Below are 72,089 nucleotides of genomic sequence, written 5' to 3'. Positions count from 1 at the left end.
ATTGGGATAGTTAAGGCATACGGCACAGGCACTCCAGATATTAGACAACACAGGTACGCAACGCCCATATGTCGACATAGGTTCACAAGCGAGGCTGATTGTGCAAACTTCGGCAGATGAGGCAGGTGAGATAAAAAAAACGTAAATAATATAATAATAACAGAACACATGACGCAGGTCGTCCTGGTAAAGTAGCTGGTTTCACCAAATGTCAGCGGTAACACCATGTGGGACATAGAGAGGACCATGCAGGGTACAGCTAGGTCTTTATGGAGGAGCTGAAATTTCATTCCAGAGCACAACTACTGTAGTTGAAGACACATATTTGAACAACGACCATGGCAACGCTAAAATTAAAGCAAAGTTATCGGGGAAAACAAACTTCGCCTATTTATACCTTGCTAGGCAAGGCTATAGCAGGCTTAACGCACACTAGAAATCTATATAAGACCAGCCAAGCAGTACTTTCTTGATCAGTGGAAGGAAATGCATATCGAGGTCAAAGGGTCCCACTGTGTGAGCATTGGCCAAGTACGTTGCACACAATTGAAGTATGGCACCTGGCTACGCTCCCACATGAGGTGCACATTCCGAGCAAGTCCAGAAGTTCTTTATCACTCATCCGCAGAACCAGTAACAATGAGAGAGCAAGGACTTCCTTAGGCATGTGTAGATATCGGATTTAATGAAAGACATCAGAGTACTGCTGCAATAAGAACACTAACAGTTCGGGCATGCAGTTCTGGGGCAGGTCTGTTTCGAAGCGCGCTCAAATTAGGAGAGGTCATGGAAGTCTCAGATCACAGACAGCGTCAGCTCTGGGAGTTCGCAATTATTGCGTTGACGCTCAGCTGCTCTCAGGTCCTTTTCTCCACCAAGATCCGTACACCTTCCAAAACGTTAGGCTAAGGGCAAAAACGAGAATCTTGATAGCTCATAAAAAGAGGACGACGTTCATCCACGCACAGTATTCTCCACTGACATGTCCGTAGCTCTGCAGCCATACGAAGTGGTTAATTTAGCATTGCTGATATAAATTGGAGAAGCATGCACCACGCCTCGCAGGGCTCAGCGGCTTTATTGAATTCAATGTTAAATTTCAACCTCCATATTGTTGTCTCATGCCCAACGTGTGTTCAAGGAACAGCAACAGGTATAATAGATCTAATTCTCATGAGTAGTCACCTTATCCTTAAGACTGCTCAAGTTGACGTTGCTGAGGGTATTTCGCACCACAAGTGCCCATCTGCAGGTTAACACTGGACCACCGCCTACATTTTCAATCATTAGTAACTCATGCTCCGAACTTCAGTAAAGCAGATGACGCCAGCGTACTAACTTGTTTAGCTATTGAATTTGACGAGTTCATAGAACTGAACTGTGATCCTGCCACAAGTGGAAATGACCTTTGGCTACGATTCAAGCACATTATTACTGCATGAATAACTTTATTCCACTACGGCTAACACGGCCCCAAAGAAATCACTCCCGGATAACAAGAGAAATTTTCCACGCAAAGCGGGAAGTTAAACGACTGCGGAAAGCGGTAAAGAAGCAGTGCTGCAGTGCGAATGTATGAAAACTAAAAACAGTCATTTCAAACTTGAATACTAAAACAAAGCAAGCAAAAGAACATCATTTGAAAGTAACGCGACCGTCATTTATTTCTGGTACCCCGCAGGTGTTCTGGAAACATTTCCACCCTGCAAAAGAGGCAAACCTGGACTAACATAAGAACGAAAAATGGCAATGTCTAATACATACAACAAGTTCTTCCACTCTGTCATCATAAAAGATAATGGAAACGGCCCGTAGTTTACACCCCCGACATTACGGGAATCAACGCATTAGATTTACGTGGCGAATGAAGGTTTGGTCTATTGCTGGAATTAAACCTCCCCCCCACAAAAAAAAAGAAATATTCGGCACCAGACAGCATCCCCAAACCTTTTCTTAATCAAATATGTAGAATGATGTAGCAAATACTTTGGAGCGGTTTTCCACAAATCTCCCGCCGTATCAACGATTTCAGACGATTGGAAAAAACCTAAGATAACACCAATCACCGAAGCAGGAAATAGCGATGGCCCTTCAAATATCGTTAACGAGCACGTCGTACAATATATTGGAACATATAATCTTAAAGCACTTAATCGTTTTCTTGGAGACGAACGGCATTTTGTCATCTAGCCAGCACGGGTTCCGTAGTGGATTATCGAGTATAACGCAACTAACAGAAGTTTTTCATGATTTAGCCATGTCTTTTAATAACTCCGCGCAAACAGATATTTTACTATTATATTTTTCTTAGGACTTCGATACTGTATGTCACAACAAATAATTGTAAACCTCCGAAATAATATTGGAGAAGAATTATTAGCAAGTTGGATTGAATACTTGTTAACTGACCGTTCCCCAAAAGCCCTATTTGAGCAAGTACCATAAGAAACCCTGCCTGTCACGCCCGCAATACCACGAAGCTCCGCTTTGGGGCCTTCGTTATTGCTTGTTTTCAGTTGCAGTTGTTATTCGTTATTTTCAGTTGAGTCATTTGTTTTGCGCAAGCTGTTTTATCTTCGGAGATGCCTCCGGCTGACCCCCAATCTACGAAGTTTCTAGCCCGTACTACCTATGTTAGACCGGGTTTAGATAGGCTAACACAGTATGGTTTCGTTATACAGTCAACAACAATAAATACTAAAGAAATGTTCAGAGGAAGGTTACAAGATTCATCTGCTACAAATAGAAGTGCACCTATTCTCCCACAATTATGTTGACCAGCTCTGGCCTCCAAGCACTCGCGATTAAAGCAAAATAAGAGTGCCTGAAATTTTCTTTTCAGCTGCTCCATAGCTATTATAAAATTGACACATTACTAAGCATGCGACAATCACACATCACAAACCGGCCCAATCATTCACACACACTGAAAGAGTACTCTTACCACAATGACACTTTCAAGTACTTTTTTTTCACTTCCTGCCGGGCAATCGAATTGCATAAATCCCTCGGTACTAATGCCTCGGACTTTGCCCAAAAAATAGAGGATATGATTTGTTAATGCAATGATGCTCTCAGTCCCAGAGGTATTTCGCCATCATTGGAAGCATCTTGGTGGCTCAGTGTTCACAACTGACTGCTTCCAGGTTTGCTGTTATCTGCCTGTGTACCACTACATCTTATGTATACTTTCTGTGAACTGTTGCTGTGGTTTTCTGTTGCTGTGGCCCAGAAGGGCATTAGAAAGGGCGTGGGTACAATGCAAAAATAGAAACAGATACAGAAGTAAAAATTTCATATTTCTATACAAACGTATTGGTGATATTACAAAAATAAAACAAAATAAGAAAGTACAGAGTTCAAGTGTTTTTTCAAATAGTGGTGCTTTTACATCAGGTAGTCCATAACTGCTGATTTCAAAGATGGCAGGTAAACAGCTAAGGAAATGGAAGGGGGAAGACCGTTCCACTCAAAGCAAGTTTTTGGCTGAAATGAGTCGAAGATAACATTAGTGCGACAATAGGCGGTGGCGACCTTACACTGGTAGTCAGTGCAACATACTTAGGAAGGCTGAAAAGAAGTTCGCTCTTTAGTAATGGTCAAAAAGTAAGATTTTATGAAACAAAGCCAGGCGGGAAACCTTTCGCCGGTGAAGTAGATCTGACAGTCTAAGATTCGATTTCTTTAAGGAAACGCTAGCTGTGCGATGATAGTTGGATGTAATGATACGAGCGGAACAGGTTTTATACTGATTTGATGAGGTCGGTCAAGGTGTGTTGAGCTAGATCCCATATTGCCGGCGCGTATTCAAATTATGCCTGACTAGAGTTTGTTAAAATAACAGTTTTAGATGTTGTGGCACTTCAGCGAAATTCCGACGCAAGTATTCCAGAGTACAATCTGTGTTGGCGGTGATGAAGTCAACGTGCAAGCTCCGTGAGAAGTTACTGGTTATGTGAACAACAAGATATTTGTGTGAGTAAACTTGATCAAGCTGATCTTGTTTATTAACGTAACCAGAATCAGCAGAAGTGTTAGAATGGCACGAGATTCTCATGCTTTTAGATTTGTTAGTATTTAAAATCATTAGCGATTTACCACACCAATTCGAGATAGCGTTAAGGTCAGATTGAAGAACACAAGAATCGTCTGAACTCGTTATTACCCCTTAGGAAATACAATCGTCAGCAAATAATTTGATAGGAGAGCTAATGTTATCAGGAAGGTCGTTGATGTATATAAGAAACAATATTGGACCTAAAACAGAGCCCTATGCAACGCCGGCTGTTAACCTACAAGGAGGTGGGTGCAGTCATTGGCATGCACAAACTGAAAACCATTTGCAACAAAGCATTAGATCCACCAAAGGATGTTAGGATCTACATTTATTTTGCTAATTTTAATGAGAAGCAGTTGATGGGGAAATAAGAAATGCAGTAAATAACAGATGCGCTGTCTAAGGCAGAAGCAATGCTGTCGGTGAAAAACAATAGTTGCGCTTCGCAAGAGAAGAATTTGTGGAACCGATGCTGGGTAGGGAATAAGTAAAAAACTGGTTTCGAGAAAAGATACAGGACATTAATATATGACGTGGTCTAGTAGATTGTAAGAAGTGGACGTTAAGGATATCGGTCTGTGCTTAAGACAAGATTGGGGGTTAGCTGATCGAAAGATCGGGATCGCCTTCCCCACATTACAAGCTAACGGCAGTACAGAAGACTGAATAGACTGGTTGAATATGTATGACAGAAAAATATATCAGTACGCTTCTTTGTTTTAGAAAGTTAGAGGTAATTTCATCCACACCGCAGGTTTAGGACAATTTTACCTTCCAAATTAGGCCTAATATTCCTACGGAATCAATCGCAATCAAATTCATAGGAAAAAAGTTGCGGTTACATGCATACGGCATCCGACCTGAAGGTGGATGCGAAAAAGATTAAACGAATGCATCATTTAACAAAGTACAACAGTGTTCAGGACTCATGACGTCATCGTTTGGACCTTTAATCACATGACGTCTCTCTTAATCGAACTATCTTCCAAAACATTGTCGGCTTACTGCAGAGAAGTGATGGCAGCGTATTATTTAGGAATGCATGCATGCTGAAATAAATGAAAAAGAAATAAACTGCTATATACTCGACTATATACTAAACATAAAAATTTGAAAGCTCTGATGTGTCAAGGTGAATTGAAGTATCAGTGAGTAAAAGTAGTCGCAACGTAAATTGCGGTTGAATCAGAGTCTACACCAAAGTGATCACAACACCTCAATTCCAGCTTTGCTCCGCCATATTTGTAGAGTAAATGCCACCCTATACAGGCTCACGCCCCCAGTACTCTCCTTCGCAGAAGTTCTTAATTGTTAGGTGCGTTCACGGCTCGCGTGAATGAACGCAAGCTGTGTTCCTGCCATTTTCTATCGCTTGCAATGAGCAATGTCCAGCTCTCTTCGAGATTTTCGGTGCAAACAATGCCACCGGCATTAGTCTTCGAGGTGTCCGAGACTTTTCCAATCATGTTTTAGTTTCACGTGGATCTCTAAATTTACTGCGCATATATATATATATATATATATATATATATATATATATATATATATATATATGTGTATATATTCGCGCATTTCCGCAATCTATACACAATTATTAGTTTGCTGATACGATGGATTCCTTAAATTATACAGCAACTACTGGAAGTCTACAAATTGGCGTACATTTTGTTGAACAAGCATTCTTTTCCCTTATTGTGAGTCCTCTCGACCGCGAGGTGGCCACGGAAAAAACAAAATTTTACTAGGTATCAAATTGTCAGCCTTCACGATATTTTCGGCTCTATACTTACGTTTTATAGTCTTGATGCGTAATATTTGTTTTCGTTACTTCCAAACGTAGTAGGACCACAGATAGGAGGGTAGCCGCCGTGGTTGCTCAGTGGCTATGGTGTTGGGCTGCTGAGCACGAGGTCGCGGGATCGAATCCCGGCCACGGTGGCCGCATTTCGATGGGAGCGAAATGCGAAAACACCCGTGTACTTAGATTTAGGTTCACGTTAAAGAACCCCAGGCGGTCGAAATTTCCGGAGTCCTCCACTACGGCGTGCCTCATAATCAGAAAGTGGTTTTGGCACGTAAAACCCCATAAAGTAAGATAGGAGGGAAAGATTTCTTTCCGCGCGAATGTGACCTATGCAGGGAATTAATGTGTTGGGACAACAGAAAGCTTATAGCCTGCGGGTCGACCTCATGTATTCCTTCGCTTAAATGCTTTTAAATGCTTTGCTTTGCGTAAACCAAGCGTTGTCGGTAACCTCGATGTATTTTAGGATCATTATGTTTTATTTTTAAAGGAACAGTAAAATATTTTGGCAACTTTGACAATACCCAAGCCAATTATGCGACCATTATTTGTTTACACATTAAGAACTGACCCATACGATGACTATTCGTGCGCTAACTCGATCTAATAACTCATTCAAACGAATAACAAATACGGGTTTGATATTTTTAAGTTTTACAGAACTTTAAAACGATTGACATGTGGCAGAAAGCATAATTTTTCTCGATTAACAATGTACTAATGGTTCGACACATAAGTAAGCAGACGGAGTTGTGATGACATGGTGGCCGTTCAACCAGCGGCCTTCGAGATTTGTCATCCAGCTGTACTCATACTGCTATCGGTTCGTCATCGTCATCTCCTTTTCGTAATGGCAGTCTCCTTACGCTGTCGTCGTAATAAGGACATCATTCCAGAAACGTCGTCGCATTGTTTTAACGCGTTCATCGTCAGACCAACTAATTCTTACAACGACGTGATTCCATCTCAATGGTATCATCTTAAGAAAGCTGCCGTCATTTATTCTTCGTCATGCCAACGTTTCTGTGTCGTCGTCGTGCATTCGTTGTCATCCCGTCGTGGTGATGCCGTCGTGCTGAAGCAAGGATGTAAACTGAACGTCGCAGCAAGTTGGGGCAGATACTGATCTAGCACGTTTAGCCCTCCTAGTATCTGCTGCGACGAGTCGCACCCCTATTGTCCGCGAAATGCCTGGAAATTTACTTGCGCCGTTCGTCAAGAATCGTTTCTGAGTGTCATGCGAGCTTGGCTGCGACGTGACCTTTGCAAGGATGCATGCACTGGCCACACCTGCAGGCAGTCGAAACCGCGAAACCTATGCGGCGTCGGGGAAGCGTATTCGCGCCGCACCTAAGAGGCCTAAGTTCCATTCCTACTCAGACCGAAATCTACCGCAATTTTCTTTTCAAACCACTTTTACTTAATTTACAGGATCCTCCATAAGGATACGTGAAGTAAATTCGAGAATTTTCACATATCTTTACTCTTTGGGCGGTCAGTATTTTTTTGTACCATCGCTCGTTCACATTACCGACAATGATGGCGGTTTTTCGCGTAATTGGGTATACAATGATTTCGAATACAAAATGGAGCCGGGCAGGAGAGGTAAGGCGAAGTGCTGCTAAGCAGCAGACCATTAGAATTACTGAATCTGTACAAAGGAAAGGGAAGAGCATTGGAGGACGCCAGAGATATAAGGATGTTGACCAAGTTAGAAAATTTGCAGGCGCAACACGAAATCAGGTAGCTGAATATTTTCTTAAGTTTTACAGAACATTTAAAAAGTTCCGTGTAGCAGATAGCTCAATTCTTGTCCATTAACAGTGTATTAATTAATTCGACAAATAAATATGCACACGGACAGTTAATGCCATTGTGGCAGTTCAATTACCCACCCTCGAGATTTGTCATACAGCTGTCCTCATACCGCTATCAGCTCGTCATCGTCATGTCATTGTCGTAATGACGGCCTCCTTACGGTGTCGTCATCATTCCAGAAAAATCATTGCATTGTCTTCACGCCTTCATCGTCTTACCAATTCATTGTTCCAACGATATGATTCCATCGTAAAGGTTTCATCTTTATCAAACAGGTAGATAGCCTAATTCTTGTCCATTAGCGGGATAATTGGAACAGGTCTACATTACTAGCACGACAAATTGAAGCATACATTGAACTAATCACAAAAAAGTACACCAAATAATTTCTGAACTAATTACATCATGGCATAGGTATTATAATTTGCGAATTGTAGCCAGTGAGGTAGCAGGAATTATTTGCCTAAAATGAATTTCGAAGACGACACCAGTTTCGAGATATGATTTCCTAAATTCTGAAATGAAATCCATGGGTTTCCGAGTTACTTTTGTGCTTCTGTGAGTAAAAGATCGTTCTGTTAAAAAATACGCGTGACAAAAGCACTGTTTTAAGGAGAGTTTGATGGCGCATATCTGTAAACTAATGTAATTCTGAAAATTCATTCCAAACGAATACGCCTTGCAAACACAAGCTACAATTCGTAAATTTCAATATGTGCTGTAACGTAAATATTTAGTAGTTAATTAGCTTTTTTTCATGTGATGGAATATATGTTTCGATTCATTGCGCAAGTAAGTTGCTGTAATATTACTAAATATTGCAACACACTTAGGAGAAATCACCGTATATCGCCCTCATATTTTATTCTTGTATCATCAAAGCATAAAAAGCATTAAAATGTAATGTTGAGCATAGTTTATAAAATATAGGACACTGCAAATTCGTATTTTATTCACTGTGGGACTAACGAGAAGTCAGATCGAGCGATATATGTTCTGATTTTCGGCTTGTGCAGAATATTTACGAATAATAATTTTTAGCATTCCCTGTATAGGCATTCTCAAGTACCAGATTGCTGCTTGAAAAGAATACCGTTTATCCTTTGCCATTCTGTTGTTGAGTATGGGCGCTATAACGTAATACTATTCTAAACTTTTCTATTCCAATTCTGCAATTGGCCTTCCGCGATTGGTCAAAAACATTTTGGGCCACCCCCACTTCGCCTGTCTGCCACGCGACGTAACGAAAACCGCGATAGCTCCACGCGTACCACGCGTACACACTGATTATGCATGATTTGACTGAACTAAACAAATAATTGTTATTTCTGATTCGACGCCTTTTCGCCATTAGCCCTCGACTATTGGCCAGGAGTTTTTCGGCTGCACCCACTTCAGCTGCCTGTCCCGCGACTCAACAAAACCGCAAGAACTCACCGCGTCAAAGTGACATGAACGCGTTAAAGATGTATGAATATGCTGAAGAAAACTGAATTTTCTTCTGAATAGCCGCAGGCTGCCCGGTTCCGTAAGGAATAAAAATGGCTGCCGCCGATCGCTCGGGCGCTGGCTACTCGGACGTGCCGATGAGCATATGTTTATTTGCGTGTAATACAACTTTTTTTGCGTGGCCGTGTATCGTTTTCGAGTACATTGCGCACGTTTAGGATCTCGTTCTGCCAACTGTTCTTTGCAGAGGATCCATTTTAGCGTCATTCTTAAGCTTCGGTTGCATGTCGCCGCGATTTACGACCAGCCACCGCAAGCTAATTAAGGCAAAGTGCAGCCATCGCAGACGCCGGCACCACCCTCTTCATCCGGTTATCCATTTTCAGTGCAGTGGCTCGGCCCCATCGAATCCCTCTCCGCTTGAGCGTGATCCTCACCTCTTGTCAGCCAATTAGATAAGACAAGCCGCTGAGTGTAGGCAATGCTATCCGTTTTTCAAGCAAACAAAAGTGACCTCTTATAAACGAGGAGATTGTTTGATTGGTCTATTCAGACAACTTTGCGGGTGACTGCCCGATTCTTGCGTTGGCGGTTACGCAAATCTGACGTCTGGAAATTGGAATAAAAACATATTCGAATACTTCTACTTTATGGGGCCCATTTTACTCACACGGAAGACTGAAGTCCGTCAGAATTACAGAATTCTGTAAGAGATATTTGGGTACAGATAGATTACAGCAAATAAGTACGCTACTCTGCAAATCTTGAGAAATTTGTTTAATTTCTGTTTACACATGTGCATTATTATTATCAAATGAAACTGAATAGCGCGCGGAACGTTATCGAACTGGTTGTTTCACAGTGATTTTTCAGCAAATAGATTTTGCGGAATGCGTGTAAGCCCACGTACTAAATTTATGTAGTGTGCCGCTGAATCATTCTAAATATGAAAGGCAATATTGTGAAGATAATTCGAGGATTCCTTATGCCGTAATCAGCACTCTCTAGCTCCGAATACGTAAGATAACACACGGTACACTTCGAAATCATTCAAAGTTGCACGAATATGAAAAGAACTAAGTGGAGCCAGATTTCTGGACGCTGGCTGCGCATGATTTTATTGGAACGGTAGAAAGTATGGTGCACTTATTTGTTTTGCTGGAAGCTGTAATAGCAATTACATAGCATGCTTTTTTGTCGCTTACGATAACAAAATATTCAAGTATTACAGGAATATTGCACAATGAGAAACTGTCTATCGTTTCTACGAACAGCCTTTGTAATTGTGTATTAGCAAATTTTCCATTTCAAACGGAAGAACTTGTGAACGCTTCAGGAAAGTTACGCTCTCTCGGAAAGGAAGGTCCACTGAAACGGAAGGATCAGCCCGCAGAATATGAGTTTTATTAGCCACTGAAAGAACACAAGCAACTATCAGTTGTCGTGAGCCCTTTCAGAGCGCAGCTGTTATGCGCCCATTCTTCCATCGAGTGCCGCTGTCCGTCGTCCCAGTAGGAGTGCTGGGAGAAGGGGACGATACCGCAAGAGTGGAAACTCGCCAACCTCATTTTCATTCCCAAGCCCGGTAAAAAACTGGGCTTCGAGAACCTCAGGCCGATACCGCTCACCTCCTGCGTGCGTAAGCGTATGGAGCACGTCGTTTAGACGCGGCTCAATAGGTACATGGAGGAAGATGGACTGTATCCTGACACCATGATCGGTTTTCGACCAAAGCTCTTGGCATGCGACGTGATGCTGCAGCTCTAAGACCAAATTATACACCAGCAAACGCGAGACACGAAAGTCATCGGGGGGTTAGATGTGGCAAGTCATTTGAAAGCATGCGGCCTATGTCTATCTTGGAGAATTTGAAGTCACTAAGAGAGTGTACGATTACATCAAACACTTTCTTGCCAACAGAAAAGCCACTCTCAAGGTAGGCGAAGAATCTATAAAGAACATCGAACTGGGTAAAGTGGGGACGGCGCAGGGCTCGGTTTTATCACCTGCCCTCTTCAACATTGCAATATTGAGATTCCCCGAACGGTTTGAGGAAATTGAGAATCTAAACAACACCATATACGCGGATGACTTAACACTATGAATAAACAAGGGCAGTGATGGGCAAATTCAAAGCTCCCTGCAAATTGTAATTGACGTCATCGAGGAGTACCTGAAACCCAAAGGAATTAAAGTTGCGGCCGAAAAGTCGGAAGTACTGTTCCTGATGCCCCCAGAAAACGGCGGCTTCACCAAAGGCGCCAGGTGGACATGCACCTGTACATCAAAAGCCCAACATCAATTTATCCGCGTCGTCGGGCTGAAGATTCAGGCAAAGCGGAAAAATTATGAAGCGCTCGCTAGGTTAGAAGCCAGTTCAAACCAAACGTGTCGTCTTATCAGATGAATAGAGGAGAGGCCCGCAGGGATAAAGGAGGCGAATCTCCTGAGGCCAGCACAAGCCTTCGTAATCAGTAGGACAGTGTACGTGGCACCCTACCTCAAGCTCAGTTCTGTAGAACGGAACAAGCTGAAAATTATTGTTAGGAAAAGTGTCAAGGTCACTCTAGGACTCCCCCCGAACACGCCCACCGATAAGCTTATGAAGCTAGGTGTGTCGATCACTCTCAAAGAACTGATTGAGGCTACCGTTACCACGTAGCATGAAATGCTACTTGGATCTAAAACAGGGAGGAAAATTTTAGACAAGTTAATCTACGAGCCCAAACATGAGCAAGTGCGCTCAAGACACATACCCAGATAGATCAGGGACAAGATAAAATACCTCCGCTATCCAGAAACATGAACCCTGCCTTTCGGTGGACGTAAAGGCAGGGCAGAGGCATTACAACCTAGATATACTGGTCGACAGGACGTTCTATATACGGACGCTGCAGAATATGACAGCACAGCGGCACACTCGGCCGTGGCGTTTACAGAAGATGGAACACCAGTGGCGTGCTGCACAACCAGTGGCGTCGAGATGGTTGAAGCTGAGGAATTAGCCCTAGCCTTGACTGTCAGCCAAAAGGGGCTAAATGGGGTCATCAGCGACTCCAAAATCGCTGTGAGATCTTACGAGTCGGGGAAGGTTACGGAGACTGCCATCCGCATATTAAACAGGGAAGGAGGACCGATGCAGCTTGATCTGCTCGTTTGGGCACCAGCTCGCCAGCGACTTAGAACGAGGAGGCTCACTCGGTCACCCGAGGTCTCACTTACCGGTCAACCGCGGAAGCTCCCAAATCACCGAAACTATAAACAGACGAGAGGATATGCGCGCATACCATGAAATGACAGTACACTACAAACTAAATCGAGAAATTTATCGTGGAGCGGACAGTACGCTCAGTAAGAAAAATGAGCATATGTGGAGGAAAGAACAGCCGGGGGTTTTTCCAAACCACGTTCTCTACAGCAAGTGGCATCTAGGAGCATTCAGGTCAATGAGCAAATTCTGTGATGAGGCAGCAAATCTGGTTCACATGGTGTGGACATGTCCGTCTAAGCATGATAGCCCGCCCACTCTAGAATCCTGGCAGGCTTTGCTCCGCAGCCCATACTTCAACGTCCAACAGGACATCATCGGTCAAGCCCTTCCTGCTGCTGTGTCTCAAGTTATTCTGGCCGACGGTTACTGGTGAAGGGGGAGAAACATTTCTGTCCTGACGTTCATTGATTGATGTTTTTTTGATAAAGTTGTTCCTCCTCCTCGTGGTAGTACTTATTTAGAGCGATTGCTCTATTACCTCAGGTACAAACCAACAAAACCCGAGGTTGTGTAAATCAGATCTTCAAGAGGAGCCAAGGAGAAACTGGGACTTGGCCCGCCACTATCGGCTGCTGCTGCGTACACTGCCTGGGCGCCCACACCTTGAAAGCGATCTGCTATTTGGAAAAGGGGTGCCGAGGGCTGGTATATTCGTGTAAGCTGTGCTTTCGATGCTTCGTTCGCAGTGAAGGGAGGCGCAGCATAAAGGTTAATTCATTCGCTGCTGCTACCTCGCCAAGCAGTAGCTAGGTGCTGTCTTAAGGTGCAATTGTAGCTGCGGTAGTTGCTGACAGCACCGAGCAGCGTCTGTGTCCTTTCAAAAAGCAAGCAAAACTTTGCTACCACTCAACAAACTTGGGTTACCCGCGTTCAACCGCGGCAATTTTTTACCGGCTCAAAAGCCCCCGAACAACCGTTTCTAAATTTCACAAAATATATTTGTTTTGCAGATCAACTGATAGAAAAATAACGGCGGTAAATCTTTCTGTGGCGTGATGAGAAAGGACTGGAATGCGAAAAAGGACGTATTTGCAAGTTTGACTCCCGGCTGTGACGACTGCGTTCTGGTTAGGACCAAATGGCTAAATGACATTGGCTGTTGGGGGGGGAGATAAAGGGGAATGAGGAACTCGGTTCATCGGAATATAATTACAAGCCTCCCGTTCACTTCTTTGCGAGGTTTGTGAAAACTTTTAATTTCGTACAAGCAAAGGACATAATAAAGTTCAAATTTCCCGCTAGTTAACCACAGTTAATGTTCAGAAGAAAATGTCCGTGCACGTTCTAAAGAGTAGTTTGCATAGGGCAGGGGTTGAACTACAAAAAGCTGCGTTATAAAAATGATTAAACTCAGTATTTCTTCAACAAGATGATTAGCCAATGGTAATTTTGTTTTGGCAGACATAACAAGTATTTTATCATTATTGTCATGAAATGTTCAGAACATGTATATTTGTTTGTGTGTGTGCGAAACTTTTCTCCTGCATCTATCTTTCTTTGCTTCTAATTGTTACATTTGAGATTAGTAAACACACCTCCACGTGATTTCCTCGTTGTCGTTTGTCGCGTTATCGCTTCATGATTGTAAGTGTGACTTAAGGAAACGGGGCGCAGCAGCTATATATATATATATATATATATATATATATATATATATATATATATATATATATATATATATATATATATATATATATATCTATGTATATATATATGTCTGCCAAAACAAAATTACCATTGGCTAATCATCTTGTTGAAGAAATACTGAGTTTAATCATTTTTATAACGCAGCTTTTTGTAGTTCAACCCCTGCCCTATGCAAACTACTCTTTAGAACGTGCACGGACATTTTATATATATATATATATATATATATATATATATATATATATATATATATATATATATATATATATATATATATATATATATATATATATATATATATATATATGTGTGTGTGTGTGTGTGTGTGTATGTGTGTGTGTGTGTGTGTGTGTGTGTGTGTGTGTTTGTGTGTCTGTTCCCTATATTCCCCATTCATGTGCCATACATAGCTTTACTACAAATGGGAGGGATGGTCTTTCGTTTTCGAAATACGAAAAATAAGGTACACTAATATGCAATAAGGGAAATGAACATAATTTCCTGTGCTGCGTCAATGTAGTGTTATGCATTTGGCGAACGACACCCTCGGAATATTGGGGATGCAGTTTGCGACTGAATGCAGAAGAAAACGCGAACGTGTGTGAAAGTATTACATAAAATTTAGCTATCTTCACAAAATATCCTGTATCACACCCAGGATCGAGCCCCCTAATTATGGATTGACAATCAACGCCACAAAAGGAAACATGTGAAAACCCTCTGATTTCCCCAAGTAAGCGCAACTATTCGCTCTACAGTGTTTACAGCGACGTACACTAGTAATAAATGAAAGTTACGATAGATTGGACAACCTCATTTTAGAAGAAGAGTGGAGCACACCATAACATTCTAAGACTTATGAATAGAATGTGAAAGAAGAGCAACCAAAGAATACATAAAGCGGCCGTTCGAAAATTGTTCTCACAACGAAGCTAAAGAGAGCACGTTAACTTGAGCGCGTTAACTTTAAAAAAAGGCTTGTTTACGATTTTTAAAGCAATGTGACCAGTGGTAAAGAAACGAAGGAAAACCCTAATTCAATATGGTTGCGTATTATTTTATCTTTTCAGGCATCGTATCTACCTCGGAAACATGGTCTACAATTGGAGAGAATTGTGTAAATGCGAAATACAAATAAAATTTCTGGAGACTGCGTCAACCTGGGAGCATGATTATTTGAGCACAGGAAGAGGAAGCACGAAGAAATTTATCTCCATGGCAGAATAATTTATGGGATTCTGAGAATGGATACTAATTCATATTTCACACGCATTCCTTAACAGTGCTGCACGTTTGTGAATTCAATAGCGACACCTAATTTCAAGGTGCAAGTGTTCGCTTTTTTTCGGTTGTCTTTGTTGACGTTAAAAGTGCCATTAAAACAAGGTGTAGCTGAAACAAGCGAATCTAGCAGAAATTATATAAAACTTGGCTCTATCTCCAGTACACAGTCTTTTGTCACGACGTTCAGAACACCTCGTGGCACAAAGGTGACATATTGATAGAATGTGGAAGAAGTTTCAACGCTGGGGAAGTGGGGAAACGTGAAGTTGTTTGAGTGCAAGTTTTAGTCCCAGTTAAGCAGTCTAGAAGTGGAACCTTTAATCTTCTAGAGAAGCAGTGAAGGGGCTTGTGCCGTCCAATATCGCCTGGACCGCCTCGCCACGTCTGATTTCCGAGTCACCAGTTGACATAAAAGAAGACGTAGCCTCGTCTACAACGAAGCTCACGGTAGTTCCCCTCAAGTAATCTTAACTTCTCGAAAGCAGTCGTCAGACCTAGACTCCTGCGAAAGAGCCAGCATAATAATCGGATCTACTGCAACAGCATGGGCTCAAAAGCGTTTTTCGCGAAAGCTCTGCCGTCCGCTCCACGGTTCATGCACTTGCTGCTGCTGCCCCGCCATGCGTGTTTCATCATTTGTTTTCTTTTGAACTTTTTTGTGGACCACTGTTAAGTGCATTCTTCTCTATTGTTAGTTCTATTTCCACGGTTAATTGCTCGTTGTCTTCTTTGGTCGTCATCTTTGATCAATATTAGGTGCATGTGTGTTAGTATTTTCCTGTTTTCTTTTTAATATGCGTATCATTGTCAGCCGATAAACATCTTTCTTTTGTTTCTCCAGACTTTGACTCCGTTGTGCGTTGTTTTGGCTTCAGCATGGAACGACCAGCCGGTCTGTATACCCCATCGATGACTTCTCAACGTCTGCGCGCAGACGGCGAATGGATAACATGCCGTGACAGTAACCTGTGTGTGAACTTCAAGTTGGTGTCACCACCTGTTGTTCCTTTTTGCGCCTTTTCTGGCGTACTAAGCATTGTCACGCGTTAAGAGCGGCATCTATTCCATCTCACGAGAGTATGTTAGCAATAAAAGGGAAAGAAGTTTTCTTTGTAGTGTTCACTTCAAGAAGAAGACGGCTGCTTTGAATCGTGTGCGTGTTGCTGCCGTGAATGATCCACTTTAATCCATCAATGCCTTGTCTAAGCTTGCTACAAGTACAGGCTGCTTCTCTACTGTTCATTATTCAGTGGCTACAGACAAACGTGCTCAGCACTTTACCTGGTGTTGTGCTGTAGTTTAATCTCCATTGTGCAACCGATTTTGCAATGGTCTTTGAAGTTGGAACCAAGAGAATTAGTGTGCACCAAGAATTTTTTCAGACTTGAGACTCAACATCACTGTGATATGGCCTCTATCATGTGTTAAATGGGTTCTGGCTGCATTGGCTCTACTAAAGTATCTGTAATATAGTCAGTCATTATTTTCTGCATTTACACTGCAGCATAAGAAAATTGTCCCACGACTAAAAATATGCATATCGAAATTGTGTGCAACTGAAAAGCATAAAAAAATAATATCACATTATCCAGATGCCCGTTCGTGTACCTTTGCATAAAAACAAAGGCCCATGAGAATCAGCGCTTTTTGGTATATGTAATAAAGGACTTCACAAGATTTAGTAGGTTCACGCACTATTTTTTACTTGAAGCTGCTGGGTCACTTGACTGGACGAGCATATGGCCACAAAGGCAACAGTAGAACCTGGTACATTGGAGAGGTTGAAAATTGGAAGAGGAATTTCGGAATTGACGACACCACGTGATTATATCGATCTAGCTCAACGTAGAAAAGTCAAAACACTCACAAGACGCATTTCATTCAAGGTCCAACTGTCAGAGCACCATGCGCAGCTGTAAAAGCTGGTTTGTGGTTGTTGTCCAGTAAAGGTACAAACTGAGAATGCTGGTACACCAATATGCAGACTTAGATGTGAACGCGAACATGCTCCCTGGAGAGCCAGCGCTGCCGCGAATAAAAGAAAGTGAATTATGCGCGTGCAGCAATACCGGAAGGCGTTGCTTCGTATTATCTGCTTGATCATAGGGGCGTGCAAAGGCTGCGCGCAGTGAAATAACTAGTGAAAGACCATGACCCTGGATGACCCACGCGGACAGCGCCTCGACGAGCTTCGACTACGATACGGCCCTCAGCAACTGCGCCTTGGCAAGATCCGCTCAGTGAACCTCGCCATTGGTCCCGGAACAGGCCTACGTATGCGGCCCGGGAAGGCACTACCTGGTCAAACGACTACAGCCGGAGCAATGACACGAGCGTTTCTATTCGGGCCCCACGCTCGTCCAGCGGTCAGGGTGGCTTTGCTTCTCGAGCTCCTCCGCACATTCTCCAGGCAACATTTTTTTTTTGCTCGACCACCTGTGCCACCTGACTTCATGGCTTTTACGTGACAAAACTACTATTTGATCATGTGGCACGCTCTAGTGGGGGGCTCCGAAATAATTTCGACCCCCCAGGAGATCTTTACGTGCCCTAGATGCACTAAGGCGTTTTTTTCTTAATTTTGCCTTCATTGAAAGGCGGACGACGCGGCCCAGATTTGATTACGCGACCTGGTTGGCGACACCACCGCCGATAAGCCGCCCCGGAAGGTTCTCCCGCCACCTGTTCTCCGCTGGTCTTCTTCGCTTCGGTTTCCGTTTTTTTAACCTCTGAAATGTACTCTGTACAGAACACGTGGCGTGCAAGCAAAAAAAATATTAACAGCGCCATTAGTTGTTTTCCCGACTGCAGTACACAAACACAAGTCTCGCTTCCTCGTGACGTCGACCTCGCTTAGATATTTTGCAACATTTTGCGCAACATACAAAGTGCTCCACTGTTAAAGGGAACACCGGAGCGCGTGGCATCTGCTCGAGGCCACCGCCGGGCGATGGCTGCAACGTGTTTCGCGCAGGCGCAGTGAGCGCTTTAGGCGTTGCTCTTTCATCGTCTGCCACCATCTGCTGCCGTGCTCGAGAATGTCGCGTGCGAGCACCTCGCGTAGTTTATATTTCAAAACAATCATTTCCCTTTCAGATGGAGAGAAATCGACTCGATTGATCTATAATCACATAAATGTCGCCCTACACATCAGCAGGAATGTCACTGCTACCGTGTTTTGTTGGCCATTTGGTTTATAGAGAATTGTGCGCTTAAGAAGAAGGTTTACTGTACACGTTGATTACTATAATTCCGCGATTTCTCGAGTGATAGCTTATTAAAAATGAAAATGCTCTATAACTGCGGTCGTGGGTTCTTTGTTCAGCCTACCCACTGCATCGACTCGAATGTGCATAATTGTGCATGAGATGGGCACTACACGGGGAAGCATTCTCTACTATACCTGTGCCACAAGGAGACGCTGCTACAGAAATTATCATGTTTGTCTATAAATTGAAACGGCAAAAATGTACGCGATGTAGTAAATTGCTTCATCTAATCTTCATTGAGTTTTGCAGCAATGGCCTGTCAGAGTGTGACCATGCACTGTGCGGCCGACTTTAGAAACGCGGGAACGGCTTGCTTCGTGACGATTTGAAGTCCGGCAGTAGACAATAGCAGATGAGAAAACAGCCACACCCACAATGCTTATTGAGCCTGCAGGGTACTCGTATGAGCCATGCGCCGCCAGTGGCACCAAGCGGGCGCCACACGCTCAGATGTTCCCTCTAACATTGTACCGTTCTGTGCATGCTGCAGATCTTTCATGGCGACGCATTCCCATGTTCATTGACTTAGCACAACCTATCTAGTTCCGCACTGGTTTCTACATTGCACATATGTCAGATACTCAGACTTTGTACGTCAGACCTAGTATGTTCACACTGTCTTTATGCAGACTGGCATGTATACCAAGTGCAAGCCAGGCATTAGCTCTCGAGTGTAAAGTGTCAATCTTAAAAAAGACAACAAGAAAACAAGCGTGATAGAATATGGCTTAGCAAAATTGGTCGGAAGTGCCTTTCCGAGTTTTTATTAAATAATAATGAAACGTTACCAGAAAAATTGGTAAGCCATACCTACTCGCGCGGCCTCTCTGTTTCGGACCCTTGAATTCCGGGGCACGAGTACTAACAATGCTATCACCAGGCACGCACCTGTGTTTGAGCTAATTCACACGGCGAGCCACGAGAGAGACTCGAAGAGCAGCTCCACGCCGAGGCCGATATTAGTAACCAATACTAATGATGATGATAATTTAGTGGCATCCCTTCGGAAACATGGCGGTGACAAATGGTCACGTAGCCGCTCACGCTCATGAGGCGGCCACCACAGGACAATGGGAGGCAGCGCTGTCTAGCTCCGACTCCGTGTAGGGCCACTAACGCAGCTCGACTTCTGGACTGAAGTTGCCTCCCACTGCAGAGTGGAGATCCCGCCTGTGTGTGCTTGGCCACATGCTACTCTGTATAAAGTTCGTTCTCTTTCTCACATCTTTAAATATCATGAAGCTCGGATGGTGACAGGTACTTGTCCTCTGTGAGATTATTGTTCCAGTAAGACGATTCGGCAAGTTGATTTTACATTGCGAACATTGCGCTCACTGGAAAGCTCAACACAATTATTAAGATAGGTAAGACAGACTGGACATGCACTGCAGGTATTAGAGAACACAGGTTCGTAACGCGCATATGTCGACACAGATTTATAGCCTAGGCCGTAGCCTATCGGGTCAGGATCAGGTAAAAAAAACGTTAATAATATAGCAGTAACAGAACAATGGACGCAGGTCGTCTACTTATAAGGGCGTGAGCTCCAATTCAATCGTGGTAAATCTGCTGGCTTCGAAAAATAGCAGCGGTAACACCATTTCGGAGATAGAGATCACCACGGAATGTGCAGCTATGTCTTTATGGAGGAGCTGAAATTTGATTGCAGAGCATAAATTACTGGAGTTGAAGACACATATGTGAACCGCGACCATGACAACGCTGAAATTAAAGTTATTGGGGAAAAAAACTTCGCCAATTCACACCTTACTCGGGAAGTCTATAGCAGGCTTAACGGCCACTGGAAATCTACGAGACCTGCCGAGTAGTTCTTTCTTTGTCAGTGGAAGGAAAGACATTACGAGGTCAAGGAGTCCCATTACGTGAGCATTGGCCAAGTACATTTCACAGAACTGAAGTATGGCTCCTGGTGACGCTCCCACAAGCGGCGCCCATTGCCAGCAAGGCCGTAGGTTCTTTGTCACTGACCCACAGAAGCAGTGACAAAGACAGAGCAAGGACCTTCTGAGACATGTGTAGATATTGGATTTATTTGCAGACATCAGTGTACTACGAAAAGAACAGTAACGCGTCGGGCATGCACTTTAGTGGCAGATCGGTTTTGATGCGCGCGCAAGTTGGGAGAGGTCATGGAAGTTTAAGATCGCAGACAGCCTCAACTCCTGGAGCTCGCAATTCTTTTTCGTGTAGGGTCATTCGGTTACAAGGCCTTTTATGCACCAAGATCCGCACTCCTTCCAGAAGGCTAGGCTAAGGTAAAAAACGAGAATCTTGATAGGGTTTGGTAGATGGCTAATAACAAGAAGACGACGTTCATTCACCCACAGTTTTCTTCAGCAATATGTCCGTAGCTCTACAGCCATACCAGTGGATTATGTTAACCTTGTTGATATAATTTGGAGAAGCATGCACCACTCCTCGCAGAATTCAGATGCTTTATTTGAAATAATTGAAAATTTGTATTTTCGTGACGTTGTTTCATGCCCAACGCGCGTTCAAGGAACAGCAACATGTATTTTAGATCTAATACTCATAAGTAGTAACGTTAGCCTTATGAGCGCTAAAGTTGATGTTGTTGAGATTATTTAGGACCATGGAGGGCTCATCTGCCGGCTAACACTCGATCATTGCGTGGGCTTTCAATCCGTAGTAACTCATGTTTCGAACTTCAGTAAAGCAGATGACACCAGCATATTAACCTACTTAGCTCATGAATTTAACGAGTTCATGGAACTAAACTGTAATCATGCTACAACTGCAAATAACTTTGGCTAGGATTCAAGCATATTGTTTATTACGGCTTGAATAACTTTATTCCACTACGGCTTACACGGCCCCCAAAGAAATCACCCTTGGGTAACAGCAGAAGTTGTACACGCAAACTGGAAAGTTAAAATACTGCGGAAAGCAGAAAAGAAAAAGCGTGGCAGTGCGAATGTATCAAAACCAAAAACAGCCATTTCAAGCTTAAACAACATTACTCCAAAGAACAGTACTTCAAAGTTCTTCAAACACAACATGGTCTCGTAATACAGTTATTAACATTAAAAACTAAAGGAATGCACAGAAGAAGATAACAAGGTTCATCTGCAACAAGAAAAAGCGCCCTGATTCTCCCACAAATATCTTAACCAGCTCCGGACTCCAAACAACGGCGGTTAAACCAGAGCAAGTGCGCCTGAAATTTCTTTTTCAGCTACTTTACCAGTATATTATGTTGAGACATTATTGTACATGAGCCCATCAGAATTCCGCGTAACCCGGCCCAAAGATTCACATACATTGATCGAGTACTCCTACCACAATGAAACGTTCAAGCACTTTTTTCCACTTGCTGTCAGAGAAGGAAATTGTTTGAATCTCAGGGTAATAATGGGAATTTATTATCGCACTTTTGCTTAAAATAGAAAATACCATCTGTTAATGCAGTAATACTCTCTGCCCCATAGACATTTTGCCATCATTGTAAGCATATTAGTGGCCTACTGCTTACAACAGAGTGCTTTTTGGTTTCCTATTATCTACCTGTGTGCCCCTCAAATTCATGTAGAATAGCTGTTGCCTTTTTCTGTTTACTTTGTGTTATCTCAGGTTAAAAGTATGCGCTTTGTATATTATTTTTATAATAAGTGTGCAAACGGTATTGGCGTTACAAGTGTGTTGTTTATAGAATGTGAGCTCTGCATTCATTCCTGATTGTCATTAAGGAATATTGTGCATACATTTAACTCTTGTATTCTTGTGTCGGCTGTTACTGCACTGGATTGCTGTTTCTGTTTTGCCGTGTGATGTATACCTGCAGGTACAATCTCTACGCCCACCCGCTGTCTCGGAAAGGAACTGGCAGTATTGAAATAAATGAAAAGGAAATACACTGCTATTTATTCCACATTAGGGCCCCCAGTAATTGTCTTTCCTCTCACTTTCATCTCACCGTAAAAATATATTTGAAAACAATCAAAAGCAAGATCTCAGTTTGCTCAAGTGGGTGACTGCGGTGATGATAGAAGATATGTTACCCAGAAAGTGAATAAATGTTTAAGTAATGCAGCCGTAATCAGCTCAACTGGAAGGGATTGTACAAGAAAAAGACAGCAAGGGCCAGTATTCGTTTTAAAGAATTTGTCTCTGGCCATCTGCATTTTTATAAAAAAAAGCTTTATAGCTAGAACGTATTGTATAAGGCTTCTTCCTTCTCTGGAAACTCGAAACTCATAAAATTGTTCTCGTCCCAATTTGGGAAGGAAAATGCGCATTGAATAATACTTCGCAGGAGAAACCAAATTGGGTTTCATTGGCAAACTGACGCAATAATAATAATAATTGAAACATTTTATTTAATTTTACTTCAAGAAACGAGGTTTTTGTGGTAGTATGCTATAAAATACAGAAGGTACTTGGGTAAAATATTTTGCTATATCAGTAAGGAAGCTCGAATTCGGGTATTGGCCTTCGGGGCTCCAAGTTACCAAATGGCAGCATTCGTTTAGGATATAGAGGTTGAGGACATACGAGAATTCTTCTTGTTTAAATTCGACCAAAGTCTTGGCGCGGGCGAGGCTATTCTGAACATAAAAGTTAACCGGAGCCCCCTTATTGTCGTGCACATAGTCTTGCTAATGTCATTTCAGAGAATAACTGCTGACTTTGGTTTAGTTCTTCAGAAGTTGATAACCTTCCCTTTTCGACGAAGAAGTTCACGTCAATTAAATCCCAATGCTCTCTTCAGTTTGTAAAACAGGTACAAAAGAGCTGCTCTTTGGTTTAGTTGGCACTTCTTGAAGGGCAGACACGTGGGCGTAGAGACAAAAAAGAGACATAGAGGTCCCCACGTGTGCATGTCGTCAAAGTTTCATCAACCACACATTTGTGTGAGTCATTTGTAGTGAAAGATATGTCTTTGAGTAGGCTAGAAAATTGGTATTTATCACAATGAACTTGACCTTATTCAGAGAATCCCATTCGAATTATCATTAACGTTGAGGCAGTGGTGAAAGCCTCAAAAGCAGATGTGCGCCAGGTAATCTTCGTATTTTCCAAGACGTGCGTGGTGCGAAACGTAGGCATTTCTTTGCACCAGATATGAATTCTATTCCAAAATAATGGTCAATATTTTTACGACGCTCTGGTATCAATCATTATGATAGAATAAAAAAGAAAAAGGAATAGGATGCGTCTCACAATTATAATTGTACATAACAATAACGGCGTTATTGCGTGCAGTGCCTTGCTGTATTTGTTCGAGCGACACTTTTATGTCCCCAGTTGGCGATCTCCTGAATGACCGGGACAGACGTATTTTTTAGTAATTAGTTACACAGCTATTGATTGATTCCCGGGGACGCTAGCTGTCGCATACCAGTGCGCTGAGTTCGTGCACCAATAATGCGGTCGAACCTGTGATCAAACTTTTTAACTATTGTGGTGGTTCGTGGGCCCAGGAACTCAGATACAGGAAGCGAAGTCATAGACAGGACAAAAGTTTATCCACGACAGATGGCAACAATTACACTTACGATAAGTTAGCAAGATAGTAAACTCTTTTATACGGCCCACGCAGTTCACGACTCCTGCGAGTTGTCACAGCGCGCGTCGACCTGACGATACGATGAGTATGAGTATCTTCGTAGGGTCACTCGCAGTAATTCACGATGTCGAAGGCGTCGGCACTTAGACTCGAAGCACAGTTTGTGCGATTTCGTCGTACATAGGGCCTGAAAACGGGTAGATGCTCAGCTCCTCCTGCGACAGCACGGTAGGCTCACGCGGTCAGCAACACTACACCGTGGCCACGACCTCAGCAGGCGGTTGTGCCGGACCCTTTTGACGTGGCTCACCCGAACTTGTCGCTCTCGAGCAAGGCTGTCTGGTACCGCTGGGCTCGAACGCTCGTTCACCCCAGGAGCAGCCCCGACCCGTTCAGCCTGGTCTGCATCACAGCTCTGGCCGGAACACTGGTTCAATGTAGGACACGCCAGTGTCGTCCCGGCTGGTCTAGTAGCACCGGCTCGGTTTGTGTAGTTTCTCACGTTGAACCCATACACGCCGGGGCTTGCCTGGCAGGGCGAACTCAGCTGTTTTTGTTCCGGAAACCTCGAGCTCTCCAGAACATTCGTCTCGAGCTCGCCCTTCACTTCTTCGTCCTGGCTTCCGCTAGCTATTTCCAGGTTTTCATACTAGTTTCTTACTACACTATGCTACCTGTGGTGGAACATATGTGAAAAAAAACGTAACAAAATGTGTCTAAGAGGCGTTACTATGTTCACCTATTTTTAATGCTGTATAATTCAACCGACTGAAGGAGAAAAAAAATATGGACTAGTAACATATCTACGTGAAGAGAAGTTTAGTGAAGCGGGTGAATAAATACCTTACAACTAATGGTGATGCCTACACTTGTGTTTAACTTCACCCTATACAGCGTGCAACGTATGAAGCGTGCAATTTACCCAAGGTCATATTTATCTACTATAAAAGTAATGATAATAAATTAGGAAAATTCATGGTAATGCAGACAACCGCTCACACACTATGCCATAATGAAAACACGAAATCATGCTTTCGCGCTGTAGGAAGGACTGCGCATATATGTCACGAAGACGATGACGATGTATAACGGATTTTGAGCGACTACGGTCAGCATTGTTGCCTGCACAGAGAAATACGGCGCACATGTTGTTATATTTAGGAACTCTGTAGTTTCTTTTGTCACGTTAACACGTACCCATTCTGAAGGATTGGTCAATAATACGCAATCATACACTGTCACATACATATATGATAAAAGAAATAAAAGAAGTAAATAAAATATTTCATAAAATAATACAACACCTTATAAGAATAGATTGGTGTGCTCTTGAAGTACTTCTGAGGCGACATTCTTGGTTCTGGTGCAAATGCGGATTTGTTCAAGGCATGCTTTCTTGTAAAAGTTCTCGGTGAGCGTACGCGATTTCATAGGCTCGTTTGCTTGAACTGCTGTTCGGCACGCCAATAATCTAACGTTCGTATATAATCATCCCGAATATTCACCGAGATGCTCACCGACCCAGCAGCACAGAGCCTTAGAAAGTAGACGATAGAAACTTTGCTTTAAAACACGCTTGTGATGACGACGACGGCAAAAGCCTGGCAGGACAACGGCAGGTTGACAGGCCAACGTTGAAATTAAAGTTATTGGGGAATAAAACTTTTCACAAAACAATTCACCCTTAAAAAACAATTCACACCTTACTCGGGAAGTCTATAGCAGGCTTAACGGGCACTGGAAATCTATATGAGACCTGACGAGTAGTTCTTTCTTTGTCAGTGGAAGGAAAGACATTACGAGGTCAAGGAGTCCCATTACGTGAGCATTGGCCAAGTACATTGCACAGAACTGAAGTATGGCTCCTGGTGACGCTCCCACATGCGGCGCGTATAGCCAGCAAGTCCGTAGGTTCTTTGTCACTGACCCGCAGAAGCAGCGACAAATACAGAGCAAGGAGCTTCTGAGACATGTGTAGATATTGGATTTATTTGCAGACATCAATTTACTGCGATAAGAACAGTAACGCGTCGGGCATGCACTTTTGTGGCAGGTCGGTTTTGATGCGCGCAAAAATTGGGAGAGGTCATGGAAGTTTAAGATCGCAGACAGCATCAGCTTCAGGAACTCGCAATTTTTTTTGTGTAGGGTCATCTGGTTTTCAAGGTCTTTTCTGCACCAAGATCCGCAATCCTTCCAGAAGGTTAGGCTAAGGTTAAAAACGAGAATCTTGATAGGGTTTGGTAGATGGATAATAACAAGAAGACGACGTTCATTCACCCACAGTTTTCTTCAGCAATATGTCCGTAGCTCTACAGCCATACCAGTCGGTTATGTTAACCTTCTTGAAATAATTTGGAGCAGCATGCACCACTCCTCGCAAGATTCAGAGGCTTTATTTGATATCGTAGAAAGTTTCTATTTTCCTGAAGTTGTTTCATGCCCAACGCGCCTTCAAGGAACAGCAACACGTATATTAGATCTAATACTCATAAGTAGTCACGTTACCCTTATGAGAGCTAAAGTTGACGTTGTTGAGATTATTTCGGACCATGGAGGGCTCATCTGCCGGCTAGCACTCGATCATTGCGTATGCTTTCAATCCGTAGTAACTCATGTCTCCAACTTCAGTAAAGTAGATGACACCAGCGTATTAAGCTATTTAGCTCATGAATTTAACGAGTTCATGGAACTAAACTGTGATCATGCCACAACTGCAAATAACCTTTGGCTAGGATTCAAGCATATTGTTTATTACGGCTTGAATAACTTTATTCCACTACGGCTTACACGGCCCCCAAAGAAATCACCCCTGGATAACAGGAGAAGTTCTACATGCAAACTGGAAAGTTAAACTACTGCGGAAAGCAGTAAAGAAAAAGTGTTGCAGTGCGAATGTATCAAAACCAAAAACAGCCATTTCAAGCTTAAAGAACATTACTCCAAAGAACAGTCCTTCAAAGTTACGCTACCTTAATTCATTACCGCTAACGCACACAGGCTGTGCAAGCATTTCCACTCTAGCAAAAGAGGCAGTCCTGGACTAACATTGGAACAGAAAAAGGCATCTAATATATAAAACAACTTCTTCCACTCTGTCTTCACAAAAGATAACGGAAATACCCCGCAGCTTACACTGAAGGTATTACGGAAATCAACCACTTAGATGTAAGTGACGAAGGAATATTTAGTCTTTTGGTTTTTGGCTTTTGGAGTATTTAGTTTTCCGCAAATCTCTCACCGTACCAACACTTCCTGACAATTGGAACGAAGCTGAAATAACACTGATCGCAGCGATGGCGCTTCAGACCAATGTCGTTAACGTGCAATTTATAGGAACATATAACCTTAAACTCTTTATGGTTTTCATTGAGACGAACGGCATTTTGTCATCTAGCCAGCATGATTTCCGTAGGAGATTATCGACTTTAACACAGCTAACAGCGGTTGTTCATGATTTAGTGCTGTATATTATTAACTCCGGGCAAACATATTTTACTACTACACTTTCCTAAAGCATTTGATTCAGTATGTTACAAGAAATAATTACAAAGCCCCCAAATAATATTGGAGATGAATTCTTAACACGTTGTATTGAAGACTTGTTAACTGTCCGTTCTGAATATGTCCTGTTCGAGCAAGTACCATGAGAAACCCTGCCTGTCACATTCGGAGTACCACAAGGCTCCATTCTAGGGCCTATGACAATATTTATTTTTATTAATTTTATCAGCTACAATATCTCTTCCAACATTAGGCTGAGTGCATTATTTACAAAGAAATTAACAGTCGTTCAGATCACGTTGCTCTTACTGATTCCTTAAACCATCTCTCGAACTAATGCGACACGTGGCAAATGTGGATTAACCCCCCAAAACAGTATACGAGGTTTGTTAGAAAAGTGTCCGACCCGATTTTTAGCGAACACATGATTAATATCAAACAAACGCGCTTACAGCAGCCGAGCTTGAATGTTCATGCACATGCGCTATTTTGTCCCCGCCTGCCCATAGCGACAGTCGCTGGGACGCAGCGTTTGAAGGAGGTAGTGCGCAGTGTTCGGTTTTTATTGCAAGGAAAATGGCGGAGCGATTGGGGCAGTGCTACGGCACCAAATTTTGCCAGAAACTGGGCGACAGCCAAGCACAAAGCATTCAGAAGATTCAGACGGCTTTCGGTGACGATGCTATGAGCACGACAGAGATTAGGGAGTGGTACAACCGGTTTAAAGACGGCCGCACATCCGTGGAGGGCGAGCCATGCTTCGGACGGCCATCAACATGCCGAAATGACCAGGTCATTGCCGAAGTGAACGCTGTGGTGATGTGGGACTGTCGTGTGGCTATCCAATGTGGGCATCAACACTTTTCTGCATATTCTATTATGACTGAAGATTTGGTTATGGAGAGGGTTGCAACAAAATTCGTGCCGAAGCGTCTCATGGTGTAGCAAAAGCAACTTCGTATTGAAGTCTCACAAGGCATGCTGGAATCCACAAACAGGTACCCGGACTTCATTAACACCATAATCGTTGGTGATGAGTCTTGGGTGTACGGGTACGACCCGGAAACCAAATCACCGTCGCCACAGTGGAAGCGTTCCACGTCATCAAGAGAAAAAAAGACCCGCCAAGTCCGCAGCAACGTCAAAGTCGTGCTGACTGCTTTCTTTGACTCCCGTGGTGTGCTACAGCCCGAGTGCGCATTAGAGTGAAACAATCACCAGATCACCTCGTAGCCTACAGGGATGTCCTCCGTCGCCTACGTCATGCTGTGCGGCACAAGAGACCGCACTTGTGGTCAACAGGAAATTGACTCATCCATCGCGACAATACTCCCGCACATTCCTCAACCTGATTCAGACTTTTTTGCCGAAAAAGCAGACTCCTACAGTTCAACAGGCTCCTCACTCTCGTGATATGGCCCTCTGCGACTTCTGGGTGTCTGCTAAAATCCACAGGCGATTCAAAGGAGCGCCATTTCACACAAAAGAGGACATTATGGCTGCAACGACAGCTGCGCTAGATTCCATTCCGAATGACGCCTTCTAGGAATGCTTACAACAATGGCAGCACTTTCGGGAGAAATGTATGGAGTCCGATGGAGAGTACGTTGGGGGTAATTAGGCTTGCAACGCTCCAGCTATGCCAGTTCTTCTTTTCTTTGGCCAAAGGTCGGATACTTTTCTAACAGACTTCGTATGTGACCATAACGCGAAAGGAAGAAGCTATCAAATGTGATTACAGCATGAAAGGCAATAGGCTTCAAAAAGTGAATAAACATAATTATTTAGGTGCCACGATTGCTCCAAACCTTAGATGGCATGTGCACGTTTCTAATATTGCTTCAGTTGCTCTGCGCAAGCTGTTTTATCATCGCAGATGCCACCGGCTGACCCCGCAATTTACAATGCTTTTAGCCGGTACTACCTATGTTAGACCGGCATTAAAATTGGGTAACACAACATGGTCTCGTAATACAGTTATTAACATTTAAAACTAAAGATATGCACAGAAGAAGATAACAAGGTTCATCTGCAACAAGTAGAAGCGCCCTGATTCTCCCAGAAATATGTTGACCAGCACCGGACTCCAAACAACGGCGGTTAAAGCAGAGCAAGTGCGCCTGAAATTTCTTTTTCAGCTACTTCACCAGTATTATAATGTTGACACATTATTGTACATGAGCCCATCAGAATCCCGTGTAACCCGGCCCAAAGATTCACACACATTGGTAGAGTACTCCTGCCACAATGACACTTTCAAGCACTTTTTTCGACTTGCTGTCAAAGAATGAAATTTTTTGAATCTCAGGGTAATAATGCGAATTTATTATCGCACTTTGGCTTAAAATAGAAAATACCATCTGTTAATGCAGTTATACTCTCAGCCCCATAGACATTTTGACATCATCGTAAGCATATTAGTGGCCTAGTGCTCACAACAGAGTGCTTTTTGGTTTACTATTATCTACCTGTGTGCCCCTCAATTTCATGTAGAATTGCTGTTATCTTTTGCTGTTTACTTTGCGTTATCTCAGGTTAAAAGTATGCTCTTTGTATATTATTTTTATAGTAAGTGTGCATAAGTTATTGGCGTTACAAGTGTGTTGTTTATAGAATGTGAGCTCTGCATTCATTCCTGGTTGTCATTAAGGAATATTGTGTATACATTTAACACTGGTATTCTTGTGGCGGCTGTTACTGCACTGGATTCCTGTTTCTGTTTTGCCGTATGGTGTATATGCGCATTGAATAATACTTGGCAGGAGAAACCAAATTGAGTTTCATTGGCAAACTGACACGATAATAATATTCATTAAAACATTTTATTTATTTTTACTTCCAGAAACGAGGTTTTTGTGGTAGTATGCTATAAAATACAGGAGGTAATTGGGTAAAATCTTTTGCTATATCAGTAATGAAGCTCGGATTCGGGTATTGGCCTTCGGGGCTCCTAGTTACCAAATGGCAGCATTCGTTTAGGATATACAGGTTGAGGACATACGAGAATTCGTCTTGTTTAAATTCGACCAATGTCTTGGCGCGGACGAGGCTATTCTGATCATAAAAGTTAACCGGAGCCCCCTTATCGTCGTGCACATAGTCTTGCTAATGTCATTTCGGAGAATAACTGCTGACTTTGGTTTAGTTCTTCAGAAGTTGATAACCGTCCCATTTCGACAAAGAATATCGCGTCAATTAAATCCCAATGCTCTCTTCAGTGTGTAAAACAGATACAAAAGAGTTGGCACTTCTTTAAGGGCAGACACGAGGGCGCAGACACAAAAAAGAGACATAGAGGTGCCCACATGTGCATGTCGTCAAAGTTTCAACAACCACACATTTGTGTGAGTCATTTGTAGTGAAAGATATATCTTTGAGTAGGCTAGAAAATTCGTATTTAGCACAATGAACTTGACCTTATTCAAAGAATTCCATTCGAACTATCATTAACGTTGAGGTAGTGGTGAAAGCCTCAAAAGCAGATGTGCGCCAGGTAATCTTCGTATATTCTAAGCCGTGTGTGGTGCGAAACGTAGGCATTTCTTTGCACCAGATATGAATTCTATTCCAAAATAATGGTCAATATTTTTACGACACTCTGGTATCAATCATTAGGACAGAATAAAATAGAACAAGGAATAGGATGCGCCTCACAATTATAATTGTACAAAACAATAACGGCGTTATTACGTGCAGTGCCTTGCTCTATTAATTCGAGCGACACTTTTATGTCCCCAGTTGGCGATCTTCTGAATGACCGTGACAGACGTATTTTTTAGTAGTTAGTTGCACAGCTATTGATTGATTCCCGGGGACGCTAGCTGTCGCCTACCAGTGCGCTGAGTTCGTGCACCAATAATGCGGTCGAACCTGTGATTGAACTTTTTAACTATTGTGGTGGTTCGTGGGCCCAGAAACTCAGATACAGGAAGCGAAGTCATAGACAGGACAAACGTTTATCCACGACAGACGGCTACAATTACACTTACGATAGGTTAACAAGATAGTAAACTCTTTTATACGGCCACGCAGTTCAGGATTCCTGCGAGTTGTCACAGCGCGCGTCGGCCTGACGATACGATGAGTCTGAGTATCTTCATAGGGTCACTCACAGTAATTCACGATGTCGGAGGCGTCGGCGCTTAGACTCGAAGCACAGTTTGTGCGATTTCGTCGTGCATACTGCCAGAAAACGGGTAGATGCTCAGCTCCTCCTGCGACAGGACGGTAGGCTCACCCGTTCAGCAACACTGCACCGTGGCCACGACCGCAGAGGTAGGTTGTGCCGAACCCTTTTGACGTGGCTCACCCGAACTTGTCGCTCTCGACCAAGGCTGTCTGGCACCGCTGGGCTCGAACGCTCGTTCACCACAGGAGCAGCACAGACCCGTTGAGCCTGGTCTGCATCAAAGCTCTGGCCGGAACACTGGTTCACTGTAGGACACGCCAGTGTCGTCCCGGCTGGACTAGTAGCACCGGCTCGGTGCGTGTAGTGTCTCACGTTGAACCCATACACGCCGGGGCTTGCCTGGCAGGGTGAGCTCAGCTGTTTTTGTTCTGGAAACCTCGAGCTCACCAGAACATTCGTCTCGAGCTCGCCCTTCACTTCTTCGTCCTGGCTTCTGCTAGCTATTTCCAGGTTTTCATACGAGTTTCTTACTACACTATGCTACCTGTGGTGGAACATATGTGAAAAAAAAACGTAACAAAATGTGTCTAAGAGGCGTTACTATGTTCACCTATTTTTAATGCTGTATAATTCAACCGACTGAAGGAGAAAAAAAATATGGACTAGTAACATATCTACGTGAAGAGAAGTTTAGTGAAGCGGGTGAATAAATACTTTACAACTAATGGCGATGCCCACACTTGTGTTTAACTTCACCCTTTATAGCGTGCAACGTATGAAGCGTGCTATTTACCCAAGGTCATATTTATCTACTATAGAAGTCATGATAATAAATCAGGAAAATTCATGGTAATGCACGAAACCGCTCACACACTATGCAATAATGAAAACAGGAAATCATGCTTTCGCGATGTGGGAACGATGTACAACGGATTTTGAGATACTACCGTCAGCATGGATGCCTGCACAGAGAAATACGGCGCCCATGCAGTTACATTTAGGAAAAAGGTACAGTTTTTTGTCACGTTAACACGTACCCATTCTGAAGGACTGGTCAATGATACGCAATCATACACTGTCACATACATATTTGATAAAAGAAATAAAAGAAGGAAATAAAACAGTTCATACATTATTACAAGACCTTATAAGAATAGATTGGTGTGCTTTTGAAATACTTCTAAGGCGACATTCTTGGTTCTGGTGCTAACGCGAATTTGTTCGAGGTGTGCTTACTTGTAAAACGTTCTCGGTGAGCGTACGCGATTTCATAGGCTCGTTCGGTCGAACCGCTGTTCGGCACGCCGATAATCTTACTTTCGTATATAATCATCCCGAACATTCACCGAGATGCTCACCGACTCAGCAGCACAGCGCCCTAGAAAGTTGACGATAGAAACTTTGCTTTAAAAACATGTTTGTGATGACGAAGATGGCAGAAGCCTTACTGCGGCAGCATGGCTGCTCAAGTGAGGAAGAGAAAGACGAAATGGTCACTGTCGCTTCTTTCGCTCGCGCTGTCGCTTGGTTGGAAGTATTCAGCTGCTCTTTGCGCTTGACCTGACTTGACTGCGGTTCCCGCTAATCCTAAATAAGCCTCGTAGCATGTGATGGAGGTGCGCGATACCATGACGTCTCGCCCTGCAACTTTGAATTCGCACTCTTCCTATTGCTCCCGTCAACACCATGGCCGACAAGACCGGTGAGCGACACACTTCATCAACTGAACCAGTTACCTGCGGTACCGCTCGTCCACGAGACCGAGCGGTGTTCAGTGGTAGCGCTGACACTGATGTCGGCGGCTGGTTTTCGTCGTACGTACGGGTAAGGAACCACAACAAATGGGACGATCCGGATAAGCTCACCAACGTTATTTTTTATCTTGTGCATGTCGCGAACCCCGGTTTCCAAAACGGCCAGACCACTATTGCGACATGGAATGACTTTAAGGCTGCTTTAATGGAGGTGTTTTGCCGTCCCACCGTGCGAAAGCTCCGTGCTGAAAAACGCCTCCGCCGACGATCGCAAGACCCAGGAAAGGATTTTACTACTTATATCGAGGTCATCATGGACCTCTGCAACCTAGTAAGCCGAAAAATGACTTGCGTTGTCAAAACTACTTCTTTAGGCTTGCTGCACTGGCTATAGCGGCTCCGCTGTGGGACGTTTGCATGGCTACACATCAATGCTGTCTTCTTCGGTAAAAATAGCCTACACAGCTTTTTAAGATTTGAGCCTTTCAACGAGCGTGCTGTATTCTCAGTTCCGTATTATGCAAAATGCCAAACAACAGAAGCCACCGGTCTGTGAGGGATACGCAGCACAGTCACAGCATAAGTTCGAGGACGTCTCCACAGAAGGCTGTCGTAAACCTATTAAAGATGGTAACTTTAGGCAGTAAATATGTTGAAAGCCTGAAACACACTGATATGGGGCTATGTTAGGGAAAGATGCCCTAAAAGGACATGCAGCGGGGCATTTAGGATACTTTAATGCACGGGAATACAAGGTTCAAACAATAACTTGTGCGCTAACTTGTGCGCTAACTTGTGCGCCATAACACGTTGCGAAGAGGTAACGCGGGTAAAGGGATTATGCAGCGCATATGCCACATCCCTTGATACGTGTCCAGATGCGATCCAAGTGGAAACTGAAGGGTCCAGAGCATTCAGTCAGCGGAAACGAAAAGTTCGGCAGTATGCCACACTCGTGTAACACATGAAGGCGAAAGCCTACAGCACACGTGGTAATGAATTGAGTTACACGATCAGAAGGGTTATACTTCTTGCAAGACATAACGAACCGCAGTGTGAAATAAACCTATAGCGCTGTAGGTCGACTTCAACAACTGCACATGCGATCACCTTAGCACTACCTAAATCATCTTTCTTTCTTCTGTTTTCCCTTTCTTTCTTTGTTCATTCTTTCGATATTAGTTTTGTTCTTTCATTGTTCCTGTCATCCCTTTTTCGTTCTTTATTTGTATCCTTGGTTCTTTCTTTCTTTTTCTCATTCATTGTCAGCCATTGCTTATTGCTTGGTTACAGGGGCATGAGTCTTTGCTAATGACAATATTTTTTGTCCTACTGGATTAGGCGCTCCCTTTTTCGGGTATGAGCCATGAAACAAGCCACTTAAAGCTTTTGCGTTAATAACAACAACGGACCCTTTAATACCCTGCGTTAGTCATTTCTTGTTGTTCACTACGTTTCTTCTGAAAGGCGATATATCTTATTTTCGTTGTTGGCTTTGCCGCTCTACAGACATGGCATTTCCCTCCCTTTCCAATGATCCATCGTGCCAGTGTGAAAGATAAGCGGTGCATGCACGATACATTAAAACGAGAACCACTCGGAAAAGTATGACTTCATGGGCACCGCGATTTGTAACTGCAATGCAAATTGAGCATGTATCAACGCTGCGCGTCTTGCATGGGAAACCACGAGATTTCTCGAGGGCTAGGCAATAGCTGGGAAGGATACGGGACACCGGCTGTGGCGGTGGACACCATCACTAATCGAAATTGCTAATGAAATTAGTCGGTGACAGCTTACGCTGTAAAAGATTCCAGCTCCAGAAAAAAATTATGTCTGTTATATGCTGTGGTGCAAGAATAGCAGCAGAAGCAGCCAAGCTAGTTTATTTTTACCTGCGGCTGATGGAATGCGAGATGGTTTGTTCTTTTTTTTTTGTTCCGGAACACCGTGCTAGTTCTGCAAAAATTTGACCCATTTGTCAAGGAAAGAAACACGTTTTTCGCCAGAGATAAAATAAAATTGATCCTGGCTACTAATTCTTTGAATGTTTTTTGCCACAACTGAATTACATTTTATAGGTCCCGCCACTAAGAGCGTGAGGAAATCATATTTATTAGGATGACACACACAAACAGAAGCACCGTGGCCAATGCCTTGTCCTGGTTCCTCTTATATTTGGGGTTACCATAGAATTTGCAATGCCATCAAGACGAACGTTAACCAATTTATACAAATAATTATACTCCTCAACCTTCGCTAGTAGCTCATGTAGCAAACACATGGACGTATGCTTTGCAGTCAGTTTGTAGTTTCAATGTTTTGGCACAAACCACAGCCCAATCTTGCGTTTCAAATGAACATAAATTTGTATTCTTAAATCCAAATCGTGGTGTGTCTTCTTGTCATAGCAGGCGGTGAAAAATTCTAGAGTACTTGCAGAACGAAGATGGTTTTGCTACGTTGGTGCTCCAAGTTTTGTACACAACTTCAGCCAACTAACCAACGAGATTTCGAGAAACTCCTCAGAAAGTGGTACAAGGAGCTTCGAAATTTGTCTGGCCCATTTTGCGAACAGGGGGTATCAATAATTTCCAAAAAAACCAGGGCTTCTTAGCCTATCAATACTACCTCATACGCCGCTTTTCAGCCACGCTCAATTTATCACTAATATGCGCGCACGAATGAATTTGTCCTGCACGTGTTTGTGCTTCTAAATTTTCGCCCAACTGTTTTATGTTCATGATGGTTTTCGATGCATCAGAAGTAAGTAAAAGATTTAACATAGTGCTTGTAGATATTGACAGGTGGACATGTTAACTTTTACGGGTGAGCGCTCTCCACCGTCTAACAAACGTTATCGCTCTGCGCTGGACTGCCCGTATGTATCGGTAATTTTCTGAATGATATCGATGGTTCTATTGTCACCGAAGCTTGTGTAACCTGATCGCATGTGCGACGCGAATTGTGTTGAACTTGCAGGAAAACACGCGGGCAGCAGTGATTACTGAAGAACCTTCGTTCCCCTCCAACAGTATTCACGAGACGTCATTCTCGCCATAGACGTCATGAACTAACACGGCGCAATCATAAATCTGAAGTCGATAACGCTGTCGGAAGATCAAACGGCACCGCCGGGAAGCTCTCGTAGTCACCACGCCTTGAGTGTGCTCAAAGGTCAAGTCAGCATCCAGCCTCACTCCAGCATTGTCATTTCCTTCGGCACCGAAATACCCACAGACGTAGAAAGCGTCATCGGAGGTGATCAACGCTTACTGCTCGATTGTGAAATTTGCGCCGTGAGAGGGATCGCTCGATGATACGGAGCAGTGATGATGACCAACTTCAGCACAGGAGGTAAAGCCCGTCAACAATGGCACGACAATCGCATACATCGAGGATATTGAATAAAGCAGCAAAATTGGCAATGACAAAAGTTTAATTGTGCGAACTTGTGCCCTCAAAAGCAGGCGACACTTAAAGAACGGAGGCACTGGCGAACACCGTCGGCGACTGTCGAAAATGTGATATGCCGGTCAAACGTGTCGGCTTCAATACACGAGTCATCGAAGGTTCCAGAGTAATCGATGGCACCCGCGTGTCATCTAGAAAGTTCTACACGATTCGCGTCGCACATGGAAATCAGATTACACAAGCTTCTGTGACAACAGAACCATTGTTAGCATTCGAGAAACTTCTGATACATTCGGGCGTGTCCCGCGCCTAGCGATAACGTCGTGTGAGTATAACGAAAATTCTGGCAGAACCCATCGTTGGCGATGCGTTAGGAATTATTCAACATCGGACTATAACTTAGTGTCCAGGACGAATCAAGTTATGTAGGAGGTGTGCACGCTAAGGAACTATAACTTGCGCTTGCATAAGGACATCCGGTGCCATCTCTTGCTGTCGCCGTGAAGTCTGGGCGTGGCAGACGAAATGCAAGGCTCGCTGGTTCGTGCGAAGAATAAGAAACACGCGCGTCATACGGCAACCGGCCTCATCTCGGCCGCTTCTTTCTGGACACACTGGTCCATCTAGTGCTACGGCGAGAAGTGCACGCTTGGGGTCGGAGAAGCGATGCATGACGCCCCGGTCCCTGCGAACGCTGGGTAATGCTCCCTCACTTGCCCCACACTCAGTTACACCTACAGAGTGACCCAAGCTAAGCTGGCGACATGTTCATTCAAGAACTCCCGCAGGGGCGTTGACGCCATAAGCAGTTTGGTGTGCTGCAACACGGACCCTTCCACGTGTACCAGTGCTCGGCTTAGCCGTGTCAAAGGAAAAGAGGATCCTGGGGTTTGATCAGATGCCGGATGTTTCCACCTTCATATTTTTCGGTTTTGCAATAGTTCCACGGTACACGAGCTCCGTTTTGTTTTAGTTCCAACGCCAAGCAATGACATAGTGAAAAAAAATTTGTAATTCACCCTGTCATTTCAAACACCACTGCTCTTGCTCTATTGGAAGCCGAAAAACTCAACAGAGTACATAACACGTACATAAGCCACGGCTAATGACGAATATCGCGCATCAGCGTAGCAAAGAGAAATTTTTGCCTACCGCAGTTCTTACTGCATTTCTTGCTGCACCCTTCTCCGGCGATCTTGAATGAGCCATTTTCAAGTAATATTTTTCGCAGAATGAGCTAAAACACCTCCAATGCCTTTCGCAGCATACTGTGGCAACACATTCTAGCAGCGTCACGCTGGATCGCACAAGCTAGAGTGAAGGTGAGGTTCCTGGTGTGCTCGGTCATCCACCTTCGATGAAGAACTGTATAGCTTCAATAGGCGGGCATCGGCAACACCGCTACCAATGACACCTGAATCACCAGTACCGCTCGGTGATACCTCTAGTATCCGTACCAGTTGTATCTTCTTATGGTACTGGTGCTCTTGGCGGCATCAGTGCTGGTGGTATCAGAGCTATTGGTACCGGTGGTACCAAATGGGAGTACCAACACAGAGTGGCGATACCACTATGTGCTCGTACCGGTGCAACCGGTGGTGAGGGGAGCATTCTCCCATTTTTTCATAGTGACAACGTTAGGGTGCTACCATTAACCTGTTATACCTCTTCTCGAAGACGCAGACACTGCCATTCTTTACATAAATTATTAGGTATGTGCCTCCCAATTTCCACGGAAACTTGATCAGGAATTCTTTCTTTTATTTGACTTGAACCTAAAGGTTGAACCGTCTTGCAAGATTTTAGACTACGAACTTGATTTTTAGAGTAATCTCAGGATATTAGTACAGGAATTCGTTTGTTAAAACCTTCTAAAATGTTTGAGAACGGGACTGTCATTTCCGTATTTGACCTTCAGTCCTTCTTTATTAAGAGGTGGCACAAATTTTTTTTTGGTTGTGTTATTTTCCGGGGTCAAGCTTATTCTGGATGATTAAATTAAACCACCGCCTTGACGCCGACGAGCCTTTTTCTTTGAGAAACAGTTCTGTTCTCTACAGTGACCTTCTCATTGTGTTTATCTCTATTCATATTTTACTTTATTGACGTCAATGCAATGTGTTTTTTTCATTCTCCCTGCCCAAGTTAACCATCGTGACCGTGTTGAAAATTTTTCTCTTGATAATTCCTTGGCTCTGTTCTTATTGTATGTCACACAGAATCTAGCTGCTGCTTGCTTTCCTTGGTCCTCGCTTAAGGGAGGCAAATTGTTGGTAAAGGGGCACCAAAAAAAGTCACATTTACGGCGTACAGGGTGGGCGTCATCAAAGTCGTGCTAAGAATTTTTTGAGTTGTTCCCTTTATTAGCAAATACGTCTTTCTGTAGTATTGGAAGATGTTATTTTAGCGTCAAGTTAGAAAAGGTTTTCGAGAAAAACGGAATATGGTGCGAAGAAACGACAGCTCATTATTTATAACAAATATGGAAACAATTAGCTTTTCATATATGAACGCACAGCAAGCGTAAAAGAGCCGTTCAGCGCGGCACCGAGAAACAAGAATATTCAGAACGTCATGGACGCTGCTACATGGAACCAGTGCTGGGCGCCGCTTATAATGCATAGCAAATAAACATTGTATATTTTGTCAATAAATTGATCTTTACATAATCACTACTTAATAAAATGATGGGAACACATCAGGAATTTTATTAAAAACAACGTAACGTCTTTATGACGGAGCAAGCAGTGCACTGCCTTTACCTCCCGCGAGCCATATTCACATGAAGTCATTTGAATTTAAAAATTAAATTAAGGGGACAGGGTAGGTCCTATTCTATCCATGCATTTTAGGCTATGTTCGTGACCTTTTTTCTCGTGGTCTGCTGGGGTTAGAACATTAATCTTGGTGGCACTTTTATCAGCAATGTTAGGTAGTGTTACTGAACCAGGATTATTTCTTTTTAGAGATTAGATTTTTTGTTTTCATTTTTTTACGGGACCCACCAAATTTTAGAGCCAAAATCTGCAGTAAATAGCCTGTAAACAACAATCCCCTATAAGAATATTTAAAATCCTGGTTCAGTAGACTTTCTGTAATGTTTGCTCAATATCTGGAAAATGTTATCGCCCTAGCGCTTGTAGTTTCTGAAAAAAAAGGGTCAAATGCAGCAAAATTTGGTGTTTTAAGATAATTGGCTTTGAAGTGGAAGACCTTTATTGCAATATAGGACTATAGAAACAAATTCTGGCGCATTTTTTCAATAGCCACCAGTCTGGTAGTCCCCTCCATCGTCAACACTTCTTTTCTGTGCTAGCTGCCTTGTTTTCCGGGCCTCCTTACTTACCAGTCGTGTAGCCCTCTCTGCAAAGTACAGTCGCCGCCGATCAACTTCGCGCAACCACTGGACTAGGAACCGTCCTGGAGAAACTCCGAATCACCTCAGAATGTCGGCTCGAGCAATTCTGCGGTCATTAAAAGTTAGCACAGCTTCCACTGTCGCTATTTTCAGCGTCTTGAGGCCAAGAAAGACATTCTACGGAGCGCGCTCTTATACAACCTTCTTGAACGCCTCATTCGCGTTCTGAGTTTTTCCATGGAGACATTTCTGGAGAAGCTCAGGCTTTGAGAGCTTCTGAAGCACCGCGTTCTGCTTCGAGCGTTCCGCCGAGCGCGAAAGCTTCGATGCAGACGCTCGCGTGGTGGCTGCGGCGCCCACTCCTGGATTGTGTTGCGGAGAATTGGCGTCATTGGAGGTCGACTTATGCCGGTTTCCGTGGAAGAGACGTTTTTTAAAGCACTTCTTTCGCTTCGTCATTGCATTACCGCTAAATAACCAGCACCAAAGTATAAATAAATTCGATTGTCCGCGAAAAGACGCCAAAGCACGAGCAAAGCGCCCCGTGTTGCGAGTAATCCAGCTGCGTCTTAGGATTCGTTTGGCTAAGTGAAATATGCTAGCTAGGTTTTCATTCTTGCCAGATGAGTGACAGCCATTCCGCTAAACGTGACAAAAAATAGGCGGTGAAAAATAATCTCTTTTTTTTCAGTTTAGGAGAGGCAAAGATCCCGAGCATGTGTCAAAGGGGGCCTGGCTGGATGCGGCCTAGGTTCCTAAAAATGTTGATGTTGAGGTAAATATTTCGCGTTCGCGCAAATAAAACCCTGGGCCATGGTAAGGAAAGAATAGAGATTTTAAATTACACAAAAACAAAAAATCGATTTTTTTTCGGAAAATTTGCCTACCCTGTTCCTTAAAAATTGTGCGGCTTAACGTGCCAAAACCACCTGCTGATTATCGGGCATGCCGTAGTAGAGATCAGGAAATGTTGACCACCTGAGGTTCTTTAACGTGCACCTAAATCTATGTACACGGGTGTTTTCGCCCCAATCGAAATGTGGCCGCCGTGGCCGGGATTTGGTCCCGCGACCTCGTGCTCAGCAGCCCAACACCATAGCCACTGAGCAACCACGGCGGGTAAGTCATTTGAAGTCGATGAAAAACGTATATGTTGGGAAGCAGATGGGCTGCGTCTTTGGGAATCCGACAGTACGCCGGTTGGTGCCAGGCAGCACTCCGAATTCATTGTCCAATAGGTCTGATATCTACACTCTGAGACCATTCACAGCGTGTGAATAGTAATGCGTGTGTACCTCTTCCATCTGAGTTGGCTTGGGCAGTTAGGCCATGCGACAGTGGGAACACCGCGATTCAATGTAATACGATTCAATAACAAGCACTTCAGCTATGCATGAATGCTAGCCAAACCAAGGAACTATAATGAACAAATCAACAGGCGTGGCTTTGGCGGACCAAAGACACGTCGCAGGCTTTGTTGCAATTGGGGGCGCCGGCAGCGGTTTTAGGCTAGACTGATCTCGTTGATGCACACAATGAAACAGCAGGAAAACCGCCAGTGCTCGTGATTGTCCAATGTACAAATACGGGATAACTCGGCCGTGCTGTGAAGCGTGGCCGCGAATATCTTTATTTTTGCGTTTACTGTCCATTACGTGCAAGCCAATGTATACAGCATGGTGCGGAATGCACAGGGCTACTCAGCAGGCGTGGTACTTTTTGTGTGCCCATGGCCCGTGCCAGCAGCGGGAGCCAGAACGTAGCCCTGGATTTCGTAGAGCTGATATCGGCGACGCCGACGGTAGTTCCACTGACTTGTCTTTTCATCCAAACTCATTGCACGTATCCGAAGTCCTTCCAAGCATCAGCGCGCGGGTAGTGCATGTTCCGGTGACACCAAGACATCACGACGATTATGCTGCTCATCACTTGTTGAGGTTACGAATACCCCTCGAGCGCCAGTATTTGGTGTTAGTTTCACGCGCCTTACTCTTCACCCGAAAGCAGAGGGGCGAAAACAAACGTGCGTAGCGAAAGCAAATTATTAAAACTATATATCAACTAAGTGCTGCAAAAGTCTCCTTAACCCTACCCCCGCCCCACCTCCCAGAACAGCATCATCATAAGTTATTAAACAAACCTACGCCACAGAATCTGCAATTGTATGGGCACGCAAGTAAAAAAAAAAGAGAAGCGCGAACGTGATAAAGCTTCTAGTTGATAACGATGAAATACAGTGTTCGCCAGCGAAATGTCTCTGAGGATTGGATGTATAGCGACCATCCATCACATCGCCTGGCTTCGCCATGGGGGTCATTGCCCCCGCTCTTTCTTACAGTGGAGGCGCCTGCACGACTAGGTCGCCACAACTCTCACACGGTAAACCTGCTTGTACTCGTGAATAAAGCCAGCCGACTTTCCGCTGTCAACCTGTCCAGATGCGTACTCCCTTCCTCCATTGTGTGTATACCTTCCCTGAATGAGTGTGTGAACCACCTAATTTATGCAGCGTCTTGAACGATAGCGCCTGAGACTTGGATCTGAGGCCCACTGCCTCGGTGACAGTGTCTCTATACACTAGCTGTCACGAAGAAGGATAGAACAATGCTCCCCTTACAACCAGTACCACCACACATTGATACCACTGATAATTAACGGTACTACCAGCCGTTGCGCCGGCCGCATGGCAGTACCGTCGGTACCTATTCCATTGCTTCTTCTAGAGCACTCAGTGTTTTTCGGCGCATTCCTTATTACACTTCGGCCTCAGTATCGTCAAAAGAGACACCGGAGCGCCATCATGCGATAAGCCTAATACGCGTGCTGTAGACGTCCCAAATAGAGGAGGGAAAGCGACGCTGGTTACATCTTCCGCACGCAGATGTTATCAAAATCTCACTATAAAGGGAGTGCCTCTCTTTTTCTAGTAATCCACAACAAGCTGTTTCTTTTAAACAATGAAATACCCCAGTATAAACGATGAGTGATTTTCTTTATTTCTTCTTGTTTTTCTGGAATAGTTGGAACGGGCGATATATATCTGCATTAGTAAGATCTTGATGATGGCTAGTTGGTTCATACTTAGAATTGAGGTGAAACAGCGCGAAAAAGACGAGGACACAAGGAAACAAATACCACTTGTCTGTGGCATTTGTTTCCTTGTGTCCTCGTCTTTTTCGCGCTGTTTCACCTGAGTTCTAGATATATAACTATTTGACTCAGTGCTTTGGCAGCAACTATATCAAGAGCTATAGCAGATGCAAACTCAGAATCACGTCTGCTTTGCGTCAGTGCTAAACACTTAGATCGAGTAGTCTCTGTGGCGCAACTTTTTTACCTCAATCGCAGGCGAGAGATTCCATCTCAAGAGGCTGTACGAGAATGATAGTCGGCGAACAATTCACAGAGAGTTCAAGTAAAATCGTCAGTTTCAGAAAACTTGCTTGAAAATAGCTTTTCCTTAGCAATCTGAATAGGAAGTTCCGGTTTGCAGGAAAGTTGCAGGTGGATCTGCGAAAATAAAATCAGAAAGATTGAAGCGTATAGTAATGGGTACTTTAATCGGAAAATACTGCTTTTTAGAAAAAAAATGAGACAGGCCTATTTCCTGAGGTAATATAGACAAACAATAGTGTTGGTAAAGAGTATCCTTTCTTAAATTTGACATTGGAGTCAGTTTAACTCGCCCACGGGCGTTCACCTCATTGCCGATTCACCCCACTTACTCACATTTTGATCGTATCCGCATTTTGAAGAATTCCCGACAGGTCTTCCGGTATTACCACTGCATGTGTACTAAATATTATTTGTTTCGCGGACCTAACCGTGGGTTTTAAAACTTCAAAGAAAGGTGTTTAAATGGCTCGCTATGCAAAAAAAGGGATAAGATGCGATAACATGAGCAAGCTCTTAGGCCTTTCGCATAGATTCTCGGCGTTTTCAACGGTTGAGGGAATGATAAGCGCATAACACAGCTGGAAATATTAGAATTGGCAATGAAACTGTGCCGCACAGTCGAGATCGTACTTGCTGAAGATGGTCTCATAGCACTAGCAAGCTGTACACACCCACTACCTGGAGCAAGATAGCCTGTACACTTTGAAGTGTACAGGATCGTGACGGGTTAAATTAAACGCAGGCTTCATCATGTTTACACACGCAACAAAACACACTAACATTGGGAAACAACAATACACAATCTGGCAGTGGAACTGCAGGGGCCACAGGAGGAAGCGGGGTAATCCCCAGCAATTCATACGCAGCCGCGAGACGAAACCGGACGTGATCCTTTTACAGGAGACTAACCATTCGGTTAAACTAGCTGGCTACAAAGCCATAGACGCGACCGCGACGGAGAACAGGGAAAGAAGGAAACGGGCTATACCCCGCGTGGCGGGTGCCGCTGGGCCGGGGGCGAAGGTGCCGCGCCGGCCGTCTCCCCCGCCACGCCTGTTGCCGGTCGCCGCCGTGCTCGTTCGACGTAACGTCACTGTGGCGCGGCAGGAACTTGCCTGCGTAAATATACCTTACGTGTTCGTAGAATTAATTCCTAAGAGCGGCCGAGGACTCTTCGTCCTTAACGTGTATATTAAACCCACGCCGCAGCACAGATTCGGGGACCTACTGCGGGGCGCGCGCGCGGCTTCCGGCGGCGAGCCTCTATTTGTTGCGGGCGGGTTTAACGCGCCCCACGGAGCCTGGGGCTACACCCGAGAAACACCCAAGGCCAAACACCTTTGGGAAAACTCGCAAGACCAAAGGCTTGCACTGATCGCTAATCCCGCCGATCCTATACGCAGAGGGAACAGCGTGAGTGCCGATACGTTACCAGACCTTCCGTTCGTTTCGAATGTAACAACAGCGCACTGGCAAAATACGCAGGAAGATTTGGGGAGCGACCATGCTCTGACCGAGATCACGATAGGCACGAGCCCTAGCGGTCGTGGTACTAATCCTGAGGGCAAAGGTCATAAGCTCGAACTCGTGAGGTGGGACACGTTCCGCAAGAAGCGAGAGGAAGCGGGGCGTGGCGACGAGCCGATTACAGACATAGACGAGTGGACCAAGACGCTCAGAAGGGAAGTAGGCGCATCAACGAGCGACGTTCCGCCCGAGGCGAACCTCGAAATAATTGACAGCACGCTCCTACACATGTGGGAAACATACTAAGGTGTTGCGCAAACGCATAGCACAGTTAGACTGAGGCATCGAAGAACAAGCACTTCAGGTATGCAGGGCACAATGGGACGACACGTGCAAGGGCCTTGAGAGGCAGATGACCGGGGCGAGCGCTTGGCGCCTTTTTAGACACCTATTAGATGCCGAGGAGACTCGGGCCGCTCAAGGCCACAAGACTCATACACTAGTAAGAGATTATAAAGGCGATAACTTTCTCGACGCAATACGTGACCGTTACATTAAGAAGGCCGAAAGCATCCAGCACGCCGAGTACGACGGCATCACAAACGAGAAAGTGGACGCGGAATTTAGCGAATCGGAAATTCGGATAGTACTGTTCGAACTCAACACTCGATCGGCGCCCGGCCCGGACCGGGTTACCAACAAGACTCTCCGCAACCTAGACGACCAGTCAATCTCCCGACTCGCGGCCTACGTCAATGAGTGCTGGCGAGAGGGTTCCCTTCCCGAAGCGTGGAAACGGGCCCGCGTTATCATGATTCTTAAACCTGGCAAGCAAGTTACGCTCGATAATGTAAGACCGATTTCCTTTACGTCTTGCATCGGCAAAGTCATGAAACACGCAGTTTTCACCCGCGTGGCCGACTTTCTCGAAGATCATGACGCGTTCCCGCACACCATGCTAGGATTCCGCTGCAACCTCGCCGCACAGAACGTATTGCTTCAGCTTAAACACCAGATCGTAGACGGCACTACCAGCTCCACTAAGGCAATTCTAGGCTTAGGTATTAAAAAGGCGTTTGACAACGTTAAGCACGAAGCGATCTTAAAAAGAATTTGAACACTAGGTCTAAGCCAATGAATGTATAATTACGTTAGAGATTTCCTCGCGGGCAGGCGCGCATGCGTCGTCGTCGGCGACGAGGAATCGCCAGAATTTGAGACGGGTCCGTGCGGCACGCCGCAAGGATCCGTCGTATCACCATTACTTGTTAATTTAGTTCTACTTGGTCTACCCGAGAAATTAACAGAAATAGAAGGAGCACATCACAGTCTCTACGCGGAAGACATCACCCTCTGGGTTCCCGGGGGAAGATGTGACGGTCACGTCGAGCGAACGCTACAGGCAGGAGTAGATGCGGTTCAGAATTACTTGCGTGGAACCGGCCTCGAGTGCTTGGCTACCGAATCCGAACTCTTACTCTACAATCCCACAATGAGAGGTCGTAAAACCCTGCGCGAAGAGGAACAGGAATATTCCAAAATACGCATTACATTGGTAGATGTTACTCCCGTACCGCACGAAGAGAAAATAAGAATCAGGGTTACACCTGCAGGCAAACGGCCATAACGGTGAGACGGTGCTAATACTTCGTCGTTCGGTAGATGACACGATCCGACTCTTGCGTCGCATCACGAATAGACGCAATGGTATGCGTGAAGAGTGCGCGATCCGTCTCGTGCAGGCGTACGCGATAAGCCGCATAACGTATGTTGCCCCTTACCTAAGGTGGATCGGGTCCAAAAAAACAAAAACAAAGTCGAATGCACAATCCGAAAGGCTTTCAAGAGGGCGGTCGGCGTTCCACACAACGCGAGCACCGACAAGTTTCCACAGCTCGGTGTTCACAACTCCCTTAACGAGTTAATCGAGGCGCACGACGTCGCGCAATACGAACGATTATGGAGGTCCAAGGCAGGTCGATGCATCCTCGAGTCGCTCAGCATTGCGTACCACACTCAGCATGGAGAAAAGACGGCGGTTCCCGCCTCTGTTCGCCACCGCCTAATCATCCCGCCGCTTCCCAAGAACATGCACCAGACGCACCACGCCGGGAGACGCAACAAACGAGCAAGCGAACTTCAGAAGAAGTTTGGTAACAGCAACGAGGCGGTGTACGTAGACGCGGCGCGATACGGAGGAGGGAGAAACGCACACACGATAGCGGTTGTAGACCGCTCGGGTAAGTGCCTCGCGAGCGCCACGGTGACTACGGGAGACACGGAGGCGGCCGAAGAAGCCGTGATATCCCTAGCACTTGGCGCGGTGCCGAACGCTGCGATCGTGATCAGCGACTCGCAAGCGGCAATCCGCGGCTTCGCGCGCGGTCGTGTCTCGCGGGAAGCGGCCCACATACTCTAAATTTCTGACGACGGCGACTCGTCATCGCCCTCGCAACCCCAAAATTCTATGGTCTTCCTCCTCTGGACTCCGGCACACACCGACGTTCCGCTCGAGGGCAACGAGGCGGCCCACGCCACGGCTCGACGTCTCACACGCCGAGTCGCCGCTGATTATGTGGCCGCCTCCGCACCCGAGAGCGGGACATCGGATCTGCCGGATCGGTACACTATAACAGACACATAGCAACAAGGAGCACGCTGGGCATGGGGCGATCGCCTAACCACGTTCAGAGACCTCACCCAACACTACAGACTCGAAAGACGCACATTCCCGCCACCGCATGATAAACTGAACAGGAACGAAGCCGTAACTTTACGCTTGCTCCAGACACACACCTACCCTAGCCCCGCTATCTTACACCACTGCTATCCGCGTTTATGTCCAACAGACGCGTGTAAAACATGCGGACAGAGAGCAACGCTGCGACAGGTGCTCTGGGAGTGTGCCGGCAAGAACGATAATCAAACCAGCTCCGTTCGCGACGCGTCGATAATCGCGGCCGTTGCCAGAGCAGGAGAAGGCTCGAGCTCGCTTCTTCCCGACGCCGCCTCGGATGCGGGAGCCGCCGGGGACCTTCTCCGTAGGCGTCGCCGCCACTGGGAGGCGGCTGTCAGACGTTCAGAGCTGGCAGACCAGCTCTGGGCTGTCCGGCAAGCCGAAGATGCCGCTCGATTCCAAGGACTTCGAGCCGTCACCTGAGGCCACCACAGCAAGTACTGCCGGTCTATTCTTTAATAAGGTTTCTTCTTCTTCTTCTTGAAGTGAAGCGGTGGCATGGAACTATGGCAAACGTACCATAACACCTATAAAAACAATAACGCCCATCAAACGCAAAAACGCGGGCCTAAGTAATGCATTTTCTGTCATATTTGTTTTATGAGGAGCACCTTATGGCGAGAATGGGGGACGAAAGCTTGCCAAAACGGAAATTTGTCAATGCTCGGCATGATATTTCAGCAAGTAGAAAAATGTGTAATATTAGTTTGCCCAAAAAGAAATGGCCAATTTGATATATTTTTGTACCACTTGTATACTCCAAATCGGCTTTTTATGTTTGGAGTTGCCGATTAGCACCATTACATAATAATGACGGATCCCTGTTCGTTCAAAAGATGAAATAGTGAAGCGTTGTACATGTAAGTATTTGTTATACTACTTCTTTCGGAATGAATTTTCGCCTACTTGAGTCTACTTTGGATGCACGTCACGTGACGGGAAATAATTTTGCAGCATAAATTATTTTGAAAAATGTCTCGGAGAAAGGTGCTAAATAGCCATTGTATGGAAGCATGATCTGTGCTGGTCGAGCTAGACATCTGACACAGCTCGTGTCGAATGCACTTGGTCCATACCCAGCATCGGCGCACAAGTCTCGACTGCACTGTCTCCGGGATTGGCCCGCTAAATAGGCTAGAAACATGTATATCCAAAAAGTGGTGGTACCTTGCGAAGAAAATACATACATACATACATTTTCCTCTAATAAAAATGCTGCCGAAGAGTCCGCTAAATTGTAAAAATGTCTCCAAATGTATGAAAGTGGAAACTTATGGTCTTACGCAGCGCCGCTGCCTTTAGTGAAACGTCACAAATTACAGTATAATTTGGCACTCTGACTAGTTGGATAAAATTGTAGAGACAGTTCAAGAACTTCCCCTACATTAGACGTTGAAGAATTGGTATTTAGAACAACCGGCCTCGGGTGCCCACTCTGTCGCAATATCCTGCGTGATACTACTGGACATCAGTGTGTTTTGCTGCTTTTTATGCCTTTTTGGTGCTTCGAATAAATTTGAGCAATCACTATATGTACAGCGTCATCATCTATGTTAGATGGCGTGCATACCTGGGGCCCCATCCAGCCTGAGTGTTCTTCTGTTCGAGAGATTCTGGGATGCTCTTCGTTACTACGTTCCGGAAATTTTTCTGCATCCTCCGAGGAGAACCAAGCTGGATAAGATGCTTCGCAATTCAGAGCTTTAAGCATGGAGCGATTCAGAATTATCCCAGCAGTAGGAGGTACGGAAGAAGCGCGCAAGGTGAAGTCATTTCCCGGCAGCATATTGAACACACTGCCCTCAGTTACAGAATGCCCTTGGCATTCTGTAACGCGTCAATATTGCATCACCGATCAGTTGATTGGTTGGGGAATGGCTTGGACGGCGATGTACACAGATCCGAAGAAAAATATTTTCGCCCACTTTTTTCTTATCACAGAATTTGGCAGTCAGAAGTTGTCGACGACGAGCCTGACGCTGCAGGGTAATTTTATGAGGAAAACTCCTTGCTGCTGTTGAATAGTGCTCTTTCACAGCTGGAATTCGAAATAGGCAAGTGGGTGATTTCAATTGAGGAAGTCGAATATTTATCCCAAACGGAAAAGTTGAAAGGCCAGCCAGGGGTAGTTCCAAGCTTTCCTTGCATGCCATTCCATGGTTCGGCCCGGTTATGCTAGTCGGTCAGTCAGTCGGTCTCTGGTCGGGTTCTTGTCGCATCCGGCTTAAGGATACGGATCTCTATCGGCTAACGCAGCCACCCGATGCTTTAACCGTTACGGTACAACCGCACCTACACTTAGTACCTACTGGCTCGGTGATATGATCACGTCGTAATGATTATGATTCCTTTAATATTGCACATGACCACGAAGAGGGATCGGTGAAGTTGCATGTCCGCATATTTATTATAATGGTATTATTTCCATAGAATGACACACAGCGACAACAAAGGGTTGGTGAAGAGTCCAGAGGTACGTATTCTGCAAGTTGGTTTTTAGAATAACGTGCCACCGTCAACAAACTTTTTGAGATCATTGCGGAGAGATTTATATCATTATGAATTGCATATTATAGCACACACATTTCGGCGGGCGGCTGTCGAAGAAGCGGCTGACCCATGTAATTTAACTAAAACCAAACAGCTCTAAAAAGAAACAGATCAGTCATGAAGAAGTTAACAAAGAAGGTAGAGAACAAGTTTAGGACCGCTGCAAAAACGATAATGTCAAAATTAGGTAGTTCTAGGGTAGCGTAAATTGCTTGCGTTGGGTTCCGCACGCTAACCCTTTGCGGGACGCTATTTGGTAGAGATTTAGTTTAGCGTAAAACAACGAAGTACCACAAAGCACAAAACTTCACTGCGCCATCTAGGTGCGAGGCGTCAAAGCTCGTAAGAAGCTCGTAAGAGGCGTCAAAGCTCGTCGTGGCTCGCCATCTAGGTAAGAGTAGTGAAAGCAGCATATTTTGATGGTAGACCGTTTCTGAATAGCGTTTGTCACCTTACGGACGTTAAACGCCAGCACTTTTGCGGGGCTTACGTTAAAAGACAGGGTGTCGTCTGGTGCCTCGTGACAAACGCAACCAAACCAAGACAATTCATTAATAACCGTTCTGTTGTCGCTATGCTGACGCGCCTCGTCAGACCTAAGGACATCAGAATTGCCGAGCGATCTCAGAAATTGGATGTGCTGTGCGCTCATACCTAGCGTTTCAGGTGCATTTAGAGGGAGTGAAAGCTAATTTTCATAGTAACTGGTGATCAACGATAGTGAGTGTGTAGTAATAACCACAATTCAAGGTGAAGAGGGAGCCATTGGTGCCGCCTTGTTTGACAACGCTATTTCTCAGCGTCCATGCTTTGGGAGAGTTAGCATCTCCCGTTCAATTCCGAAAATAGCGGAGTTACTCTATTTACATAGATTCTATGGCGTTCTGCAAATGATCAGTGTGGCCGCACTATATTTTAGCGTTTAGCGTGGTTTCACTTAAGCTGTACTAAAACTGTCCAATATTAGGCGTAACGTTAGGTCACCGCAAAAGAGTGGTGTGGATCTTATTAGGAAACTGGGATAGCAAAGAGTTTCGTCAACATTACATGAAAAAGAATGGAGCTGAGCAGGCCATGTGACGTGTAGAATAGATAACTGGTGCGCCATTATAGTTGCAGAATGGGTCTTATACATTTCTGCAGCCCGAACACGCGTGAACACGCACGCGCGGTATATTACTTCACAGACGCAGGAAAAGAACGGACAAATTTATAGCATTTCACTGAGCTCTTCCCAAAATCTTCTCTTCACTTAACTAGAACTATGTGCACTTGATCTGCATAAATTTTTTTCGCGTCTGTCCACGACGAAAATTGCAATAAAATGCAGCCACTGGCGACTACGATCTGTATATCCGTACCAGTTCAGTGCGTATTACCGGCGTTGGTGAACACGCAATGGAATGCTGCAAGGGAAAAAAAAAATTCCACACTTCCAACATCCCAGAAAGAACCTTCGGTCGCGATGTAAAGCTTTGTTGCCATTATATGAAGCCTTTATCATGACAATTAATTTCTCCGCTGCAGAAATTCTAGGTTCTGACGTAATGACACTGATGCTTCTGGCTTGACGTGAACTATTCTGTGAACTATAGCAGCCTAGGTCGGTACCTCAGGGCGTTCTGAAAGTTCGACAGAACATAGAGAGGGTCTTTCTTAACTTTTAAAATGTCAATAGCAACGTACACCAGCACACGACTTTGTTATTTTCGAAGGTCATACCTGCGTGTTTTTCACCTCTAGACCTTCCTGGTGAAAAACTGTATATATATACACATCTCAACCAGCTTTGCGCACTGTATTCGTTCAAGGGATCTCGAGGGACTGCTTATTTCTTCGAAGGAGAGAATGGTGGCAAGAACTGCAACCCTTTTCATGATTTTATGCCTGGGTATGTAGTATGCCGTGAGGTTTTCCTATTTGTCATACTCATGTGGTTCTATTGGTATCTGCTGAGTGTTTATTAGCATTACGATCAAATAGATAAATGTACGGACGTTGTTACGTCTACCTCATTTTTATAATTCTTTTGTTTAAATTAAGCTACAAAATTCTGGTTGTATTGGTATTTATTCGAACGTCATCATTTTATACTGCGATATTTTCTGAGAATCTCTAACGACAACTCGAAATCCAGGAGGCAACTCTTTCATATTAAAAACTCTCCTTGCGGCATCTTCAAGACGAGTCTTCCGCACTTCATTTATTTTACAAGCACGAAATATGACATTTTTATTGTATCAACGGAAATATTCTTACTGTTTATTTCTGCACACGTATACCCAATATACACCAAAATTTGTTAGGAACAGTATGGTGCACATTTATGTGCTTGGGAATAATGATTATCAGTCGGCTTCAGCAGACACTGTATTACATGTCTTTTTTTTTTGCTTCGAAAACGTCTTTTAAATGCTGAAAATGTTATTTCAATAACGTGTCTCAGACGGACAAAATTCAGACAGACAACAATTGCAGTAACAACTGAAGCAAATACTTCGACATTTAAACAAAATAAAAGAAACGAACCGCTTACCTGAAAACTGTAAAGCACATATTTTATTGTTGAGTTGGAGGGAATGGTCTTAAAATTCTATTTACGTGATTTGACTTTTTCAATTGGAAATGTACGCTGAAATGACTGGGACCAAATTAGGTATTGAAATTACCTGGATTAGTTCGTGGCACTAAAAACATAGCTTTTGTGCACCCCTCTGCGACGTAGAAGTGGTGCGTAAAATGATCCTGAAGTCGAAATGCCGTTTTCCCACCAAATTATTCCGACTGGTGCTTTGCATAAATACAGAGTGGCGAAACATCTTCTTACTCTACCCTAATACATCACGGGTGGGCTGCACTGCGAGCCAGTCTTCACAATTCGGCGTGCCTGACCAGATAAAATGAACGATTATTTCGTGCCAGTTATTTTGGTTTACATGACCACAATAAATCATTGAAAAACGCAAATGAAATTTTCTGATGATTTCTTACAAATTTCTTCTCTAATGACATGTCAAAACCTTTTAAACTAAACATGTTATCACCTAATTAGTTGACTTACAGAAGAGCTTGCTTTAAAGTATTACGTAAATAATTTCGAAGTACGCTGACAATTCATCTTTATTGTCATACAGGAAATAGCTCCTCGAGACGGCTATTTTTTTAACTGTTTGAGGGGAAACCAGATAAGGAACACTATCACTCGTATGATACGCTTTAATTAAGACAGAGTTCCAATTATCATTGCAAAAATCTTTCTCTGCTGGAAAGTGTGCGAACTCACCCATATGAAACGTACTGTTTCCACGACATATGTGTTTGGCAACATATGAAAAATTTTGTTGAACAAATTCTGAACAAACACCAGAAACACAATGGCCGCTTGCTGGAACCGTTTATGAGAATGTGTATTTAAAGCATAAACGTTTTTTTACACATAATATGAATTATTCTGCAAGAGATTCAGCATATTTTCGCATTTCCACAACCAGGCGCGATATTTTACGTCTGTATTCAACGGCGTTCCGATGTAACCGCTTGACGAGTAGAGCGTACCAAGCAATTTACGGGGTTAAACACAAGAAATTTCCGTTTTCGTAATCAGTAAAGCGCAGTCCAACCGAGATAAACAACTGAAGCGTTTCTAGACATTCTGCAGAATATCATTTCATATCATCAGCGGCTTGTAGCAGACGTCGCGCAATGTGCACTTGTATTAGAGGTGCAAGAAAGAGCCGTTGTTTAATATTTCATTTTGCTTTTCCAATTACCAGGCTGCATTGCTTAGCGTGAAAATTTCGTACGAACCTTTCTGTGTTTATCGCACATTTGTTGAAGGATATAGTTACGCAATTAAATCCTTCTACCATGCAGAAATATGTCCATACAAATCTACAGCTTTTCCGACGTTGTAAACCCGTGCTTCTCTCGAGTCAATATGAATTAAAATTGCATCAGCCAGTACAGTTTACTTGTGGTCCGGATATACAAGGCTACTATTGGGCGACGCGGTTTTACAATATACGAGCTTTGTAAATCTCACTCATTGTCAAAAATTATAAACTACGGTAACTTAAACAGAATTTACATAGTAATGAATGTTCCAGTATAAGCTCAACCATCCGTAATAGAAGGCATACACGAGTTCTCATCTCGTAAATGTGTTTAACTAGGCGAAACGTGGCATTGTACGAAAATACCGGCAACAGAGCACTATACAACAGCGTTATGAGACATTGGGTCATAACTAGCTCTAAGTTACCTCTGCAACACTTGTCAGTGGTGTTTCAATTTATTAGCGTTTACTTTGCACGGGCCCTCAAAATACACTGGCTCTAAAAACTATTGAAATCTGCGTGTTTTCCCTCTCTTTTTTTTTTTCAAAATGGCATTGTGAAACGTGCTCTCGTGAAACGGAGTGACAATATCAAAGAAGATTAGTTGGGCAGCGGAGTGTCAAGGTTCCCATGGTTATCAGTGTACTCGCATAGCTTAGATTTGTATAGTTTTTGAACACCGATGTCTTTACGACTGATAATCCACTTTATTTTGTTTTAGTTGGTCCCTTCGTTTATGGGATACGTTTCTAGCTTGAGTAGGTTTATAATCAAGTGGCCTACAACCAGAAAAGACCACTTACACAAGACGCCTGTGACCAAACAAAATGTGCCACATCCATTACTAAGTCTGTGAGATGTGGCGCTGGGCGGCACTATTAGGTATATTTCTAGTAGATAAACATAAATATCTCCAAAAGCGGAGGCGAGAACAGCGCCACGGTAGTTCAATTGATAAGTGCCCGCACGCATGTAGTGGAAACGATGGTTGATGCCATAATTGCGGCCCGTTGTTTCTTCAACTGTTTTAGTTTGTCTTAATTGATAATTTTCATCTGATTCGACATATAAGAGCGAGTAAGGCGCCGGAAGCTGTCCTTCGTGACTTTGTTTGTCGGCTTTTGTATGACTAATAAAAATATGGCCCTCGGTTTCCTTTCTTCTCATTCATTACATAGCAAGGTCTTGAATTCCCTAGAATGGACGTCTTCAGGTAGCATGCTTGGCCTTATTCTTTTTAACGAGTTGCTTTCAGAACCTAAATAAAGTTCTTCATACCATACCATACCCAAAAAGAGCCCGTACACGTGACACCCATGACAAAAAAGAAAGGTTGTTCCGCATCCGCCGTCGAGGCCGTAAGGTGTGGCGCTGGCTAACACTTCCAGGTTTAGTTCCAGTAGAGAAACATGAATATTCCAAAAAGGGGATGAGAAAAAGGCGCCGTGGTAGCTTAAGTGGTAAGAGCATCGGATGCCTAATGCGAAAACGTGGCTTCGTGCCCTAGCTGCCGCAAGTTGTTTTTTCATCTAGTTTCATTTCTATTATTTCATCATTTGCCTAATTGAATTATAAGTGCATATAATTTCACCTTTGCTGTTCTCGGTGTCCTTATTTATTTCCTTCTTACTATATGATTGTCTGACGTGAGGGAAAGGATCCATAAACAGCAGAGTATACCCAGCGCATTCGTGGCATGGCTCGTTTCGGAGTTTGCATGAAAAACATAATTTCAAACCGGGAAAAAACCAGTGCATTTGTTGCGTAGCCTTCTAATGCGCCTGGTTGCTGTCCTTGATGAACCCTTCTGACGTGGGTTTAATTCCGCAAAGCACCGGAAGAAATTAATCGATCTGTTTGGTCATCGTAGAGCGGCGCATTCTCAGTGCCGCCACCCTAGTTTTTAAAGTTGGCGTCAACAACATTCTGTGAAGAGCCGTAAGTACCTACACACCTGCCTGGTGACCTTAGTTGATATCACAATAGCAATTTGAATATCGGCACAGACCGACGGCACATATGGTGCACTCCAAGGCTGGGTCAATTAGTTTCTTCGAAAAGCGGCACCAAGCCCATTCCCGCGTCTCGAAATGACTCAGGTCGGCGTGAAAGCTTCGTTGAAAAGCAGCAACTATGTGCCCATAGCCATATTCTCAGTCACCCAAGTTGGTTGAATTGTTAGTTTGAAACCCTGTTAGCTGAGCGGACCAGCGTGATACGCTACCCATTCGACCACGGACTGCACAATGACACCCCCCCATGTAGACGGAAAAAATGGCTAGGTACAAAGACATTCACCGATAGATAAGTAAATACATACATACATACATACATACATACATACATACATACATACATACATACATACATACATACATACATACATACGTACGTACGTACGTACGTACATACATACATACATACATACTACATACATACATACATACATACATACATACATACATACATACATACATACATACGATGGCCCCGAAAAGTGCACGAAGCACCCTAATATGCTAACGCATCCACAAACTTTTAACTTTTTTGGTGTTTAATGGAGCTGTGCCCGCATTATATGTAGTCAGGCGATCTTCTCCTAATATGTGCTTACGCACACTACACGCGCACTTCATCGCGGTGCCACCAGATGACACGTATTGTCTAGACATGAAGCGTAAGAGAGGAGCCAGACTGCATACACTCTACGCACGACGCGTTCATTGCTGGAGTACTACGGTGGGTCGATACATTGCTTCCGTGGTAGTAAACGTACATTTTCGATTATGGCATGCCAAAACATTACTCGAATAATAATCACATGGCCAGTGATAATCAAATTGAGATGAATTCCGCCGTAATATTTTATTCAGCTCTACCAAAAGCACAAATACACTGGTGCAGCCGTCTTTATTATGATTCACTGGAAAAGGGGACACCCATAATGTATTACTGCTTTCGGTTGCGTACGTTGGGTTGCGTCGTCACGCGTAGGCTACCGTAGACAAATTGATAGCTGAAAGAAATGGGAAGCTATAGTGAAATGCATTTTGGACAATTGCGTGATCCAATGTAATTGTATAATACGTACAATAGCTACTTGAAGTAAGCGACAGTGACGAAACTACTATAAGGTTTTTGTTCGCATAAAACTCACTTCTTCGGGCTAACAGTCTTATTAGGCAGTGCTTACGAAATTAGTTTAAGGTACTTTCTGAATAATCTCAGAGAGGTGGAATGATATGGTAATTTGAGGACTGAATTGTGTTTGCTGCTTGGACCTTGCTCTACTTCCCAAATAGGTACTGAGGTATCTTCTCTCCCATCTGGCTAGATAGGAAATGTGGAAAACAACGTGCTTTCTTACATTTTTAGCCATAACATTACATGTCTCAGCATATTTAATTGTGACGGCACTATTACCTTGTGTTTGTATTGTCAATTCTAAAGCATTCCTAAATTTTATTACAGTTGTCTCTATGGTCATGGCAAAGCAAAGAAGAGATTTCGTGGGTAAGTAACAAGACAAGTGCTATTTTGTTACCGCTCTACCGTTATTTCGGTGTAAATTTAACATATCATCATCATCATCAGCCTGGTTATGCGCACTGCAGGCCAAAGGCCTCTCCCATCATTCTCCAACTACCGCGGTCATGTACAAATTGTGGCCATGTTATCTCTGCAAACTTCTTAATCTCGTCCGCGCACATAACTTGCTGCCGCCCTCTGCTACGCTTCCCTTCTCTTGGAATCCATTCCGTAACTCTTAATGACCATCGGTTATCTTCCCTCCTCATCACGAGTCGTGTGCATGCCCATTTCTTTTTCTTGATTTCAACTAAGATATCATTAACTCGCGTTTGCTCCCTCACCAAATCTGCTCTTTTCTTATCCATTAACGTTACACCTATCATTCTTCGTTCCTTAGTTGCATGGTCCTCAATTAAAGTAGAACCCTTTTCGTAAGCCTCCAGGTTTCTGCCCCGAACGTGAGTACAGGTAAGAGAGACCTGTTATAAACTTTTCGCTTGAAGGATGATGGTAACCTGCTGTTCATGATCTGAGAATGTCTGCCAAACGCATCCCAGCCCGTTCTTATTCTTCTGATTATTTCAGTCTCATGATCCGGATCCGCAGTCGCTACCTGTCCTAAGTAGATGTATTCCCTTACCACTTCCAGAGCCTCACTACCTATTGTAAAGTGCTGTTCTCTTCCGAGACTGTTAAACATTACTTTAGGTTTCTGCAGATTACTTTTTAGACCCACCCTTCGGCTGTGCCTCTCCAGGTGAGTGAGCATGCATTGCAGTTGGTCCCCTGAGTTACTAAGCGAGGTAATATCATCAGCGAATCGCAAGTTACTAAGGTATTCTCCATTAACTCTCATCCCCAATTCTTCCCACTCCAGGTCTCTGAATACCTCCTGTAAACACGATGTGAATAGCATTGGAGAGATCGTATCTCCCTGCCTGACACCTTTTGATTGGGATTTTGTTGCTTTCTTTATAGAGGACTACGGTGGCTGTGGAGCCGCCAGAGATATCTTTCAGTGTTTTTACATACGGCTCGTCTACACCCTGATTCCGCAATGCCTCCATGACTATTGAGGTTTTGACTGAATCAAACGCTTTCTCACAATCAATGGAACCTATATATAAAGGCTGGTTACATTCCCCACATTTTTCTATCACCTGTATGATAGTGTGATTATGGTCTATTGTTGAGTAGCCTTTACGGAATCCTGCCTAGTCCTTTGGTTGACGGAAGTCTAAGGTGTTCCTGATTCTATTTGCAATTACCTTAGTAAATGCTTTGTAGGCAACGGACAGTAAACTGATCGGTCTATAATTGTTCGTCTTTGGCATCCCCTTTTTTTATGGATTAGGAATATATTAGCGTTTTTCCAAGATTCGGGTACGCTCGAAGTCATGAGGCATTGCGTATACAGGGTGACCAGTTTCTCTAGAACAATCTGCCCACCATCCTTCAACAAATCTGCTGTTACCTAATCCTCCCCAGCTGCCTTCCCCCTTTGCAAAGCTCCCAAGGCTTTCTCTACTTCTTCCGGCGTTACCTGTGGGATTTCAAATTCCTCTAGACTATTCCCTCTTCCAGTATCGTCGTGGGTGCCACTGGTACTGTATAAATCTCTATAGAACTCCTCAGCCACTTGAACTATCTCATCCATATTAGTAATAATATTTCAGGCTTTGTCTCTTAACGCATACATCTGATTCTTGGCCATTCCTAGTTTCTTCACTGCGTTTAGGCTTCCTCCGTTCCTGAGAGCATGTTGAATTCTATCCATATTACACTTCCGTATGTCAGCTGTCTTACGCTTGTTGATTAACTTCAACAGTTCAGCCAACTGGCTGAACTGTTGAAGTTAATTCTATCTATTCTATCTGTAGGGTTAGAGGGTTTCATACATTGGCGCTTCTTCATCAGATCTTTCGTCTCCTGCGATAGCTCACTGGTATCCTGTCTAACGGAGTTACCACCGACTTCTATTGCACACTCCTTTATGGTGCTCACAAGATTGTCGTTCATTGCTTCAACACTAAGGTCCTCTTCCTGAGTTAAAGCCGAATACCAGTTCTGTAGCTTGATATGGAATTCTTCTATTTTCCCTCTTACGGCTAACTCATTGATCGACTTGTTATGTGCCAGCTGCTTCCGTTCCCTCCTCAACTCTAGGTTAATTCGAGTTCCTACCATCCTATGGTCACTGCAGCGCACCTCGCTGAGCACGGCCACATCCACCTTGTATGATGCCAAGGTTAGCGCAGAGTATGAGGTCTATTTCATTTCTAGTCCCGCCGCTCGGGCTCCTCCAGGTCCACTTTCGGCTATCTCGCTTGCGGAAGAAGGTATTCATTATCCGCGTATTATTCTGTTCCGCAAACTCTACTAATAACTCTCCCCTGCTATTCCTAGTGCCTATGCCATATTCCCCCACTGCCTTGTCTCCAGCCTGCTTTTTGCCTACCTTGGCATTGAAGTCACCCATCAGTATAGTGTATTTTGACTTTACCCATCGCCGATTCCACGTCTTCATAGAAGCTTTCGACTTCCTGGTCATCATGACTGGACGTAGGGGCGTAGACCTGTATAACCTTCATATTGTACCTCTTATTAAGTTTCACAACAAGACCTGCCACCCTCTCGTTAATGCCATGGAGTTCCTGTATGTTACCAGCTACGTTCTTATTATTCAGGAATCCGACTCCTAGTTCTCGTCTCTCCGCTAAGCCCCGGTAGCACAGGACATGCCCGCTTTTTAGCACTGTATATCCTTCTTTTGGCCTTCTAACTTCACTGAGCCCTATTATATCGCATTTACTGCCCTCTAATAGCACTCGCCTCACTAGATAACGTTGTAGCGTTATACGTTACCAGGTTCATATTCCAATAGCGGCCTGTCCGCAGCCAGGGATTCTTAGCACTCTCTGCAGCGTCGCAGGTCTGACCGCGGCCGTGGTCTGTTGCTTCGCAGCTGCTGGGGACTGAGGGCCAGGGTTTGATTGTTGTGTTCATATAGGAGGTTGTGGCCAAGTACTGCACCAGGGTGGGCAATCCTGCTCGGATGAGAGAGTGCGTTACCGGTTCTGGTCACCGGAATCAGGCCACACTCCAGGCCTCTTTATACAATTTTATCAACACGCGGATTTTTTTAAGCCGGTGGAATATAGCGCGGCCCTGGGATTCGAACCACGGACCTCTTGCACGCGAGGCGGGTGTTCCACCTCTACGCCACTGCTGCACCCTAGTTTAACGTACGTTTCTGTTATAAGTAGTTACATTCGGTTTGATGTTTAACCAAAGTAAAATATTTATCTTGCTTTTTTATCCGTACTAAGCAGGACATTCGCAAGTATACATTGACCAGTACTTCTTGCAGCCATTGCGCCACAAAATTTAGACGGATGGATGGTTGGATGGATGCAAAACTTTAATGACAAAATCTAGAGGCCACAACTCTTTTCAAAGAAAATACTATTTTCTAGAGTACACTGCCGACGGCGGGAAAACCAGCATAGTATTAAGACCCGTCCACGTCACCGGAACCGCAACGCGCCGCACGCCATTTGCCGTTCGCGGACCGGCTTTCGACGGCGGTTTTGCTAGCGAACGGGAAGATTTCTTAGCCGTAGAAAGGATGGGACAGGGACCCATTTGTATGGCAGCCGTTCAGCGAAGTGGCCAATCAGCGACCGACTCTGGCATCGACGGCAGCCTGACCGCGGCTGATCCCTAAGCGGCCGCCGATATCGGCGCTAAGCTTTCTCCTTTTCGCTTCAAAGCTAAAGCTGACGGCGCTTCGGAATGAATCAGCAACGCTTACAAGCAGCAATATTTTCTTACCATTGTTGTCGCTCTTCGCAATGATAATGTATAAATAAGAAAATGCTCTAATATCCGTGGCGCCGCCGCCGGCTGCGATGCGAGCACATCCGAGCCAGTCACCTGCCGTCAGTAGCCGCGCAGTGCGACCGAGCTCGACAAGTATCTGAGCTCTCATTCGCGTTCAACCTTTGACAGGGAATATCGCCCTTCATAATATGTACAATTTGTGGATCACTTTATCTGGCGGAAATTATTTCGCTTGGAGCCGAAGCAAAATATGTTTTGTACGCCAGTGGCGGTGGCGCGCATTTTCGCGGTCGCCGATTTGCCCGTCGTTCGTGGGGCGGGCGGTGCTCCGGCGGAGCTGCCGTCTACTTTGGACATTTCTCGCGCGGCAGACGTTCTACGGCGCCGGAGACCGGTTCGCCGTTACGGCATGTTTGCCGCTAGCGTGGAGGACGTGCCTTTATTGTATTATTAGAGACAATCTGCAAATATCGTATCGACTCGTGCCGCACCGCTACTTGGCGGTCAAAATTTTGGAAAAGAATATGTGGTTGAGAAGCAATCTGCGCCCCGGTGCCTCACGCACTCCGTACTTCCGTCTATCACCACTCGCCAGCTAGTAGCGGCTCTTAGAAGGAACCATACAAAACGGCATGATCACGTGTAAGGCGCGGAATTCGTCAAAATTCTAAAAAAAGAGCGGCGATTACACGAGTTTTTACGGTGGCTGCGAACTTTGAGTAATAATGGCTGTGCTAAGTTCGAACACTCTTTTTTTCTCATTAATGTCCTCGTGTCTTTGGGTGAGTAGCCATATGGTTTTGGCTGTTCCAGCTCATTATTGCAGCTTGGGAGAAGAAAAAAATTTGGTTTTTATTGCAAGGCATCCACATGTAGTAAATTTTACTCCAATACTTTTACGAAAAAAGCATGTCTGATTGTAATCCAAGCATTCAAAGATTGACAACAATAGCATAAAATGGCTCATCACCGTATGCATTACAGAACATCATTTCAGCAATGGCGAACGGTTTATGGTTTGAATAGGCTCCGTGCTTTTGCCAAGACGAGTCTCTGATGATGCAGGTTAAATAGTTTCCTCTCTATTGATAACCACTTAGAAGGTTGGCCTATCTTTCATTACCCATGGATACATTGAATATGTGATTTAAATGACATGTTTACATTTCCTGAAATGAAACATTTACATAGACTAGGTCACCAAGCATGGCCCTGATATTTACCATCCACTCATTCATAAAACTTTATTAGAGTCCTGAAGCCCGGTCTTTTCAGACCGAGGCGCGCGGCTTCCACGTCGTCACAGTTAAGTCGAACCTTATGGCGCCATCGTGGACCCTCTGGACAGCCCGTAGTTGATCTTGATATGAAGAGCTTGATATCATCTTGTGCCAGTAAAGAAATTTTTTTCGGGGTCGGCGAGAGTCGCGGCACAGCCCGCCCGCATGTGTTTCATGTCAATGATGTCATCGCACACGTTACATTCATTCCAAATTCTTTTTCGGGGTGAATTTTATTTATGAAATACGGAGTAGGGTACATCCCGGTTTGCAGTAAACGCAGCGTGGCTGCCTGAGCCCTGTTCAACTTTACGTGTGGCAGTGGGAATCACCTACGCCCCAAGTATTAATATTTACTTATGTCTTTACAAGATAGTAAATGATCTTATGCTCCCCGGAGTGGTAGTGGGTGTCGGTTCGGTTCTGACCAGCACTCAAAGCAAGTCCTCGTGCCAGGTCGTTCGTCACCTCGTTGAGGTTGAGCCGAGTCTCGTCTACTTGTTCCATATGTCCAGGAAACGATCAGATTTCAGTTTTCATAGTTTCGACCTTGTCGATAATTTTAGCTGCAGTCCCAGTGACATAGCCTTTGTCAAAGCTCATAATTGCTGCTGCGTAATCGCTATAAATCAAAGAACATTTACGGTTCCTGATGGCTACAGCAATCGCGGCTTGCTCCACCACCATGGAACGCTTAGTGAAGATGGTGATGGTGTCCCGTACCTCGCCCAGGCCGTCGACCACCATATATATATATATATATATATATATATATATATATATATATATATATATATATATATATATATATATATATATATATATATATATATATATATATATATATAAGTGTTCCCCGAGTCTCTTTAACTAGAAGGCCCCACGTTAGTAGGCTGGTGCATGCCCTTGTCAAAAGAGTCGCCGGGACAACCTAGGTTTTGAATCTGCGGCACCCTCCATTCATAGCGACCGCGCGGCAGCTGGATACAGGGGACTGATAATGAAGTAGTCTGTCGAAAATTACACTGCAAGGTTGAATTATTCGCGTTTCGAGGTTAAAACATACAACTTATAATCGTTAGAACATGAAGATTCACCGGCCTAACTAAAGCGAACATTGCGGCGAGAAATTAATTCACCAATGAAGTCAAGGGAACAGTAGAAAGCCTGGACACATGATGGGCAGATCCTTTTGTTCCAATTTCACTAACAACCCTGACATAGGGAAGAGTGGTGTCATTCCAAATGACATCATATCAGTTGTATGTTCAGGGCTGAGTCATACATATTGATGGAGCAGTATGATGGCTCAGCCGCAATGCTTGGCCTTGTCTGATTGCAAGTACCTCTTTCAAAGGGGTTGGCGTTACCAGTTACTAGAAATTGCATGAGGGCACCTTCTGCTCGGATCCTTCAAAAAGGCTTGGACGCACAGGTTCATGAAGATCAACGTAGTTCAGCTAAAGATATTTAAAGAAGAAAGGCCACAGTGGCGGGGATGCAGCATAATTTAAATGGTGATCTCAGCCCAATAAAAGAGTTGACGAATTGAGAGATACATAGTCATAGATAAAGAGTGATAGCGACTTAATTAGGCACTTCAAACAAACAGAAGAGTTAACACAACGAGAAACAGATGTATCATTATCATAAAATATCTATGAGCTGTGCGGGAGCAGCGTTAATTGTAATCGTAAGTTTGTCTGAATAATGGTATATTGACTGAATTGATATTTTAGGTATGACTTCGGTGGCAATATTTGCATTCCTCAGCAAAATGTTTTTTTGCATATGGAAGTGTTGTGCCTTGTTCATGTTAATGAGGAATATGTCAATGACATGAGGCATGCCTTGCCGTATCTCATGCCACGTCCCATGACATATAACCTTGCTTAAACGCTTCTACGTCAGCTCACCAAATCTGCCTATTATATTGATACAATGGTACAGATTCTACTATCAGTTGTGCCACTAGGTGTTGCGGTCTGCTACCCTCACCAGCAAGTATATATATGCTTTTTATTGGTAACCGCAGTATACGTTGCCAAACGTCCGAAAAGGCTCCCTTGTCATAGCGACACTTAAAGCAGGCGATACGCTTTAGCATCACATCATGTATACTTTCACTTGGAAGTGAAGAGTTGAGACACGAGTCATATGGTTGACGAACGCGATAGCAAATGCTTAACAATATTAATATTGAAGCTCAACTTGATTGCTAACATACAGACGACAGCTGTACTTAACTCCTCACGGAAGGCGACATATACGGTCTTTGCGTTTTGTGCCTCGCCTGCTGAGAGCACGGTAGCTCGCATTATTGACTTGAGCCAAAAAATATTATAAAAAGATTGATGGAGGATAAAAGTTGCTTTCGACGCAAAAAGGCGAGGTCATGAATCTGAAGAATGACATCCGTTGGTAATATGCTGACCAAGAAACTAATGTCACGTTACCTACATGTGGGATTCTAGTAAGCCTGAAAAAGAGTTCCATTTAGGTGTAGCCGACGTGGGTAATCTGGATAGTAAATCAACATTTGCAACGGCACAAGGACATTGCTTGGGACGTTTCGCGGGTGACCTGTCCGTGGCAGGACAGTGTTTATACATTTGTAAGATAGCAGACATGCAATACTAATACAAGTTCATTTGTCAGAACTTAATTTCGTCAAGCTGAGAGTCCGCGCCTCTAGACACGTTACCTGTATTCCTAAGACGTGTCACATCGTCGAAGTTCGTGTTGAAAGCTGATATGAAGCTTGTGAGCACGTGGAACTTTTCAATGAAGAACTATTTTATTTGCGTCAAGGAATTGTTCAATTGCCGTTTGTCTACGAGTTGCAAAACCGATAAAAATGGTGACCACGACATCGCATATATGCTGTGCCACGCAGGCCACACAAGAAGAAATCAATGCTAAGATAATAAATGAGGTTTATGTTAGTCAAGTTTAACCCCAAAATCAGTGATAATTAGCGTTTCCATCACTAAATAACTTCACTTTAATTAGGTTGTGGCGCGTCTCATTTGAGAAGCATCGTGGCTAGACGGGATGTTTACCGACACAATAGGTGACAAGTTAACGACTAGAGAAAAGATAGACTCAGCTCCTACTGGTAAATTGATGTTACGAGGACCCCTTGTAATCTGTCGTCGGTCAGCAGTGCCATGCATACTTTCATTGCATATACAGACAGAGATTGTGAGTTAGGTGACAAGCCACACTGCTATTTCCAAAGGAAATGTCTATGACAGATACCACCAAAAAATGTAGCATCCGCAAGCACGGGGTGTTCAACGAGCGGCAATACGTTGCATATTATACACTTGCTATATCATCTCCAGGATAAGGACCAAAACAAGTGGGGAAAGACAAGAACCTGAGAGAGTCTGTATGTCTCCAAACATTCCTCCGTGGTAGTTGAAAATCCCACAAACACAAACATCGTTTTCGGTAAGGGAAGGCATCACACGGAGAAATGAACCGGCGAAAATGCCTTTTTCTATTAGGACATGTAACAAGCCAGAGAAGTCCCCCTACCACAAAATCTAGAGGAAGGTAAACAGACGGTGAGAACAGGAAAAGGCATTTTCTAGCGTATATAAACCGACAGTCTAAAATGAAGAGGTTATGCACTAAGAGGAAAAATAATAAATGGAAAATAAATATTGGTGGCGCCTGAGTCAAACGAAGCGCGCCACCAAAACAAGGTGTACTAGAGATAACGTGGCATTCCACACAATGAGCTGTCAACGGCCGAACTTTAGCTAGCAAGGTAATACATGATATTTACACAAAAACACGCAGCACATAACAAACGTCAATATCGGTGCGTTAATTGTAGCTAAAAAAATTGTGTAAAAGCCAAAAATTCGCACCTCGAATGTCACCGAAGAAATTCAATAACCGAGAGAAACACACACAGAGAAAATAAACTTTATACAAAAGGGCACGCGAGCATAAGTAGGCCCGGAACATTGCAATGGGGGGTCTCCTCAGTCCAGGAGTCCAGCGCCTTTAGCTGCCCTTCTCGTTCTGTTATGGAGGTTCAGCTGGTCCGTGCAGTCCGTGCTGGCCAGCGCTGCCTTAATTAAGCATGGACAGCTGGTCTAGTTGCTTGCGCGTGAACAACACTATGAAACCATTACAGCGCACAAATAAACATGGACTAGCAGAGAGAGGCAACGAGAATGCCATACCCTAGATGAATTTTATTTACGGAAAACACGGCTTTATGCACACAGGGAGGCGCTGCTGGTGCACCCGACCAATCAAAGACATTTCCTTGAAACCAGCCGGAATCGGCAAAGACGGCAAACAACAAATGAAGGCCTAAGTTTCACATGATTTATATGCAATATTGGACATCCCCCGCCTTACCTTCTGACGCGTACGTATATTTGCCCTGTGATAAGCTCTTATTTCCTGAGCGCCACAAAACTAGCACTGACGCGGGAACCTCTTTGATTAGAGGTACAGCTGCGAAAATTGCGTCGTTTTTCTGAGTGCTCCCCCCCCCCCAAATTATGCAACACCCGTGTTTGTTCGAAAAACACCTTGCATGCTGGTTTGTGAGAGCAACAGCAGATGTGGTCGGCTAAATGTCCACGGCCACGTAGTGTAGCAGCATTCTTGCAACGCTCTAGCGCGCGTTTTTGCGACAGCACCCAGATTGGTCAACACAGCATTGAGCACAGGCGATGCAAATGCTGTGCACAACCCCAAGCTCATATTCAACAATGGCTTTAGTGTACTTTATTTTGCAGACTGGCCTCTTTCTTTAACGCAACTCGTACACCGCATCTGCCACCAACCTCTTTGAGGCTGTGTGAAACCCGATACCAGTAGGGCACTACGACAGGTCACTGTGTCGGGCGAGCGCTTTCCTCAAGCCGGCGCCTCTCACGAAATTTTACCTGTCGAATATGATCTTCTGTCATTGAGGCCACGATTTATCTATGGAAACCAGCCTTCTCCAGAGGCCTTAGCTGGGCGTCGACGCTTTCACGAACTTGGCGTTCGGAGGAGTTGGCTAGAGCAGAGCGGGTGCAGTTTTTTGACATAGCTGCTTTTACGAGCTTGCAAAGGGCCGGCTGTTAATTGAGAATTTGTTTTTTCGACCATGGCTTGTACTGCAAGCACACGTGTGTTTAGTAAAGAATAATGCGCACATCAAGACACTGAATGCGACCATCCTGTGGCACCTCGCGCGTGAGATTCACTCCTGTCGCGTTGCTAACAAACATATCGAGAAAATATCAAGACTATTTCAAGGGAAACGTGCGTGTCGCGTTCAACTAGGTAGGCCCAAAGATGTGCAAGGCTGTGCATAAATGATGTGAAACTTTTGCCTTCATTTTGTATATGCCGCCTTTGATGATTGTGGCCTGCTTCAAGGAAACATCTTCAAGTTGTCGGGTGCACCAGCAGTGAATCCAGGTGTATACAAGTGACTGTTTTCCGTGAATAGCTAAAAGCGGGCGCTTTTCTTGCCGTTATCTCCTCACCAATCTTCATTAGTGCAATGGAAAGATCTTTCATAATGCCTTTCATGGCCGTGTAGTGGGATGTGTTCTGAATTAGAGCTCTGGTGCGCTTGGGAAAGCCCCTACCATACGCTAGAGCGCTGTGCGTTGATCCCTTTGGAGTAACCAATTTAAAAAAACGGCACAGGGTGCATGGCATAGTAGAAAAACCAGGGTGGATAGGTGCTTGTTAAGAGATTCCGCCATAATGCGGCTTGCACGCGAGTTAGAATTATAAGGCGGTGGTAGTGCTCTTCGTATAATGCCATAATGTTGTAGGATATGCATGCAGGTAAATCGCATCGGCTCGGCACGTCCTTCTCGCGGCTCTCGGTGTGTATACGCTAAGGCGCAGGCGTGTGACTGTTGATTACCGTGTAAGGGCTTATTCCCCGGAGTCTACACTATCTGTAGGTATGGTAATAGCTGGGGCGCTCCACTTAGAAAGCAACATGCGGATGTATAAATTTGAGCCCTAAGAAATTCTGCATGCCATCTGAGAGTGCGTCAGAACTATGACGCACGCCCAGTGCGGTATCTCGTCGTGTTGGCTAAGACTATCTCTTGTTCCTCTGCCTCCGTAGCGCTCACTCCACAAAGCGACGATGCATAAATTTCAGTCTGGTGTGGTGCTTCTTGCAGGTGCTGAAAGCTTCCAAGCACAATACATTGGGGTGGTTCTCACACTTGCTCGTGAGCCCCTGCGCTCGGGCTCGTCGTCGTCCGATGTGCGAGTGCATGTTCCTGGAAGTCGCCGAAATGTGCACAGTTTCATGCGTTTGTTTGAGGATTTCTGTTGGTCCCCTGGGTTTCCTTACGGAATATGCAAGAAGCTTCAAGACGCAGAGTCCGGGTATCGGAAAATACCAAGAGAAAAATGATAGCCATGCATGCACAAAGGGCCCAACTTGGGAAGCTGTAGATCAGGTCTCAAGCTGCCGATCAGTTCAGATGTAAATTAGGTGACTACGCAATGCAGTCGTTCTGAGATAAACAATGGTCTCCTCCAAAGTCCGTGTGTCGTTGTTGCTAAAGCAATGGATTTTTACTTCTTCTTAAAGGGCAAGAGTACAAGCTGTAAGCAGCAGCAGATATGCAAGTTTCAAAGGCAGGTAAAGAAACAAAACACAAAGAAGAATGTTTGACTATTGCTAACTGTCAAACTCACTCAAAAATGAAAATAATAAATGTACGAGCTGCGCAGTGGCTACGGCGTTCTGAGCTTGATTTTGTGGGTTCTATACCCACCGTTATCGTTGGAAGCCTAATGGAAGAAACACTTGCGTAGCATGCATTTGGTGCACGGTAAATAATTACCAAAGTCTATGCAATATCTTGAACAAGAACGTTGAATATATTTGGCAGAAAAGCAGTAGGATGATCGTCAATGGCATCGGTAGGATTTTGTGTGCACTACTGTTACCCATGCCATCTGTCAACAACTAAAATATAAACACATTAGCACATAAGAGAAGTGGCAACCTTATTGCCAACCACAACGCCAAATGATAAAATGTCATGGTATATTTTGTTGTAATCACGCCTCCCCGTTGAAGCTTTAGCCACCTCAACGGTGTATTTTGCTGTTATTTATACATCCTTGTTCGTCCTTCGAGCTTCGAGATATGAACTCCCCGCAGCCAATCGAGCACGTTGAGGCGCTTGGGCAGCGCCTCCTAGATAGCACAAGGCCGGTGCACTTAGATCCGTGACGTCCTGCTAACTTACCCGACCGCTATAGAGACTAATGGGGATAGTCGCGAGTAAGCCGTGGTGAATTTTACGGCCCCGCCTTCTTCACGCCGTGCTCGCCAATGGAAATTTCAGTCCAAGCAGCATGCTGTGACAGAACACACAGGTATGCTATCCGAAAAGCGCTGGTTTAGCGCAGTAGATGAGACACTTGGCTTCTGAGAGTGGGGTCGTAGGTTCATAACTCCGTACCACGAAAGTTTATTTCGAATTTATTCTTTCTTTATATACATTGATTGCTTTAAATTGATTATCAAGGCGAAGTTAGAACGCAGGCGAGAGCTTACGCGGTCTGGGAGCGTGCGGATAGCGCAGGCTTGCGAGATTGAGGATGACGTGGCGTGGCGGCGATGTCCTAACGCAACTCTTGGTGCGGCAGCTCAGCAGCAGGTGTTCGCGTTGGCCTACTCGGCTCCGTGGAGGCGCGCAAGTTACGTTGCGCCGCAGCCAGCGAGAATTTAGGGTTTTATTTCTCTGCTAAAGGCACCAGCTCTTCCGCTCATTCAGCCGTGCGATGTGTTCGTATCAATAAAAATGGAAGGTGGCCGCAATATTTCGCTTAGGTACTTCTTAGTGGCACTATATCCCCGGCCTTGGTGTTGTTTAGGTTAAGCGACCTGGAATTCTGTCTTTAACGTCGTCACAATGAATATCCATCAAGAGGCCACGCTCGATACGTACGTGCTGCGGAAGGTGCGCTATTGAATTGATATACTTAGACCTACATACCCTTTGTGTGACCTTGGTAGACTGATAACTAGAGTTTGATCAATGATGGGCGCATACGAATATAAAATACGCCGTGCAGTAGTTGTATCTACGGCTATACTCACAGTGACACAAATCCTCTGCTCGGCAGACAGTAGCTAGAGCCATATATTTGGCGCGTGTTGACCAAACCAACATAAAAGGCTAGAAAGTACTAATGAAGCCGTGGAAGAGAAGAGCCAGATAATGTTATCGTGTTAAAATTGCCACGAAACTTAATATGCTATACTAGCAGTTAAACAGCGCACTATGGGAAAGGCAGGAAGCACAAGGCACAACGCTATTAACAATTGTAAATTGTTTAGGGCGCAACATGCACGCATCATGCGATGAAAGTCATATTTGCTTTTTCTGGGTACAACATCCCTTTTGTGAAATTCCACCGCTTGTGAAATTTACATAGTATTCAGTATGAGGCATTTGCCAGTATGTCAACGCTGGGAAGCTTGAATTTTAATGATGAATAGCCGGCAGCTATGACGTCACCGCTATAGAAAAGGAGCGTGCTGACTTTATCAACATCAAAGCGGCCTCAGGAAAAGAGACGAGCACTAAGTCCACAACACTGATTGGGGGCGCAATACGAAAATATTGGCAATGTTAAACTCGAAGTAGTGCCAATTGTTTAATCTATAGTAACTGTCCAAATTTATAGAAATATGACACCTACACGCTTTGGGCAACCGACAAAAAGCTTGTTGAGCTACACAAAAAACGGATTGCGCTTAATAAAAGATTGTTTAGAAAAAAACTAGTTATAGCTGCTTCCAAACAGCCATCTAGTGGTCATTTAGAAAATACGCGTGAGTTCGGTACCGAATAAAATGTGTTTCTATGTCAGTATGTTGCCGGGGCTTCCCGTTCTGTCACCTGTCTGCCTAATTAACTGAAAATTTAGGCCTGATAAATAAAAAGAAATGCATCGCTATTTGCAAGTTAATGCAATTTCAACTTCGAGCAAGTTACTAATTAATACACTCGAAATTATTTTTTTTATGTTAGGTTATACTGTTTGGGTTCTATAGCGCGCTGCCGACTGAGTGACTTTATTCCGCATACCTCAAAGGCATACTGCACTCTAAAGCCGCCGCATTC

Source organism: Dermacentor variabilis, chromosome 7 (genome assembly GCF_050947875.1).
Source record: "Dermacentor variabilis isolate Ectoservices chromosome 7, ASM5094787v1, whole genome shotgun sequence".
Classification (NCBI taxonomy): domain Eukaryota; kingdom Metazoa; phylum Arthropoda; class Arachnida; order Ixodida; family Ixodidae; genus Dermacentor; species Dermacentor variabilis.
Note: the sequence above shows the minus strand (reverse complement) of the source record.